Raw genomic sequence first — 72,089 nt, 5'->3', positions numbered from 1 at the left:
GGCCTGGTCTCAGACCGGGCCGCGGGGGCGTTGACCCCCGAAACCCTCTCCAGGTAAACCCCAGGTAAGTGGGTATGGGCACTACTGAACCCATGTGTTACCTCTCCACCTACACACCGCGCCTCTTCGCCCCACCCCCGTGGTGTGGGGGAGGCGGCACTGACTGGTCACTCCCTCGTTAACATTAATCCCACATTGTTTTTCCATAACATATGCCTCTAATTATTCCATGCATCGACACGTAATCATTTCTAAGTTAACTGGAAGCATGACACATGGTGCTGGAGGTGGATGTTTTTGTGAGAGCTTCTCGAGGTTTGTATATACGATAATCTTGTACTAGGTCAACAAGTAGTGTATTATATTATTGTACCCACGGAACGAGTGGTATTGATCAATAACAACACTGCACTAGCCAAGGAGTCGAACTCACTAGTTCCGTGGGTACAGTAATATAATATACTGCTTCTTGAGCTAGTACATAAACAGGGAGTACAATGAAATTAGCTCAGAGGTGTCCACACCACCGTATGTCCTTCACTGGAGTTTACCTGGAGAGGGTTTCGGGCGGCTCGGTCTGAGGCCAGGCCTCATAGTGGATCAGGGTCTGATCAACCAGGCTGTTACTGCTGGCCGCACGCAAGCTGACGTACGAACCACAGCCCAGTTGGTCAGCTACTGACTTAGGTGTCTGTCCAGTGCCTTCTTAAAGACAGCCAGGGGTCTATTGGTAATCCCCCTTATGTATGCTGGGAGGCAGTTCAACAGTCTTGGGCCCTTGGCACTTACTGTGTTGTCTCTCAATACACTCGTGGCGCCCCTGCTTTTCATCGGAGGAATGTTGCATCTCCTGCCGAGTCTTTTGCTTTCATAGGGAGTGATTTTCGTGTGCAAGTTTGGTACCAATTCCTCCAGGACCTTCCAAGTGTATATTATCATGTATCTCTCTCGCCTGCACTCCAGGGAATACAAATCAAGGACCTTCAACCGTTCCCAGTAATTGAGGTGTCTTATCATACTTATGTGTGCCGTGAAAGTTCTTTGTACACTCTCCAGGTCTGCAATGTCTCCAGCCTTGAAGGGGGCCGTCAATGTACAGTATTCCAGCCTAGAGACCACAAGTGATTTGAAGAGAATCGTCATGGGCTTGGCATCCCTAGTTTCCTAGTAACCAGTTACCAGTAACCAGTGTACCAGTAGATGACTCACTACCAACTGTCTGCGTGAATCACTGACTGATTATTCATATTGCTGCTGACCATAGCAGGATTTCAAACACCCCTCACCCGTAGGCACTTGAGAGTCAGTCGAAGATAGGGAGCAGAGAGAGGCAGATCGGCTGTTGGCACTTCCCATACTTCCCGTTATATATTATACATACTACCAGCCTACGTGAGTATTTTTACCCATCCACGTTATCGAAAACCCACTTGACAGTTCCTGTGATTCTTTTCTCCTATAAGATTCCTTCAGCTTAAGTTCGATATTTGCAATTTCATTGACTAGTGCCTCCCTTCGTATTTCAGATATATTGGCCCCACTCTGCAGCTCTGTGACTCTTCGCCTTCATCTGTATAAGGAGCGTCTCTCTCTTTCTAGTTTACATCTTCTCTTTCTTTTCCTTAATGGAATGTGTCTTGAGTAGATCTCAAGAACCACAGAATTAATTTTTTCAAGACAAATGTTCGGATCCATGTTGTTTAGGATATCTTCCCAGTTTGTTTCATTTAGGACATGGTTTACTCGATCCCATTGTATGTTTTTGTTATTGAAATTGAATTTCGAGAAGAGACCTTCATGACTGCTCACATTGTGATGGTCAGGAGCCCTGTGCATACATGTTTGTACCTCTGTTATGTTGTGACCTGAGTGTATTGTCTTTGATATGGTTATATTACGTATCAGATCGTCGTTGCTAGTGAAGATGAGGTCCAGCGTATTTTCTAGTCTTGTAGGCTCTACTATTTTTGCTGGTTTAAGGTGAATTTGGTGCAGAGATTTCATAGTTTGTGTGTGTGTAAATTTTCATCTGAGCTGCCTCCTGGGATGATCTCTGCTAAAACATTGTTTGCTATACTCCTTCATTTTAGGTGTCTCAAGTTGAAATCTCCTAGCAGTAAGATGTTTGGGTACAACATCTAGCTTACTGGAGGTGCGATTGTTAACGATTGTGTGGTCTAGTGATCTAAAGCGTCATGCGTTTTCCCTCGCCATGAGGTGGGCCAAAACAGCATGGGTTCAACTCACTAGCTAGAGCAGTGTTGTTATTGAACAATACCACTTGTTCCGTGGGTACAGTAATATAATATACTGCTTGTTGAGCTAGTACACACACAGGGAGTAGAATGAAATTAGTTCAGAGGCGTCCACACCACCGTATGTCTTTCGATGGCGGGAACAACATCTAGCTTGGCTGGATGCACCATTGTTAAGCTTAGATTGTGTGGTCTAGTGGTCTAAAGCATCATGCATTTTCTTTAATCATGAGGCGGGCCAAAACAGCATGGGTTTGACTCTTTGGCTAGTGCAGTGTTGTTATTGATATATATATATATATATATATATATATATATATATATATATATATATATATATATATATATATATATATATATATATATATATATATATATATATCAGGCATGCGTGAGCGTGTTTGATAGGAGTGAATGGAGACAAATGGTTTTTAATACTTGACGTGCTGTTGGAGTGTGAGCAAAGTAACATTTATGAAGGGATTCAGGGAAACCGGCAGGCCCGACTTGAGTCCTGGAGATGGGAAGTACAGTGCCTGCACTCTGAAGGAGGGGTGTTAATGTTGCAGTTTAAAAACTGTAGTGTAAAGCACCCTTCTGGCAAGACAGTGATGGAGTGAATGATGGTGAAAGTTTTTCTTTTTCGGGCCACCCTGCCTTGGTGGGAATCGGCCGGTGTGATAATAAAATAAAATATATATATATATATATATATATATATATATATATATATATATAAATGCTGCTCGTGAGGCTAGTACACCAAACAGGGATGAGAATGAAATTAGCGCCATTCTTTGTAGGGTTGGGTGGTCCTGTGCCATGTGGTTCTCGCTTACCATGAGGCAGGCCAGTACAACATGGGTTCGAATCCTTGGCGCAGTGTTGTTATATATATATATATATATATATATATATATATATATATATATATATATAAATATATATATATATATATATATATATATATATATATATATATATATATATATATATATATATATATATCTATATATATATATCAGAAGGAAGGCATTCCTAGAGTCCCTGTCAAATCTTGTCTACCATATAGCCCCTAGTAATATTATAATTAGCTATGCTTATTATATTCTTGTGCATACCAAAATGTGTCGTGAAATGCAAGTCACTCAAATCATATAATTTGTGTAGAAAAGACCAATATCCGTGTTTAACAGACACACTCGTAACTGTAAAGGTGAACCATCAAAATTAAAGGTCAGTGGCATGCCTATTGATTATGTGTCCTGTAACTATGTAGGTATTACTGCTTCTTGTACACTAAGTGCTGTGAATAAAATTAAGTAAGAACTGCTGTAGGGCATTATCCCAAGTATGGTGCAAATGTCACAATTGCAAAATTATGTACTTAGCATCATAAGATAGTTGATAGATTACAGTGCACCAATTTCAGTCCTACAACACTGTAGAACCATTGAAAGATTCGAACAAACACAAAATAAAGCCCTGAGAATTATTATAGGCTTCCCTATAATCACGAAGTCAAGGGCGGCTTCGGAATTTCTATACGGGCGGGGAGCTAGAGGTTGCTGTGTTGTTGGAAGGGGGCTGAGACTTTTTTTTTAAGCAGTGTTATTAATACTATTTTTATTTTAGAGCTTTCTGGGACTAAGGGGAATTTGGGGGGCTGAAGCCCCCAGATCCCCTCGGCTCCGCCCCTGCATTAAGTAGGTAACGTGGGTGTTAGTCGTCTGTTTCCTAATTACTTTCTCTAAATAGCCTGAGACCTGAATGTAGCATGCTTGTGTATGAAGCTAGGCACAGATATACATAAATTATTAAGAAAGGGATTACAGTTAAGCTTTTATAAATTCGCTCTCACATAGGCCTCCAGGAGCATGACAGAGTTGATAAATTAGCTAAACGATAATTAAATAAAGAGAATGTTGAGTATAATTTGTTATTTTCGGAAAGCATGTTCAGCTATCATAACTTTGGAGGTCCAGTTCCTGGACCCATTATGTACCTGGAGTTTACCTGGAGTTTACCTGGAGAGAGTTCCGGGGGTCAACGCCCCCGCGGCCCGGTCTGTGACCAGGCCTCCTGGTGGATCAGAGCCTGATCAACCAGGCTGTTGCTGCTGGCTGCACGCAAACCAACGTACGAGCCACAGCCCGGCTGATCAGGAACTGACTTTAGGTGCTTGTCCAGTGCCAGCTTGAAGACTGCCAGGGGTCTGTTGGTAATCCCCCTTATGTATGCTGGGAGGCAGTTGAACAGTCTCGGGCCCCTGACACTTATTGCATGGTCTCTTAACGTGCTAGTGACACCCCTGCTTTTCATTGGGGGGATGTTGCATCGTCTGCCAAGTCTTTTGCTTTCGTAGTGAGTGATTTTCGTGTGCAAGTTCGTTACTAGTCCCGCTAGGATTTTCCAGGTGTATATAATCCTATGTAATCCTTTGACTACCACCCACATGATGGGTATGGCGTGCATAATAAAGACATTAAACTAACAGAAAGAAACTAATAAACGAGCTTGAAGAAAGTAGAAAAGTAAAGATAGGATTTTTTTTTTAAATTTATTCCATACCGTATTGTATAGATTAATTATATGAAAATTTACATTTAGTTTTGTCTACCCAGATCCAGGTTTTGAGGTCCCACTACTTGAGCCTATTGTAACGAGGCTGCCGCCAATACAAAGAAGGGCTGAGAGTTGTGGCTGGGTTTCACTCCAGGTATGGTGCTAATGTTAAAATTGTGAAAATGATGTATCTTGATCATTGGTAGATTATGCTGCGCCACTACTTGCTCTTGTGTCTGACTGGAAGCTTGGAGGGCTGGAAAAACTGCAGAACGAAGCAGTTTTAGGATGCCCTCGTACTGCCAAAATTTTAAATATGCAAAAAGAACTTGATATTCCAAGCATCAGAGATCGTGTTACTGAAAGAAATATCCTAATTGGGGTTAATATGCTCAGGCAAGCCCATTCAAACCCCTGCACAGAAGCCCTCCAAACTTTCCTCAGCACTGGTGAACACTCCTCCAGATGGATCGATAACACTGGTACCGATCTAAATGGATTGTGAAAACGTGCAATTGCATTAAGTTTTATAACCTACATGAACTGTATCACTGTAGGCAACAAGAGCATTTCACCCCTCCATGGAAGATGTGTTCATTTAATATCACATACCTACAAGTCCCTCCCAAGAAGCTCATTGCTAGTAATCCCTTCCTTAAATCTCTTGTTAGAGCAACTGCTCAAGAAGAAATTTCTCACCTAGCTGGTAGTAACAAGTTATCACAAGTTATATACACTGATGGATCTAAACAGGAGTCTTCTGGCAGGGCTGCATCTGCTCTTGTTGCCACCTCCCTAGTTAAGAACGATAATAAATTTGTTGAGTTAGGCATAAGAATTAACAACTGGGCGTCTACACTGCAAACTGAATTGTTTGCAATCCTAATGGCGCTAAAGCTAACCTATGACACTGAGCTTGACTCTATCATCATTACTGATTCTATGTCATCACTGAAGGCTCTTGACTCATATAATGACTCCAACAACATGCTCATTGGGGAAGCCAGGTATAGATACTAAAAAATTAGGGACAAAGGAATTAATGTACAATTGCTATGGATCCCATCACACATTGGATTACTCCTTCATGATAAAGTTGATATGTTAGCCAAGAAGAGTATCGAGAAGGAGAATGTAGAATATAACTTTGGTATAACTGTGTCTAGCATTAGGAATAATATTAGGAGAGAAGTAAATAATGAAAATGATTGTTATAGGAATGCAGTTAGAAGCCTGAGTAGATCTATAACCCACTATGATAACATGAACGTAGATAAGTATGTTTATGGAGCAACTTGCAATGTGAACAGACTGACTGATGTTGTAGTGGCCAGGCTTAGGCTTGGTTACAAGTACTTCTGGCAGTTTGGGAGACACACAGATGATGATCAAACTAAATGTAAATTATGTGATCAGGCATATGGTCACTCTCTTGAACACTATGTGCTTAATTGTCCACTTATTGAGGAATACAGAGACAGACAGTATAATAACCTATGTGACATGTCAAGATATCTTATTAATGAAAATAAGATACCAGATATACTAAGCAAATTTCCTAAATTTGCTTGTAACAGATAAGTGAACTATAGATATGTAGATATAAATCCATATGTATTCCTGTTAACCCTTTGGGGCCTAGTACCTAGGCCTTTTGTGTATCCATATGCTCTCGCGCTACCGTCCACAGGATGGATATGGGGTGCACAATAAACTAGCCACTTTGGTGGCAAAATCTAAAAAATCTAATCTCGACCTCCGCATGAATCAGATACATGATCTATGTCAAGTAAGGCAACAGCGGCACTTCTCCGCTCCCTGGGATATTACCCCATTCCAAACTACCATTCCTCCATTTCCCCCAAACTACTTCTTAAATCACAACCGAAGCTTCGCCTTGAAGCCAAACATGATGCCTTAAGCTGTAGTGATACAGTCACACAGCACACTCTCTCACGAATTATTTACATTGATGGTTCTGTTCACCAATCCACTGGTGCAGCTGGTAGTGCTGCTGTTGTCGTACAGAGTGATGGCTCTCTTAAAGAAATTTGAGCACGCATCAATAATTGGGCATCTACCCTTCAGTTAGTTACCATTTTGTCCTAGGCACATGTCGATTAGACACTAGGCCTGTTGTATATGAGAACGTGTGTGTGTGTGTGTGTGTGTGTGTGTGTGTGTGTGTGTGTGTGTGTGTGTGTGTGTGTATGTGTGTGTACTCACCTATTTGTACTCACCTATTTGTGGTTGCAGGGGTCGAGTCTTAGCTCCTGGCCCCGCCTCTTCACCGGTTGCTACTGGGCCCTCTCTCTCCCCGCTCCATGAGCTTTATCAAACCTCGTCTTAAAACTGTGTATGGTTCCTGCCTCCACTACGTCATTTTCTAGGCTATTCCACTGCCTTACAACTCTATGACTGAAGAAATACTTCCTACTATCTCTCTGACTCATTTGTGTCTTCAACTTCCAATTGTGGCCTCTTGTTTCTGTGTCCCCTCCCTGGAACATCCTGTCTTTGTCCACCTTGTCTATTCCACGCAGTATTTTATATGTCGTTATCATGTCTCCTCTGACCCTCCTGTCCTCCAGTGTCGTCAGGCCGATTTCCCTTAATCTTTCTTCATAGGACATTCCCCTTAGCTCTGGAACTAACCTTGTCGCAAACCTTTGTACTTTCTCTAGTTTCTTGACGTGCTTTATCAAGTGCGGGTTCCAAACAGGTGCTGCATACTCCAGTATGGGCCTGACATACACGGTGTACAGTGTCTTGAATGATTCCTTACTAAGGTATCGGAATGCTGTTCTCAGGTTTACCAGGCGCCCATATGCTGCAGCAGTTATCTGATTGATGTGTGCTTCCGGAGACATGCTCGGTGTTATACTCACCCCAAGATCTTTCTCCTTGGGTGAGGTTTGCAGTCTTTGGCCACCTAGCCTATACTCTGTCTGTGGTCTTCTGTGCCCTTCCCCTATCTTCATGACTTTGCATTTGGCAGGATTAAATTCGAGAAGTCATTTGCTGGACCAGGTGTCCAGTCTGTCCAGGTCTCTTTGAAGTCCTGCCTGGTCCTCATCAGATTTAATTCTCCTCATTAACTTCACATCATCTGCAAACAGGGACACTTCTGAGTCTAACCCTTCCATCATGTCGTTCACATATACCAAAAATAGCACTGGTCCTAGGACCGACCCCTGTGGGACCCCGCTCGTCACAGGTGCCCACTGTGATACATCATTACGTACCATGACTCGTTGTTGCCTCCCTGTCAGGTATTCTCTAATCCATTGCAGTGCCCTTCCTGTTATACGCGCCTGATGCTCTAGCTTCTGCACTAATCTCTTGTGAGGAACTGTGTCAAAGGCCTTCTTGCAGTCCAAGAAGATGCAATCAACCCACCCCTCTCTCTCGTGTCTTACTTCTGTTATTTTATCATAAAACTCCAGAAGGTTTGTGACACAAGATTTGCCTTCCGTGAATTCGTGCTGGTTGGCATTTATACTCTTGTTCCGTTCCAGGTGCTCCACCACTCTCCTCCTGATAATCTCCATAATTTTGCATACTATACACGTCAATGACACAGGTCTATAGTTTAGTGCCTCTTTTCTGTCTCCTTTTTTAAAAATGGGAACTACATTTGCCGTCTTCCATACCTCAGGTAGTTGCCCAGTTTCCAGGGACGTGTTGAAGATTGTGGTAAGTGGCACGCACAACATATCTGCTCCCTCTCTAAGGACCCACGGGGAGATGTTGTCCGGTCCCATTGCCTTTGAGGTATCGATGTCCCTTAGCAGTTTCTTCACCTCCTCCTCATCTGTATGTATGTCGTCCAACACTTGTTGGTGTATTCCTTGCTGGTGTCCCCATCTGGTCTGTCCCCCCAGAGTCCTTCCTGTCTCTACTGTAAATACTTCCTTAAATCTTGTGTTGAGCTCCTCACATACCTCTTGATCGTTTCTTGTGAGTTCTCCACCTTCTTTCCTCAGCCTTATCACCTGGTCCTTGACTGTTGTCTTCCTCCTAATGTGGCTATACAGCAGTTTCAGGTCAGATTTGACTTTCGATGCTATGTCGTTTTCATACTGTCGCTGGGCCTCCCTCCTTATCTGTGCATACTCGTTTCTGGCTCTTCTACTAATCTCCTTGTATTCCTGGGTCCTATGCCTCCTGTACCTTTTCCATTCTCTGTTGCACTTAGCTTTTGCCTCCCTACACCTTCGGGTAAACCAAGGACTCGTTTTGGTCTTCCTATTATTTCTGTTTCCCTTGGGAACAAAACTTTCCTCTGCCTCCTTGCACTTTGTTGCCACATATTCCATCATCTCGTTTACTGATTTTCCTACCATTTCTCTGTCCCACTGAACCTCCTGCAGGAAGTTTCTCATACCTGTGTAGTCCCCCCTTTTATAGTTTGGCCTGTCCCCTTCAGTTCCTGTTACCTTCTCCACTTGTAACTCTACTATATAGTCAAAATTCAGAACCACGTGATCGCTAGCTCCAAGGGGCCTCTCGTAAGTGATGTCCTCAATGTCTGAACTGCTCAGGGTGAACACAAGATCCAGTCTTGCTGGCTCATCCTCCCCTCTCTCTCTGGTTGTGTCCCTGACATGTTGATGCATGAGGTTTTCAAGTACCACATCCATCATCTTGGCTCTCCATGTTTCGGGACCCCCATGTGGCTCCAGGTTTTCCCAGTCGATCTCCCTGTGGTTGAAATTGCCCATTACCAGTAACTTTGCTCTGCTCGAGTGAGCTCTTCTTGCCACCTCAGCCAGTGATTCCACCATCACCCTGTTGTTTTCTTCGTACTCCTCTCTTGGCCTCCTGCAGTTCTGTGGTGGGTTATACATCACTCCAATGACTACTTTATGTTCTCCAGACTGAATTGTACCTACAATGTAGTCTCTTTCTCCAATCATGTCCATGCCTTCCATTTCCTCAAATCCCCATCGGTGTTTTATGAGCAGTGCAACCCCTCCTCCCCCTCTACTCCTTCTATCTTTCCTCAGGATCTGATATCCTGTTGGGAAGATTGTGTCTGTTATTGTCTCAGTGAGTTTTGTTTCTGTGACTGCTATGAGGTCTGGGGATTTTTCACTGATTCTTTCGTTCCACTCCTCATGTTTATTCGTTATTCCATCCGCGTTTGTGTACCAAACCTTCAGTTTCTTTTCTATCATTGTGGTCATGCAAGAATATTGGGGTTGGGGGAGCGAGAGCCTTGGTGGGGGCCTATATGGGGCTGTGGTGTAGGTGGGGTTTGTGTTGATGGGGGTGGGGTCAGAATGCCCATAAGGGACAGCTGTTGGGGTGAGGTTTGTGATATGGGGGTTGGTGGGAGAGGGAACAGTGAGTGGGTTGTAGTATAGGTTGCTCAGTTGCGTTGGGAATGTCGCGGTTGGAGTCTTTTGGTGGGAGATTCTGTGGGGTGTGTTTGCCCTTCCTCCTGTGTCTGGGTCCTGCTCATTTTCGTCATTGCTTCTCGTTCCTCCTTGCGTCTCTGTACCCTCTCTTTCAGTGTAGTCCTTTCTTCTTGTGTTCTGTCGCGGTCGAGGTATACTCTCTGGTACCCCTCTTTGTCCCTCAGTCTTGCTTTCTCTTGCAGAATCCTGGTTCGAACTGATTCTTCCTTGAAAGTTACTCTGACAGGCCATATCCTTCCACTCGCAAACCACCCAATTCTCTGAAAATTTGTCACCTGGGTCATATCGCCCTCCCCTATTGTTTTCATGATGCCTTCAATCATTTTTTTCTCCTCCTGTTTTATTTCTTCAAAGTTGTCCCCCTTGGCTTCTTGGAGCCCGTACACAAAAACTGACCTCGCCCTTTCCTCCTCCCACTGAGTCTCCATCTGCTTCCTCTGAGGCATTTTATTTCCTTCAATTGACATGTTCTTGCCTTCAGTCCCTGTCATATCTGAAACTTCTATTCTCAGTGAACTGTCTTTCCTGACCAGCTGTCCCTTGCTACTGCAGTTGGCTGTTAGAATCTCTGCATATAGCACACCTTCATTGTCTTCGGACCTGTCGTTTGATCTTAGTGTGCTCGTCGTCTTTTCCCTGGCCCCACGTGGGTCTGATAGGGCCTTCGTGTACGGCATGTCTCCGTTGTTGCTTACCGTCCCCTTGTCTGCGTCTGACTTTGAATTTCCTGATGTCACATCTGAATTGTCATTTGTCTCTCTAATCTGTTTCAGGCTTTGCAGTTTCTCTTCTAAGCACTGTATCCTAGCTTCTGCTGCTAAGACCTGTACTTCCCACTTCTCTGCACTCTTCAGCTATCCGCTCCTCCATTTTCTTACCAAGCTCTACTATCTTCCTTCCCCACTCTTCCTCCCTTTTTTGGAGCTCTAACTCCCAGTCTTTTCTCCCTGGTTCGTCTACCAGATCTCTGGTTTTCCGTCCTCTAAGGCCACCTATTTATTTTATTTTTTTTTTTTTTTTTTTTTACCACAGAAGGCTAGAGGAGGGAGAGGGTGCGAGGGGGAGAGAGAAAGGGTAGAAAGAGGGAGAGAGAGGAGAGAGAAAGGGTAGAAAGAGGGAGAGAGAGGAGAGAGTATGGGGGTGAGGGATAAGACCAAGGGGAAGAGAGAAAAATGTGAGGGGGGAGAGAAAGGGTAGAGCGAGGGAGAAAGAGAGGGAGAGGGAGAGGGAGAGAGAGAGAGAGGGAGAAAGGAGGGCGAGGGAAAAGGCTATGAGAGAGAGAAATGGAGAGATGGAGAGAGAAGCCTATAGAGAGAGAGGAGGGTGAGAGATAGGGTTATGGGAGTGAGGGAGAGAGAGGGAGAGAGAGAGGGAGAGAGAGAGGGAGAGAGAGAGGGAGAGAGAGAGGGAGAGAGAGAGGGAGAGAGAGAGGGAGAGAGAGAGAGAGAGAGAGAGAGAGAGAGAGAGAGAGAGAGAGAGAGAGTAGGGGACGGGGAGGGAAAAAGGCTGAGAGAGACACGCGAGGGAAGGAAAAGATAGGAGGGAGGAGGGAGTGAAGGCAACAGCGGGGAGGGGAAAGGTCTGTGGGGGAGGGAAAGGTGTGTGGGGGGGGCGGGGACGCGGTCAAAGTCCAAGGATCAGCTGTGTGTACTCACCTAGTTGTGGTTTCAGGGGTCGAGACTCAGCTCCTGGCCCCGAGTGTATGTGTGTGCGCGCGCGTGTGTGTGTGAGCACGTCAGTTGTTTATGTCCCAGACATACAATTCACCTCTGTGTATCCGTAATACTAATACGATACCATTAACACTGAGAGTAATTCTAATAATTATAATACTAGTGTGTGTTAACAAGTCATTCTTTCACCCAGTTATGTACTACCTTTTACTACATGTGTACCCAATACTTGCTTCTCAGATTGTACTGTCTTTGTGTCCTAAAACATTATCTCTCGAAACTGTTGTCAGGGTTGTAGTCCCATTAGCCACGACTTAATCCTCCTGCCTATTCCTTGCTCCTACAAATTTTATCTTCCTACTACTGCTAGGTGTTGTGTGTATGATAATCTCTCTGGAGCAGGGTTTAGATAGCGAGCTACCAGTGATCGTAGGGCCGGCTCTACTACTCAAAACTTCCCGCCAACCACAAACAGGTGATTTGTACGTTACTCCTCAGAGGGGACGTCCATCCAGATGACTGATGTACGATGCTCGCTGTACGATGCTCGCTGTACAATGACTCGTGCACCTCGCCCTTCCGCCTCTGACTTCTTCAACTATTCTTTTCTCATTGCCCTTTTGAGTCCTCATTTACCACACTTATCACTTGTATACTTCTACTTTTATAATTTACACTTCACTTTAGGTAAGTACACTTCTTATTTGTGATGACACCCAACCTGTTATGGCAGCGCTGCTCCCTCAGGCCTACTGCTGCCACCACCTCTGCTTATATATATTTATGTATATATATATATATATATATATATATATATATATATATATATATATATATATATATATATATATATATCCCCTTTCTGGCTAGCTTGTTCACTCTGTGTGCTACATCACAGTTTGTCGTTAGCCACCCTCTCTTAATTCTATTTGATCTTTTCTCTTTAGTCACTCGCTTTGTACTTTGTATATGTGTAACAATGTGGCAACAGGTGCCAACTAGGCCTCAACGAACTGGCACTTTGAAATTTTGTTGTATAATTTCAGGCTTTCTCTCGCCTTTACTTTATTTATTTTTGCTAATACTTTGGTTATCACTTGTAGGGTTGTTCACTGACGTTGTCACAAACACTGGTTGCTTCTAGCTGCTAAAACACGCCCTAAAAGCACTAAGATTCTCGGAGCCTGGCGCTTGTGACCCACTACACTACGTGTGTGTGTGTGTGTGTGTGTGTGTGTGTGTGTGTGTGTGTGTGTGTGTACTCACCTAGTTGTACTCACCTAGTTGAGGTTGCAGGGGTCGAGTCCAAGCTCCTGGCCCCGCCTCTTCACTGGTCGCTACTAGGTCACTCTCCCTGAACCATGAGCTTTATCGTACCTCTGCTTAAAGCTATGTATGGATCCTGCCTCCACTACATCGCTTCCCAAACTATTCCACTTCCTGACTACTCTGTGGCTGAAGAAATACTTCCTAACATCCCTTTGATTCATCTGTGTCTTCAGCTTCCAACTGTGTCCCCGTGTTGCTGTGTCCAGTCTCTGGAACATCCTGTCTTTGTCCACCTTGTCAATTCCTCTCAGTATTTTGTAAGTCGTTATCATGTCCCCCCTATCTCTCCTGTCCTCCAGTGTCGTCAGGTTGATTTCCCTTAACCTCTCCTCATAGGACATACCTCTTAACCCTGGGACTAGTCTTGTTGCAAACCTTTGCACTTTCTCTAGTTTCTTTACATGCTTGGCTAGGTGTGGGTTCCAAACTGGTGCCGCATACTCTAATATGGGCCTAACGTACACGGTGTACAGGGTCCTGAACGACTCCTTATTAAGATGTCGGAATGCTGTTCTGAGGTTTGCCAGGCGCCCATATGCTGCGGCAGTTATTTGGTTGATGTGCGCTTCAGGAGATGTGCCTGGTGTTATACTCACCCCAAAATCTTTTTCCTTGAGTGATGTTTGTAGTCTCTGGCCCCTTAGACTGTACTCCGTCTGCGGTCTTCTTTGCCCTTCCCCAATCCTCATAACTTTGCACTTGGTGGGATTGAACTCCAGGAGCCAGTTGCTGGACCAGGTCTGCAGCCTGTCCAGATCCCTTTGTAGTTCTGCCTGGTCTTCGATCGAATGAACTCTTCTCATCAACTTCACGTCATCTACAAACAGGGACACCTCGGAGTTTATTCCTTCCGTCATGTCGTTCACAAATACCAGAAACAGCACTGGTCCTAGGACTGACCCCTGTGGGACCCCGCTGGTCACAGGTGCCCACTCTGACACCTCGCCACGTACCATTACTCGCTGCTGTCTTCCTGACAAGTATTCTCTGATCCATTGCAGTGCCTTCCCTGTTATCCCTGCTTGGTCCTCCAGTTTTTGCACTAATCTCTTGTGTGGTACTGTGTCAAAAGCCTTCTTGCAGTCCAAGAAAATGCAATCCACCCACCCCTCTCTCTCTTGTCTTACTGCTGTCACCATGTTGTAGAACTCCAGTAGGTTTGTGACACAGGATTTCCCATCCCTGAAACCATGTTGGCTGCTGTTGATGAGATAATTCTTTTCTAGGTGTTCCACCACTCTTCTCCTGTTAATCTTCTCCATGACTTTGCATACTATACATGTCAATGACACTGGTCTGTAGTTTAGTGCTTCATGTCTGTCTCCTTTTTTAAAGATTGGGACTACATTTGCTGTCTTCCATGCCTCAGGCAATCTCCCTGTTTCTATAGATGTATTGAATATTGTTGTTAGGGGTACACGTAGTGCCTTGCTTCCTCTCTCAGGACCCATGGGGAGATGTTATCTGGCCCCATTGCCTTTGAGGTATCTAGCTCACTCAGAAGCCTCTTCACTTCTTCCTCGGTTGTGTGCACTGTGTCCAGCACTTGGTGGTGTGCCCCACCTCTCCGTCTTTCTGGAGCCCCTTCTGTCTCCTCTGTGAACACTTCTTTGAATCTCTTCTTGAGTTCCTCACATACTTCACGGTCATTTCTTGTTGTCTTTCCTCCTTCCTTCCTTAGCCTGATTACCTAGTCCTTGACTGTTGTTTTCCTCCTGATGTGGCTGTATAACAGCTTCGGGTCAGATTTGGCTTTTGCTGCTATGTCGTTTTCATATTGTCGTTGGGCCTCCCTTCTTATCTGTTCATATTCATTTCTGGCTCTACGACTGCTCTCCTTATTCTCCTAGGTCCTTTGCCTTCTATATTTCTTCCATTCCCAGCACACTTGGTTTTTGCCCCCCTGCACCTTTGGGGGAACCATGGGCTCATCCTGGCTTTCTCATTATTCCTGTTACCCTTGGGTACAAACCTCTCCTCAGTCTCCTTGCACATGGTTGTTACATATTCCATCATCTCATTAACTTGCTTGAAGTAGGAACGGACTGGATGTAGCACCAAATAATACGCTCCTAAAGTGAAAGGTTTTCAGAGGGCTAAGTGGGTCAATATGATTCTCAGGCCATAAGAAGCAGGTACAATCCCGGTCAGCCTCTTGTAAACCAACTCTTAGGAAAGCTTTACTTATGTCAGCCGTAAAGGCATAATGCTTCACTCTGAAATTTAATAAGATATCTCCTAATTTTTCCGTCAATGACGGACCTGTCATCAAACAGTCATTTAAACTAGGTACATTTTTGTTACTCCTGGCACTACAATTAAACACAATCCTCAAAGGAGTTGTCTTAGAATCCTTCTTCACTCCGTGATGTGGCAAATAGTGACCATAAATTTTGGTTTGCTCAGGAGGTACCTCTTCTATAAATTTATTAATTAATTGTTCAGCAATTATATCATTATAGGCAGTTAACAATTCTGGTGTCTTACTCAGTTCACGGAGCTGAGCCTTTAACTGTCCATATGCCATTCTGTAATTAGTGGGCAATTCTGGATGGTTCAGTCTCCACGGAAGTCGCACCCAGTATTGTCCAGATTCAAATTTTACATCTCTCAGGTATTGCTCCTGAGTAAAAGAATCGTCTGGACTTTCTTCATTTACATTTATTCCAATGCTGTCTAATTCCCACAATTTATACACTGGCTCAACACCATCCTCTATGGAAGAATTATATTGGGGAACGATTTCATGAGTAAGACACACAGTTATGGTATTTGTAGTTTCCTCTAGTCATGAATTATTATTACGAGGAATCCTACCATACATTACATGGCCTCTTGCAGTCTTCAAAAGGGTGACACCACAGTTCTTTACCATACCCTTTACAAAGGAGGCATAATAGTCACTACCTATCAAAATATTTATTGGGCCTACAGAATCATCACTTACACCTGAAGGTGCTAAATTTACATTATGTGAGAGTCTTTCTGTAGCTTTACTAAGCCCTACCGTAGATATTTTCTCTGGAAGTCTATCTACAATTATTGCATTAACACGTTTTTTCTCATTGCCCAACCTGACAGTTACATAAACAGTGTCATACAATTGAGACCTTTCATCCGAGAGAAAACCAGATAATTTTAAAGTTGTGGGATCTCCCATCTGTACTTTCATACCATCAAGACATTTACGTTTAATGAAAGTATGCTGGGATCCCTGGTCTAATAATGCAGTTACATTTTTTGATTTATGCCTTTCATCATCAATTTTTACCTGTAACACAGGTAAGGCTACTTCAGCAAAACCATCATTATTAACATTAGCAGCTATTTTTACATTAGCTACTGTTGTGTCAGGATTGTCAACATTATCATTATTATCAACATTATCATATAGACCTTTACACATGACTATATGGTGTCTTCCTTTGTGACATTGATAACAGTTGCTTAATTTGGCATGACAATCCTTTACATTGTGATTACCTAAACACCTGATACATCTGTCAAGTTCTTCCAATCTTTCCTTTATCATTCCATGAATTGTATGCATTGCAATTCTTAGAAAAATGAGCACCCTTGCAGAAAAGACAATCTCTCTCTTCTTTGACTGGTTTCTTATTAACTGGGCTACCCTTAGGAGGGTACTTATTCTTCTTACCTTGTGGTGAATCATTATTTCTGATTCTTGCTACTTGATATGCACCTATGCAACTCTTTTTAGGAAATGAATTTTGATTATTAACATTGGGATAATTTTTCCCTTTGTGAAACTTGACAGATACCTCAGAGTTATTATGTGTTGCATCTTTAAAATGAGTTAGTTGGCTGGTCTGTAACTGCACAATTAATTCTTGTAGACCTAGTCTTATTTCCTCCAGACCAAAATAACCTTTGTGATACTTATTCGAGATCCATTGAAATGTTTTACAGCTTAATTTATTCTGTACAATGGCACTCAATAACCAGTCTGATTCCTTCAGATTATATTTATTACTTAAAGTTTTGAGAGTGCTCTCCAGTTTAACTCTAAACTGTTGTAAACCTTTGTAAGTGTGATCTGGAGATTTTAAATTAACAATGATATTCACTAGATCCAACCTACTTTGTTCTATATTACCATAAGTGACCTTCAACAAGTCAACTGCTTCCTTGTAAGAGTCATCTACATTGGGAAAGGCTTGTATGAGTATGTGAGCATCTCCTCTTACCTGTCCTTTGAAGTAAAATAATTTAGTTACACAGGCTAGGTCACTCCTGTCATGATCAGCTGCTTTAAAAATTGACCAAAACTCCTCCCAATTTTCTCCAGGATTAAACACAGGTAAACATAATTCTGGGAGTTTTGGCAAAGACATTATTTGTTGGAGCAGACTGATTAACTGCCTGGTTTACACATTTTAATTTATTCAAGGTCTGACTTTTACAAGAAAGAATCTTTTCCTCTAATTCATCATACTGATCTACTTCAGTCTCATCTACACAGTTTACTAAGAAATCTCCTTCATATTTGTTGTAATATAATTTGCATGAATCATATCTATTACCTAAAGCATCTAAATACAATATTAAATCATCAGTATTCACAGTTTCTTGATTCATTAATTCCAAACATTTATTATATGCCTTGGTTACATTAACTTTTCTAGCCTGTAGTGATGCTTTCTTTACTCTATATTCCATATGTTTGTCTACTATATTAATTTCCTCATTTTCAGCCATGATGCAATGTATTAAATTCAACTTTATTAATAACACTGATATCAACTTACAACACTGATACAACTTGCCTTTGAATAAATCCTAGCTACTTGAGCTTAGCAATTACATGTAAGAAAATAACATAAACTTCAAATGTACAATAATACAAACAAACCTTTAGCCAGACTTGGCTTATCAAAATTAATATTATACAAATTAATAAATCCTTGCCAGAATTTGGTATAACAAACTTAATATTATACACATTAATATATCAATTACACATACACTGATATAAATCTTGGCCAGAATTGTCTTATCAAATTAATATTATACAAATTAATATAAACTTAGCCAGACTTGACTTATCAAAATTAATATTGTAATAATTATAATCCACTACACATTAAGTAAATTTGTGAATTTAACATCCACCTCCTTCTGTCATTTCACATATAATTATTAAGTAATTAACTAATTAATGACTTCACTAATTACCTCCAGTTCAAGAAGGACCAACGGACTGGTCCAACGGAAAGCCTTCCATCTCAAATTTAGTATTGTGTTGAAAAAATATGACATGATGAGAGTGATCTGCATTAACCAAATCGATATCATTATGATACGTAACAGTAAACTGAATCTCAGATTGAATTAGTTATGTTATCAGATACATTTAGACAAGTAGGATGATGCTTAACAGACTGTACTACAGAATCAGACATCAACACCTCCATGAAAGGTAAAAGTGTACTGGCACACACCTCTACTAGCTTGATCTAAAAATGTCCCGTTATACTACATGAATTCGATACTGCTACTGTCAAATAGAGTACTGCTTCATATGTCTTTAGGTACACCGCAAGTTGCTCTGATTAATGATGCCTATTAATTATAAGCTATGAAAATGATACAACACATAAGAAGATGAATCACCAGGAATCGACTGCCTCATAATATCTTCCTCTAAAACTAAGTAACAAGCAAACGACAAATCTATGTAAATCATTAGCTGTTAAAACTTACAGACTTGGTGTAGATGTATAGCTTAAAAGCTAAAGCAAATTAATTGTGGAAAATTACATTTATCTGAATGTATCATCATGTACGTAACAGTAAATGAACAGATAATTATTATTTATCAGTTAGACAAGTAGGAATTTGGGACACCTAGGTCGCATAAAATGTCCCCCTTCGATACCTACCACTGTCATATCCACAAGTTGCTCTGGACCTATTAATTATAAATAAAAGATACATCACCAGGAATGCTGGTAAATATGTAAATTTGTGGACTGTATATTAAAAGTAAAAAATGGATTATATATACACACAATTTACATAACAGAAAGAAAATATATCTTAATATACTCACCAATTTGACTGGAGATTAATGTGTCATGTACAGGACCCCCCCCTTTTGCCTACATTTATGAAAAATTTACTGGCCAGAATTTAAACATAAATTAGACAGCTTATCTGAGGTTCCTGGAGTTGTCCTGCCCTGTCGCCTGATAATCAAGTTATGCAGGAATGCACATCCAACAATTTTGCCTCCTATTTGAGAGGTGTCAGCCCAATTTTAACCTCTAGAGCACGAAAATTCCTTCCCATTACAACTAACCAGTATTATAATGGTACTTAGTGGAGTGGAGTGACTTTCATTAGTTTCTTTTTTCTTGAAATACCAGACGTATACTGTGAATTTCATATAACCTGTAGTTACCAGCGGTCGCAATATACACAACGAGAAGCAATTATTACTACAGAAAAAGCGTCCTTCCTCCAAAATTTCCACCGGTCAACTATAGTGATAATATAGCAATTATTGTGGTGGAGACGGAAAAAAAAATAGAAAAGCTAGATACAGCGATTGATAAACAAGGGTTGAGGTCGACCGTTCATCATTGTAGGAGTTGCCAGCAGTCATCGGTTTCTTCAACACGCAAGTTATACTTCTGTATCAATCAAATCACATATTACTCGGGTAGATAATTTCCAGTAGATCCTTCATGTGTTAGCTCAAATCACCGACCAGTATGTTTTAAATAAGTGACCCACTGATCAGATCAGATCGATTGGTCCGAACCCTTGACTGGTCCGAACCCTTGACTGGTCCGAACCCTTGACTGGTCCGAACCCTTGACTGGTTTCAAACGGTTTCGTTGGACAATAAAGCAGACTGTAAATGGATGGGGTTGTAGGCGCCCTTATAAACACAAACATTAAATATAAATCAGGAACGTGCACAGTAAGCTGTCCAATATACAAAAACAGTAGAAACAGAAATACAAATAGCTAGAGCTTCATTTAAGGAGGTTATTAATAGAATATTCAAGAGGTTGCTAGTAGAATTGCAGTAAATCAACCATTCAAATCATTATGAAGCTGTGTGTAGTCTGTGGTCAGTCAAACAAACGGGCTTCCACATGGGTAAATTGTCATTTTTGTGGAAATTGGTGTCACGCCCCTTGTGCAGATATCCAAGCATACATAAATGGGATTACCAACAGACCCCTGGCAGTCTTCAAGCTAGCACTGGACAAGCACCTAAAGTCGGTTCCTGATCAGCCGGGCTGTGGCTCGTACGTTGGTTTGCGTGCAGCCAGCAGTAACAGCCTGGTTGATCAGGCTCTGATCCACCAGGAGGCCTGGTCACAGACCGGGCCGCGGGGGCGTTGACCCCCAGAACTCTCTCCAGGTAAACTCCAGGTAACTCCAGGCCTATAGTTGCTGACATCAGACCTACTATTTTTCTTGAAGATAGGAGTAACTCTGGCCTCCTTGAACCCCTCTGGTATGGTATTAGTGGTGATTGATAGATTTTGTGGAAAATACTGTATATATTTTCCAGAAATACAGTAGTTATATGTAAATAGATGTCCATACTGTATTTATTAAAAATCTGTCATAAAAAATGGGAAGCTGCGCCTGCGCAGGACAGTCGCCATTGTTATTTTGAATTGGATACAACATTACCTGGAGTTTACCTGGAGAGAGTTCCGGGGGTCAACGCCCCCGCGGCCCGATCTGTGACCAGGCCTCCTGGTGGATCAGAGCCTGATCAACCAGGCTGTTGCTGCTGGCTGCACGCAAACCAACGTACGAGCCACAACCCGCCTGATCAGGAACTGACTTTAGGTGCTTGTCCAGTGCCAGCTTGAAGACTGCCAGGGGTCTGTTGGTAATCCCCCTTATGTGTGCTGGGAGGCAGTTGAACAGTCTCGGGCCCCTGACACTTATTGTATGGTCTCTTAACGTGCTAGTGACACCCCTGCTTTTCATTGGGGGGATGGTGCATCGTCTGCCAAGTCTTTTGCTTTCGTAGTGAGTGATTTTCGTGTGCAAGTTCGGTACTAGTCCCTCTAGGATTTTCTAGGTGTATATAATCATGTATCTCTCCCTCCTGCGTTCCAGGGAATACAGGTTTAGGAACCTCAAGCACTCCCAGTAATTGAGGTGTTTTATCTCCTTTATGCGCGCCGTGAAAGTTCTCTGTACATTTTCTAGGTCGGCAATTTCACCTGCCTTGAAAGGTGCTGTTAGTGTGCAGCAATATTCCAGCCTAGATAGAACAAGAGACCTGAAGAGTGTCATCATGGGCTTGGCATCCCTAGTTTTGAAGGTTCTCATTATCCATCCTGTCATTTTTCTAGCAGATGCGATTGATACAATGTTATGGTCCTTGAAGGTGAGATCCTCCGACATGATCACTCCCAGGTCTTTGACGTTGGTGTTTCGCTCTATTTTGTGGCCAGAATTTGTTTTGTACTCTGATGACGATTTAATTTCCTCGTGTTTGCCATATCTGAGTAATTGAAATTTCTCATCGTTAAACTTCATATTGTTTTCTGCAGCCCACTGAAAGATTTGGTTGATGTCCGCCTGGAGCCTTGCAGTGTCTGCAATGGAAGACACTGTCATGCAGATTCGGGTGTCATCTGCAAAGGAAGACACGGTGCTGTCGCTGACATCCTTGTCTATGTCAGATATGAGGATGAGGAACAAGATGGGAGCAAGTACTGTGCCTTGTGGAACAGAGCTTTTCACCGTAGCTGCCTCGGTGACTACTACTCTCTGTGTTCTGTTAGTGAGGAAATTATAGATCCATCGACCGACTTTTCCCGTTATTCCTTTAGCAGGCATTTTGTGCGCTATTATGCCATGGTCACACTTGTCGAAGGCTTTTACAAAGTCTGTATATATTACATCTGCATTCTTTTTGTCTTCTAGTGCATCTAGGACCTTGTCGTAGTGATCCAATAGTTGAGAGAGACAGGAGCGACCTGTTCTAAACCCATGTTGCCCTGGGTTGTGTAATTGATGGGTTTCTAGATGGGTGGCGATCTTGCTTCTTAGGACCCTTTCAAAGATTTTTATGATATGGAATGTTAGTGCTATCGGTCTGTAGTTCTTTGCTGTTGCTTTACTGCCCCCTTTGTGGAGTGGGGCTATGTCTGTTGTTTTTAGTAACTGTGGGACGACCCCCGTGTCCATGCTCCCTCTCCATAGGATGGTAAAAGCTCGTGATAGGGGCTTCTTGCAGTTCTTGATGAACACGGAGTTCCATGAGTCTGGCCCTGGGGCAGAGTGCATGAGCATGTCATTTATCGCCTGTTCGAAGTCATTTGGCGTCAGGATAACATCAGATAGGCTTGTGTTAACCAAATTCTGTGGCTCTCTCATAAAAAAATCATTTTGATCTTCGACTCTCAGTCTGGTTAGCGGCTTGCTAAAAACTGAGTCATATTGGGACTGGAGTAGATTACTCATTTCCTTGCTGTCATCTGTGTAGGACCCATCTTGTTTAAGTATGGGCCCAATACTGTAGACTGTGTACGAATGGTATATAATACCGACAAGATGAGAGTAAGACACATGTGCAACATCTGGGTATCTTTATTGTAGACGTTTCGCCATCCAGTGGCTTTATCAATACAAATTCCAGGACATAACTTGAAGACAGTAGAACTATGTACAGAAGATGAGGTAATCAGTCCCTCAACCTAGGAGTAGGTGCAAACAGCACCATAGTCGTGGATTTTGTATTGATAAAGCCACTGGATGGCGAAACGTCTACAATAAAGATACCCAGATGTTGCACATGTGTCTTACTGTAGACTGGTTTAAGTCCTACCTTAGCCCAATTCTGTAGACTGGTTTAAGTCCTACCTTAGCAACAGGAGACAAATGGTCAAAATCAACAAAACGGAATCAGAACCCCTGCCGATAGCATGTGGAATTCCCCAAGGTAGTATTGTGGGTCCCTTATTATTCTTATGTTATGTCAATGACATGCCTATCAGTGTCAAGTGCAAACTCTTACTGTATGCAGATGACAGTGTCAGGTAAAGACCCACAAGATATAGCTAATATTTTAACACTGGAACTGGAGTCCTGCAGCAAATGGTTAGTAGACAACAAACAATCATTACACCTCGGGAAAACTGAAGCCATTCTCTTTGGCACGAAACATAAACTGAGAAGGGTAAATAATTTTAATGTCCACTGTAATGGGGAGCCCATCACTTTGGTTTCATCAGTAAAATATCTGGGAATCCCCTTTGGCCCATGCATGTCAGGAGAATTGATAGGGAACAGTGTAGTAAAGAAAGCGAATGCCAGACTGAAGTTCCTGTATAGACAAGCACAGTGTCTACCTACTGAGGCTCGCAGGACCCTATGTCTAGCCTTTATACAATGCCATGTGGATTACTCTTGCTCTTCATGGTACTCTGCCTTGACAAAAAAACTGAAAGATAGACTGCAAATCACCCAGAACAAAATCGTAAGATTCATCCTGGGGCTGGGACCAAGAGAACATGTAGGCCAGGATGAATTACAGCAGTTGGTTATGCTGAATGTTGAAGAGAGTAAAACAACTGATGCTAAATCATGTTTATAAAATTGCTCACAAACAATGTCCAGAATATCTTACTGTCAATTTTGTCAAGGTTGGGAACCAAAGCGATCATAGTACTAGGGGGAGAGAGCACAACTTTGTAGTATCCACAGTCATTGGCCAGGCTTCAAACACCTTTTATTGTACAGCAATAAAGGAATGGAACAGACTGCCCGCACATGTCAAAGCCAGTCATAGCATGAACCAGTTCAAGAAGAGTGCCAAAAGGTGTCTGATGAATGTAGCTACAGAAAGGGAGGGGAATGATTTTCTATTTTTTAGCTAACATACGTGTAAATTTTACCTTATTCCTAGTAATGACCCTCGTATTGTAGATAGTCTTAATGACCCTCGTGTAGTAGATAGTCTTTTTAGTATAATAACAAGATGTTATCTTAATTATAGAATAATAAGAAAATATTATAACCTTTAGGACCCCAATGGAAATAAGTCACTCTGTCTGACTTTTTTTGGGTTATCCTAGGTTCTCTACACATATGCTGCTATGTATGACAATTCTGTGTAATTGTATTTGTGTATACCTGAATAAACTTACTTACTAGTGTTCAAGACAGTGACCATATGCCTGATCACATAATTTACATTTAGTTTGATCATCATCTGTGTGTCTCCCAAACTGCCAGAAGTACTTGTAACCAAGCCTAAGCCTGGCCACTACAACATCAGTCAGTCTGTTCACATTGCAAGTTGCTCCATAAACATACTTATCTATGTTCATGTTATCATAGTGGGTTATAGATCTACTCAGGCTTCTAACTGCATTCCTATAACAATCATTTTCATCATTTACTTCTCTCCTGATATTATTCCTAATGCTGGACACAGATATACCAAAGTTATATTCTACATTCCATCACCAGGTATGACAACAGTCCCTAGTTTGGAACAATGTGAAATTGAAGCAACAGAATGAAGACATATTGTTAAGGTGAGGCGGAGAAAATCTTGATGACAGAAGAGTCGGGGACCACTAGAGGCAGTGCAGCAAACCTGCTGGAAAAAATTTCGGAATAAAGAAAAGACACATGTGTCTTATGAACTTGCTAGCGTACTCGGTGCTGGTGGAAACATTAGGACGTGTTTCCTTTAAGACACTTGATGTCCATGTTCACCTATCAGTGAAATAGATATCTGGGTGTTAGTCGACTGTGTGGGTCGCATCCTGGGGACAAAATTTACCTAATTTGCCTGAAATGCTCTGTATAACAAGGGACTTTTTATATAGTAGTATGCCACTGATGTCAGCTAGACCTGTATACCTTGTAGATGTACTTGTAGAAGTAAAAATTATTATTATAAGTAGAGTGTGGACCCCAATGGAAATAAGTCACTCTCTGACTTTTTTGGGTTATCCTAGGTTCTCTACACATATGCTGCTATGTATGATAATTCTATGTAACTGTATTTGTGTATACCTGAATAAACTTACTTACTTACTCGCCTGGGATTGGTGACAAATTATCCCCGTTCTCTCTAGGACGCTTGTATCAGAGAACATGGAAATGACAGAGAATCTAGGTGGGGAAAATATAAAATACAAAATGATTAATAATTCCTTTCTAGTGATGTAACAATGCTCATTGGAGCCAGACAGACCCAATGTGACCTCTATAAAACTATTTTTTTTTTGCGCTACTCGCGAGTGTAAGTGTAAATTATGCTTGTTATGCTCTACATAACAAGCGGCTTTCTGTATAGTAGTATGTCATTGATGTCAGCTAGGACTGTATACCTTGTACATGTACTCATAAAAATAAAGATATTATTATTATTGTTATTATTATTACTACTTTCCTCCCAGATTCAAGCAATATGTGTTTCCCAGACTCCGGGAGGCAGGGCTCTATAAAGCGTCAGTTTTGGTGGCCCTGAATAACCCCAACGACAACAACAAGAACAACAATATCAATTGAAAATGGTTAGTCTTTACCATATTTATATCTGTATAAAAAATTTACGTTAAAACATAAATTTTATAATTTGTTGTTAAAATAAACGCAGAGTAGCAATAGTTGTTGGAAGATTGTCTGTGTTGTACTCTGGGGTCCCTGACACTGGTGAGGGGCTCTTGATCCAGGGAACTAGACCTAACTTCTTCGGATTATAATGATAATAATAATAATAATATATTTACTACAAGTACATGTACAAGGTACACAGACCATAGTTGACATCAGTGACATACTACTATATAGAAAGCCGCTTGTTATGCTGAGCATTTCCCACAAATTAAGTCAGTTTTGTCCCAGGATGCGACCCACACCAGTCCACTAACACCCAGGTACCTATTTTATACTGATGGGTGAACAGGGACAGGGACAGCAGGGTCTTATAGAAACACGTCCCTAATGTTTTTCAGCCGTACCGGAGGAGATTCGAACCTCGGACCTCATTGTGTGAGCTGAGTGCGCTGTATGACCCCCATGAATGCAGTGATAATAATGTACCATATATATGCATCCTCAATTAACCATAACTGGACTAATATAACATCCTTTCTCACATAAGCGATAATCACAGACAACACTACTGATCATCACTATCCCACCTCCTTCATAACACTACTGATCATCACTATCCCACCTCCTTCATAACACTACTGATCATCACTCTCCCACCTCCTTCATAACACTACTGATCATCACTATCCCACCTCCTTCATAACACTACTGATCATCACTCTCCCACCTCCTTCATAACACTACTGATCATCACTATCCCACCTCCTTCATAACACTACTGATCATCACTCTCCCACCTCCTTCATAACACTACTGATCATCACTCTCCCATCTCCTTCATAACACTACTGATCATCACTCTCCCATCTCCTTCATAACACTACTGATCATCACTCTCCCACCTCCTTCATAATACTACTGATCATCACTCTCCCACCTCCTTCATAACACTACTGATCATCACTCTCCCATCTCCTTCATAACACTACTGATCATCACTCTCCCACCTCCTTCATAACACTACTGATCATCACTCTCCCACCTCCTTCATAATACTACTGATCATCACTCTCCCACCTCCTTCATAACACTACTGATCATCACTCTCCCACCTCCTTCATAACACTACTGATCATCACTCTCCCACCTCCTTCATAACACTACTGATCATCACTCTCCCACCTCCTTCATAATACTACTGATCATCACTCTCCCACCTCCTTCATAATACTACTGATCATCACTCTCCCACCTCCTTCATAACACTACTGATCATCACTCTCCCACCTCCTTCATAACACTACTGATCATCACTCTCCCACCTCCTTCATAATACTACTGATCATCACTCTCCCACCTTCCTTATAACACTACCAATCATCACTATCCCACCTTCCTCATAACACTACTGATCATCACTATCCCACCTCCTTCATAACACTACTGATCATCACTCTCTCACCTTCCTTATAACACTACCAATCATCACTATCCCACCTCCTTCATAACACTACTGATCATCACTCTCCCACCTCCTTCATAACACTACTGATCATCACTCTCCCACCTCCTTCATAACACTACTGATCATCACTCTCCCACCTCCTTCATAACACTACTGATCATCACTATCCCACCTCCTTCATAACACTACTGATCATCACTCTCCCACCTCCTTCATAACACTACTGATCATCACTATCCCACCTCCTTCATAACACTACCAATCATCACTATCCCACCTCCTTCATAACACTACTGATCATCACTCTCCCACCTCCTTCATAACACTACTGATCATCACTCTCCCACCTCCTTCATAACACTACTGATCATCACTCTCCCGCCTTCCTTATTACACTACCAATCATCACTATCCCACCTTCCTCATAACACTACTGATCATTACTATCCCACCTCCTTCATAACACTACTGATCATTACTATCCCACCTCCTTCATAACAATACTGATCATCACTCTCCCACCTTCCTTATAACACTACCAATCATCACTATCCCACCTTCCTCATAATACTACTGATCATTACTATCCCACCTTCCTCATAACACTACTGATCATTACTATCCCACCTTCCTCATAATACTAGTGATCATTACTATCCCACCTTCTTTATAATACTACTGATCTTTACTATCCCACTTTCCTCATAATACTACTGATCATCACTATCCCACCTTCCTCATAATACTACTGATCATCACTATTCCACTTTCCTCATAACCAACACTGGTAAATTTCCACTGGACGCTAGTAAGCTCTCATTTCATCTCCATGATACACATCAGTAAATAACTTTATTACAGCAGTATGACATTGGCTCAGAGAGTTTACTGATGCTCAGGAAACTGACAAATGGTTTATGTTTTTCTACAAGATATACAAAGCATTTACAATAGACTTAAAAGTAAACAGATAACAGCAAAGAAACTAAATAGCCCATGGCTAACAAATAGCATCCTTAGATTGATAAAACATATAACTATGAAAAACAGTGCAGATTAGGTTTAATAAATAAGAGAGTAGACTAACAACTATACACCACTAATTACCGGTCTAATAAGGATGTCTAAACAACTGTATTATGTTAGCAGCTTTAATTAAATTAAAGGCAAAATGAAAAAAGACCTGTAAAACTAAAAAATCCTGGGTTCTCAAAAACTTACACAAACCAAAGATATTGTCTTAAATAAACCCAATGAATCTTGCATCCATCCTTCTGCAGAAGCTAATTTCTTTTATTAATACATCGGCCATTTTCCACCAAGGCAGGGGACCTGAAAAAGAAGAAACACTTTCATCATCATTCACTCCATCACTGTCATGCCAGTGGTGTGCCTACACCACTGGCTGATATGATGCAGAGTGCAGGCACATTTGTCTCCACTCAGTCCTATTTAACACATTCACGCACACTTGCTGGAAGTCCAAGCTCCTCGCACACAAAACCTCCTTTACCCCCTCCCTTCAACCTTTCCAAGGACGACCCCTACCCCTCCTTCCTTCCATTACAAATTTATATGCCTTCCAAGTCATTCTATTTTGTTCCATTCTCTGTAAATGTCTAAACCACCTGAACAGCCCTTCCTCTGCCCTCTGGATAATACTTTTAGAAACCCTTCACCTCATCCTAATCCTCAAGTCATGGGTTATTTGCATTATATTCACACCTAACATTGCCCTCAGACACATCTCCACTGCCTCCAGCCTTCTTGTTGCAACATTCACCACCCATGCTATACACCCATATAGCATTGGTACCACTGTACTCTCATACATTCCTCTCTTTGCTTCCATGGATAACGTTCTTTGTCTCCACAGACTCTTCAGTGCACCACTCACCTTTTTCCTGTCATCAATTCTGTGATTCATCTTGTCTTTCATAGACTTATCTGCTGACAGCTCCACTCCCAAATATCTGAATACATTCGCTTCCTCCATACTCTCTCCCTCCAATGTGATATCCAAGCTTTCATTACCTAAATTTTTTGCTGTCCTCATCACCTTGCTCTTTCCTACATTCACTTCTAATTTCCTTCTTTTACATACCTTCTCTTACATACACTAGGACAATAAGAGACAACACAATAAGTGTCATGGGCCCAAGACTGTTCAGCTGCCTCTCTGCATACATGAGGGGGATTACCAGTAGACCCCAGGCTGTCTTCAAGCAGGCACTGGACAGGCACCTGAAGTCAGTACCTGACCAGCCGGGCTGTGGTTTGTATGTTGGACTGCGTACGGCTAGCAGTAACAGCCTGGTTGATCAGGTCCTGGGCCACCATGAGGCCTGGTCACAGACCGGGCCACGGGGGTGTTGACCCCCGGAACTCCCTCGAGGTATACTGCAGGTGTACCCTTCCAAACTCGTTCACCAACCTCTGCAACTTCTGTTCAGAATCTCCCAAAAGCAGTGTCATGAGCAAAAGGCAACTGTGACAACTCTCATTTTGTGTTAGATCCTTCATCTTTTAATCCCACACCCAAGCATTCACTTCTCTTACAACCCCATCTGTAAATATACTGAACAACCATGGTGACATCACACATCCTTGTCTAAGGCCTACTTTTACTGGGAAACAATCTCCCTGTCTCCTACATGCTCTAGCCTGAGCCTCACTATCCTTGTGAAAACACTTCACTCCTTTCAGTAACCTACCTCCTATTCCGTACATTTGCAACATCTGCCACGTTGCCCCACTATCTACCCTATCTTACGCCTTTTTCAAATCCACGAATACAGCCTCTCCTCACTTAGCGACGGAGTTCCGTTCCTAATAGTACCGTGTCGATGAGCGATTTCGTCACTAAATGAGGAGCATGCTATAATGGTACGTAGTGGGTTTGTGTTGACCATCTTTGATATTGCTTTGGTGTAACCCTTGCACCACTTATGGCATTTTTGGTATGTTTTGAATGTTTATACAATAATGTACTGTATATTGTAATACACAGAATAGAGGAAATCAGCTCTAATATGCGTACATTATTTAGGTATGCATACTGGTCAGAGAGCCCGTCGTAAGTCCGAGTTGTTGGTAAATGAGTACGTCACTAAGTGAAGAGAGGCTGTACAACTAAAAACCTCTTTTCCCTTATATAAATACTGTTCACCTATATGTTTCACTGTAAACACTTGGTCTACACACTCCTCTACTCTTCCTAAAGCCTCCTTGTTCATCTGTGATCCTGCTCTATGTCTTACTCTTAATTCTTTCAATAATAACTACCATACACTTTACCAGGTATACTTAACAGGCTTATTTGCCTATAATTTTTGCACTCTCTTTTCTTCCCTTTGCCTTTATACAAAGGGACTATGCATGCCTTCTGTGTGCCAATATCAAACGTGAATTGTTATCTAAAATCACTGCAAAACTAATTCATTAGCAAGTTTATTTTTTCCTAGCCTTTTGATACAGTTAACAACATAAATGACTTTTTCTCAACCATAGGATCAAATCTTGCCAGTAAAATCTGAGGTACCAATGTCCGAGAAAGTGATTACTTAGATGGGAATTTCCCAGCCTCTTCCTATCTTGCACCAATCAAGCCCAAAGAAGTTACCACGATTATTAAGTCGATTAAAAATAAATCAGGAAATCTGGCTCAAGTCCCGCCATTATTGTACAGACAAGCAGCTCACGTTCTTTCACCCACTATTCCATTACTCTTTAACAAATCACTAGAAACCAGCACTTTCCCGACACTACTCAAGATGGCAAGGGTTACACCAATACACAAAGGTGGTGACCCTACAGATGTAAACAACTACAGGCCAATACTAAACTTACTGTTGCTATCAAAAATCTTAGAGAAACTCGTGCGCAAAAGATTATTCTCCTTTATAACAGTGCAAAGCATCCTCAACCCCTGCTAGTTTGGCTTCAGGAAAAGCAAAAGCACAAACACAATTGTAAAAATGCTAGACCTGCTTTACACAGCACTTGAAAAAATGAATATCCATTAGGACTTAATCTACCTAAGGAAAGCTTTTGATACAGTAGACCACAACATCCTACTCCACAAACTTGATCATTATGGTATAAGAGGCCACACACTTACATATTTCAAATCCTACTGTATTAAAAGACATCAAATCATCTCTATTAAGGACACAACCTCATCAATAAGACCACTGGATACTTGAGTACCACAAGGAAGTGTCCTTGGTCTCCTGCTCTTCCTCTTATACATCAATGATCTTCCTAATGTATCAAAACACCTTAAACCTATTCTCTTTGCTGACAACACGACTTATGTCATCTCCCATCCTAATCTTGCTTCACTCAACACTATTGTTAATGAAGAGCTAGTAAAAATATCAATATGGATGACAGCCAATAAACTAACACTTAATATTGACAAAACCTTGTACAGTGGACCCTTTGTTATTGGCCATTCCAGATATTGGCCAATTCGGATTTCAGCCACTTTTTTGGCTGAAATTCTATCCTGGATTTCGGCCGTCAACTCAGAAATCAGCCGTATTGGACACGTCCATCCTGCCACTCCGCCGTGTTCGTGATTCAGTTTGGCTGTGTCTCTCCGTGCATTCATCCGAACATTTCGTTATAATCCATTGTTTTTTCTGGGTGTTTATTGAGTACAACTGTGAAATAAGCCACCATGGGCACAAAGAAAGTTCCTAGTAAAATTCCTTTGGTAAAGAAAGTGAGAAACACGATGGAATTAAAGAAAGAAATTGTAGCAAAGTTCAAGAGTGGTGTACCTGTGCTCCAGCTTGCCAAGATGTATGGGAAATCCAAATCAACAATCACTTTCATCCTGGCAAAGAAAGTAGAAATCAAGGAAGCTAATGTTGCAAAAGGGGTAAATATGCTAATGAAACAAAGGTCACCAGTAATCGAAGATGTGGAGAGGTTATTGTTGGTGTGGATCAACGATAAACAATTAACGGGAGATAGTATTGTGGAGATAGTGTTTTGTATCACACTGAAAATCCCAGAGTGTTCAAGAAAAACAATGTTGTCAAGAGTAAATTGTGTGTGTTGTACAAAGCTAATAATAAGGCATGGTCACAAGGCAAATTTTCATTGACTGGGTCCATGAAGTGTTTGGCCCAAGTGTGAAAAAATACCTTCAGGAAAATAAATTGCCACTCAAGTGCCTCCTGGTACTGGACAATTCTCCTGCTCATCCTCTAGACTTGGAAGACCATTTGTTTAGGGACTTCAGTTTTATAACAGTGAAGTTCTTGCCTCCTAACACTACTCCTCTCATCCAGCCCATAGACCAGCAGGTCATTTCTAACTTCAAAAACCTCTACATGAAAGCAGTGTTCCAAAGGTGCTTTGAAGTGACCTCAAACACTGACATGACCCTAAGAGAGTTCTGGAGGAATCACTTTAATATCCTCCATTGCATAAACCTTATAGGTAAGGCTTGGGAGGGAGTAACTTCCAGTACTTTGAACTCTGCTTGGAGAAAATTGTGGACAGAATGTTTCCAAGAGAAGGATTTTGAAGGATTTGAGTCTGACCCTGATGACCCTATGCCTGTTATGGAATCTATTGTGTTTTTGGGGAAGTCCATGGGGTTGGCTGTAAGTGGTGAGGAGTTGGAAGAGTTGGTGGAGGACCACAGGGAAGAGCTAACCACTGAAGAGCTGCAAGACCTTTATTTGCAACAGCAACAGACCATAGCTGATGAAATTGCTTTAGAGGAGGAGGAGGAGGAGGAAGAAGAGAGAGGTGAGAATGTGCCTTCTTCAGTGATTGAGGACATGTGTGCAAAGTGGAGTGAGTTGCAAAGTTTTGTAGAGAAATATCACCCTGACCAAGCTCAAACAAGCCATATCTGCAACATGTTCAGTGACAAAACCTTGTCCCTAGCTATTTTGAGAGCTGCTGGGAAGGTGGAGGATTCAATGGATTTGTTAAAAAGTGTTGCAGTAATTGCTGACAGTACTTGTGAAGCTTTTTATTGAAGACTCTTGTTGGCGTATGGAAAATGGCAAGGAGTGGAGAGGAAGGAGAGTTTATTGTTTGGAGACAGGACAAAATACTTAAACATGATGCTAATATCAACTCAAAGGCTTATTTATCTATCACACTTCATCTAATAAGACATAATAAACAATATTAATAACATAGAAACATAATATATACTCTAGAATGAATAAAATATGTCATTACTTATGTGACTAGTGGTGGTGGTGTTGGGTTTATCAGGACCCCTGACAGCATAAGCCGTATAGTGGTGGTGGTGGTGGCGGCAGTACATGTACTACAAGTACATCTACCACTGTACATGTACTTGTAGTAAATAAAGATATTATTATTATTATTATTATTATTATTATTATTATTATTATTATTATTATTATTAATGCAGCAAGTTCTTTCTAACATAGATCACACAACAGTTAGTTGACCATAAGTTATATGTTGCATATCCAGGCAACTTTGGGGGAGGTACTCCAGCTCATAGTCTATATTCCTACAGATGATATCAATATTTTTGGTTGTACTAATAACTGACTTCCTGATGGAAGCAGTGTTTGATGAAATTTTTTTGTAATCTATCTACTCATAAGATGGTAAGGTTATTATGCTCAGGCAACAGTGTGCAAACACTTCAGAATGGTTATGAAAACACTTAAGAATGGTTAATTTTTTTACAATATTGTTATGGCTTGAATGGAGTATTTTGCAGTCTACTGCAGTGTGGCCATAGTGCTGGCATTTGTAACACCTATGCTGAGGGGGCTGATACACTTCAGTAAGTACGAAATGTAGGCCTGGCACCCAGATCTTCTGAGGGAGAGGCACTGGACCCACCCATCTGGCAACAGTCTGGGACCTTTAAATCTTTTAGGTCTAGTGGCATGTTCACTTTGAGTTAAATAGGATGAGTCCATGTAGAGAGGGTATCCAAAGATTATGATGCTGACCCATTTTTTAATGTCCTGAGTTTTTGGTGGAGGGTGCTGTATTAGATGGTGTTGAGTTATGAACAGTATGGTACAAAGGGTTGAGGAGGAATTGTTGAGACACTTTGGGTATTTAGAAAGGATGGAGCAAAGTAAGATGACCAAGAAAGTGTATAAATCAGGGCTGAAGGAAAGCTTGGTAGTCTTCCCAGAAAGGGTTGAAGGGAGGGTGTGACGGAGATTTTACATGGTAGAACATTCAGCATCGAGCAGTCATGCATTAGCTTATTACATTGGGGTGGAGACAAGCAGTTTTAAGGATTTGATGTGCTGTTGGAGTGTGAACAATATTTATGAAGGGATTCAGGAAAACCAGTTGGCCAGACTTGAGTCCCGGAAATGAAGTATACCTGGAGATACCCAGTCTGTGAAGTAGGGGTGAAAATATTAAAGTTCAGAGGATTATTTGAATTGTGATGTTTCCATTTTTGATTCACCTTATCTTGGGGGAAATGGCTGTTATAGTTAAAAAATTTATGAAATCTTGTAATTTTAGTGTAACTTTTAATCTACAGTAATTCACAACTACTGGTTTGTACTTTTTCTAAGATACAGTACTGTATATATTATAAGTCTTGCCAATTACTGTTTAATTTATTATACTGAAATTTTATGACTTCAGTAACTGCATGCTTTCTCTTGATTACATGCTCTCTTCATTTAACATTTTTAGTATATTTTTAAATGTTTATATAGTAATGTACTGTATATTGTAATAAACAGTATAGAGGAAACCAGCTCTAATATACATTATTTAGGTATGAATACTGGTCAGAGAGCCTGTCGTAAGTCTGAGTCATCGGTAAACGAGTACTGCGCTAAGTGAGGAGAGGCTGTATATTACATTATTTTTATGATTATTCAACTCAAATCATGTATATATATAAAATGTTATCAGATACCTAATATGCAAAATTCTTTATATTTCAGAATTACGCCACAACTGAATGAGCATCATTTATAACTTTGCCATAAGGACAATGGTGTTTGTAATTTGCTTATAGATATCCATAAGCTCAAAACAAATATAATCATGAATGTTAATCTATATTGGGAACATAATGTAAAGTGTGAATTTTGTGAAGCAGCATTTGACAATCAAGATACACTGAAACAACATCTGAGGCTTCATTCCCGACGAAAACCATATAAATGTGATGATTGTGGAGCAAAATTTTCATACAATAGTACACTTGAGTGGCACAAAAGGAGTCACACTGGGGAGATGCCATTTAAGTGTGATGAATGTGGTGCTCAGTTTCTACAAAACAGCATGTTAGTCTGGCATATGAGGAAACACAGAATGGGAGAGAGTTCACAGAATTCTGCACTTGTTGTGAATATGACAAATATTTACCATCAACAGGGTGTCCATAACTTTCCCAATATATTAAATTTACCAAACTTGGTGAATGCAGTAAGCACTGTGCCCACTAACATTGTGGCCACATGCTCCACAGGACCCACAACTAGCATTGCACCACCATCAAATCATCATATGGTTAATTCTGTTTCTTCCTATCCTATTGCTGCTACAGGCTCTTCTCAGCCTTCATTGTTAACAGATTTGTCAGGTAAAAGAAAACCTGTAGAAGATGCAACTTACAGATGTGATATATGTGGTACTATGTTAATGCACAGTTCTGATTTAAAAGCTCATATGGATACCAAACACAACATGGGTGAAAATAATCCTTTTTACCTTCTTGCTAGGCAACAACAAGCAAATGGTGAGCTTGCACCAAGAAAAAAAATCATATTAGAAAAACCTTTTAAATGTGATCTTTGTGGTGCTGGTTTCAACACTGAAGGTCATCTGAAAAGTCATCGGCAAAAGCATACTATAGAGCGGCCATATAAATGTGAAAAATGCGGTCTAACATTTTCTGATCGAGCTATTTTAGAGTCACATGAACGGAGACATCAAGCAGAAAGACCATACAAATGTGATCGCTGTGGAGCAGCTTTTTTCAGAGAGACTCACTTGCAAAGACATACCAAAAGGCACACAGGAGAGCTTGTGTAGTAGATATAGTTTGTGAGTGTACATAATTATTATTGTTCATTAAAAATAATAATTATTCCAAAACTGTAAAATTAATATATTAGTTCATGTCATATATAATGTTCTATTTTTCCAGTGCTTCTATTTTATAGGTGCTTTTCAGCTCCTGAAAGTTTTTGTATTCTTTAGCATATTATCTCATTAACTAAACTGACTACAGTCAGTCAGACAGTAAAACAGAGAGAGAATGAGTGAGTTAAGTGACATTTATAATTCACGGTTGCAATCCTGAAAACTGTGCTATCCATGATTTTAACAACCCATGGACTGAAGAACATATGGGAAAAACAGGGTTGTATTCCTCAGACCTCATTGAGAGCCATAAGAAAATTTTTTAATGTCTTAACCCTTTGACTGTTGCAACCCCAAATCCTGAAGTGTCTCCTGGTGTTGCAAAATATTTGAAAAAATAAAAAATCTAATGAAATGAAAGAGAATCTTTTCCCAATGATAATGACACCAAAAGTACGAAATTTGATGGAAAACTTATGGAATTACGCTCTCGCGAAATTAGCGACCTTGGCGACACTTACGCATGCGATTTTGCCCACTTTGAGCCCTATTTTCGGCCAATTCCATTGTTCCAGTCAACTAAACTCATAGTTAGTTCTTTAGAACTCCATTTGTTCTACCGATTGAGTACAAGAAACCACCCATTTACTGATTTCAACTTCCCAATAAAGTGGTCAGAAATTGGTAATTGGCCAATTTCATGCAAATTAAAAAAATATGTCAATTTCAAAATAGGGTCCAGAATGAACAATGCAGACATTCCTGGCACTAAAATAACACTTTCTCTGTTCATCAGTCACGTCTCCAGGCCCCTGTTATAATACTCTTGCTTTCAATTTTGAATTTTTATTCACACAAAAAATAGAAGATTTACTGTTATGCAGACTACTATAATATTGTAATAATTGTATAAATAATGTCAACCCATTCGTGACTGCGTATTAGAATGGCTAGTAGGACATTTATTGGACAACGACATCATTTGTTTACTCTTGAACTTGGCAAAAATCAAACATTTCTGCTACTTTGAGCTCCATTTCAAGATCCTTTTCATAGTAAAACTAATAAAAATCACTTCTATTTCTATAATATGTTTTCCATTCTATGAAATGAGTCCTAGAAAACAAGAATACAACCATAAACACTACAAAAATACACCTCAAAGTCGGCGTTTTAATCCAAAAACACGGTCGGAGTTTTTTTTTCTCATTATGCACTGCGTGCTGCAGGATTTTTTTTATACTGTGTACACTGACCACACAGACCCATTCTCTCATATGTGGGCCTACCAGTTTTTCCTGCTTGATTTGAAGCTGCTAGAATTTTTGAGTATGTATATGTCAAACACATTGGCTCGTAAGATGTATATATACGACTGAAACAGTCAGAGGGTTAAAATAATAGTGTTTCTTGCATATCATTGTCACTGATGATGCTGTGAAATACCTGAACTATAGTGAGGTTCAGACAATTAAAAGAAAGAGTATATTTATAAAACATGGTTACATTAATACTGTACATTATTTGTTACTTACCTTCAAGTTGAGCTTGGGCTGTTTAACATTTTGAAGTGAGTGGGAAGACTGGCTGTAACTGTACTTGGCCAATGCTGAAAGTTAGGGATCTTGTGATGTTGAAGACTAGGAATTGTGATGTTGAAGATTAGGACTCATGTGATGCTGAAGATTAGGGCTCTTGTGATGTTGAAGGTCGGGGAATCTTGTGATGATGCAGCTTTATCAGTTGATTGTTACAGTGAAGTCCTCAGGTACTCAGTCATACTGCTGGTTTGTTTTACCCTGAAGTTCTTTATACAGCAGATGATAAGGCCCAGGCACATGCTCCAGAGCATGCTTTAAGATGAGTCATGGTCCTTTTCAGTAAAGGTTGCGGCTTTACCATTAGTGTGCAGTGACTGATTTATCTCTTAAATTTAAATTATTTATTTGAGCTACAATTACAGTAGTTGTACATTCAAAATGATTTAATTTTGAGTTTGATCTTATTATAATACATATATAGCTTGACTCACGAAATTATGACACGATTGCAAACAAACCATACCACGGGCGAGGATACAATACATGTATAAGGTTCAGAAGAAAGTCACTAATTATGTAATTATTGGGCAAACTAATTATAAGGCTTGCATACTGTTTGTATTTTAGACCTAGAACAAAATTTAAATCAGTAGAGCTTGGGTAATTTATTACAGTCAAGTACAATGAGACTGGTTGTAAATGAAGCATTGGTTGATTACAAATAAATTACATTGAAATTACATTGGTTCAATAACCAGCATATTATGGAGTGGTTGAATTGGGGTGTTGAAATCAAAGCATGAAAATATACAGTCAATGGATTTAAAATTTATGTGAGATTTAATAGATGCTTTTTAACAATATTAGTAGTGTGGAATGTTATGTATTTTTCTTAAATTACTATTCCTTGCTTAAATTTTATCCAATAAATACTATCTGTTCATGTTGCAACCCCATTTTTTAAATACTTATAATTACTATTACTTGCTAAAAATTTTTTTTAATACCATATTTACTATCAGTCCATTCTACTTTTGTACATTTTTTACAGATTATTAATTACCATTACTTGTTAAAAACTTGTTTTAATACCACATTTATTATCAGTCCATTCTACTTCTTACAATTAATCACTATATTCTCTTAGTGTAGTTCTTTGCTTTTAAATACTCTATATTGCCTTTATAAGCTCTAATATTACTACCAGTGCAATACTGAATATTAACCCGTAAATGGTCCAAACGTATATATACGTTCTCTCCCGTAGTGCCCCAAACTTTTTGAGAAAAAAAAATTGTTGTTTTTTAATAGAAAAAAAAAGCATATGGTACCCAGGCATCCCCAATTATTTTAATATGGCGCACAGTGAGTGCGCACACCCATTTTCTCATGTCTAGGTGACTTAGGCTTATTGTGGCAATGTTGAATGTATGACAAATAAAACGTATATATACGTTTGGGGCACTAGCGGTAAAAACGTATATATACGTTTGGACCGTTTACGGGTTAACAGTTGTTCATAAAAATTTATAACTTGTAATAGAAATTATTTCTTTTTAAATATTTTTTAACTAATGTTACTTGCTTAAATTTTGTTCAACACCATATTTACTATCAGAGCATTTTACTTTTTACAGTTGTTCACTACATTCTCTCTTTTTATTTCTATTGTTTTATTTTTAATTTATCATTACTTGCTTACTATTATAAACTATTATTATAGAACTGATAACCAGTGCAATATTATATTGTCAAACTTGTGCCATAATAAGAGTTAGCATAATCCCTGTATTTTATAATTACTTATTTTAATCTATTATTATAAATATTATTTTTGTTTTCTCTTATTTTTCTTTTATAACTACCATTACCTGCATGTTATTATTACTTCCAGTACTAAGCAATTTTATTGTGTTCAGTAAACTTCTATTCTTAATCTACAACTTTTGTCAAACTCTAAAATAATAACAGTTCAATATAAAATCATCAAATCTGTACCATATTAAGAGCAAACTGTATCCCTGTATTTTTTAAAAAACTACTTGTAACAATCCATTAGTTAGTAATATAAATTAGTTTAGTATCATAATTAAGTTTAACATAATACTTTATTCAAAAGTCTAGTTGTAGAGTCACTTTCAACCTTATGATTACAAGCATTGATCCTGATATCAACCTTTTATTAAATGACTTACACGAATCGAACAGCAACTGTAATTATTTTACAGCAGACCAAGCAAAGACATTACTCAGAGCCAACAATAACATAACTATCTTTAATTACAATGTCATATCTTTGAGCAAACATTACGATGACCTCACAGCATTACTCCATTCCCTGCATACCAGTATGCCAATCATCACACTCACAGAAACCTGGCTAAAGCCTGGTACTACAGATGTCTATGCCATTCCTGGTTACATAGCCATACACAACTGTAGGACAGAACAGCAAGGGGGTGGAACAGCTATATGCTACTCAGATCAACTTGAATGTATCAATAATTCTTGCACAAGGGATGAACATGGAGAATATATAGCTAAATTTAAATCAAAAGACCTGCAAAAACCCTTCACAGTGATAAACATCTACAGAGTACCACAGTCAAACATTAACCATTTTAGGGAAAAATTAGGAAACATGATAACTGATGCACATATGAACAAAGACCACCTGCTGCTCACAGCAGATTTCAACATAAATCTACTACATGACCAGGACCCACAAGTAACTGAATTCACAAACACTATGAGCGACTGCTTGTTGCTGCCAACAGTAACAAAACCTTCAAGAATCTCCGAGACTAGTATCTCCTTATTAGACCACATCTGGACTAACACTATATCCCCTGTAAAATCAGGCATAATCACAGACCACTACCCTACCTTTCTCATAACCAACCTAGGTAAATTGCCCCAAGACACTGCTAAAGTTACCTTCAGACTACATAACGAGACAACTGTTAATAACTTTATAACAGCTATGAATAATGTCAACTGGTATAATGAGCTTGAAACATATACAGATACGAATGAATGTATTAATAATTTTCTAAAAAAGATCCACTACCTCTATAACAAGCATTGCCCTAAAAAAACTAAACAGATCACAGCTAAGAGACTGAACAGTCCCTGGCTAACACCCAGCATCCTTAAATCCATTAACACAAAGCACCTATATGAAAAACAGTACACAATAGGTCAAATAACTAGTGATAATTTTTAAATGTTACTCATCAGTCCTTACCAGCCTGATAAGAATGTCAAAAAAATTGTATTATGAAAACAGATTACATAACATAAAAGGGAAGTACAATGCCTGCACTTTAAAGGAGGGGTTTGGGATATTGGCAGTTTGGAGGGATATGTTGTGTATCTTTATATGTGTATGCTTCTAGACTGTTGTATTCTGAGCACCTCTGCAAAAACAGTGATAATGTGCGAGTGTGGTGAAAGTGTTGAATGATGATGAAAGTATTTTCTTTTTGGGGATTTTCTTTCTTTTTTGGGTCACCCTGCCTCGGTGGGAGACGGCCGACTTGTTAAAAAAAAAAAAAAAAAAAAAAAAGGCGATATGAAAAAGACCTGGAAAATCCTATCTGAAATTCTAGGAACTAAAAAGATAACCAAAAACAAAACAATCAAATTAACAAAATCAGACGAATTCTTACTCTTGCCAATTGAAACAGCAAACAGACTTGATGTTTTCTTCTCCACCATAGGAAAGAATCTAGTGAGCAAAATCCCAATGTCAAACACCCATCCATCAGACTACCTCACGGGCACCTACCCGAATACACTATTCCTAGCCCCAACCAACCCAACAGAAGTCTCGCTCATCATCAACACCGTTAAAAACAAGGCAGGAGACATAAATAACTTACCATTTTTTATGTACAAAAAAGCTTCACACACATACTGTCACCAATAATTGCAAGACTCTTTAACAAATCCATTGAATCCTCCACCTTCCCAGCAATTCTCAAAATAGTGAGGGGTCACCCTGATCCACAAAGGAGGTGATCAAGAGGACTTGAATAACTATAGACCAATTTCTAACATACCTCTGACTTCTAAAATCTTTGAAAAATTAATTCATAGACAGATCTATTCCTACCTTGTCTCACACAACATACAGTGGATCATCGGCCAACGATATTAATCCATTCCAGAGAGCTTGTCCTTAGCCAAATTTATCATTAGCTGATTTAATTTTCCCCATAAGAAGTAATGGAAATCCAATTAATCCATTCGAGACACCCAAAAGTATGATTTTTTTTTTTTACATGAAATATACATTTTCCTACACAGAAAACAATGGTACATGCACAGTAAATACTACATGAAAAATAAATGGCACTTACCTTTATTGAAGATGTAGTGATGAGTGATGAGTTGGGAGGGGGTTAGATGATGGTGGTGTATTATTGTTTGGAAGGGGAATCCTCTTCCATAAGGACTTTAGGTACTGAGTCCTTTTCCGGGGTTACTTCCCTTTTCTTAATGCCACTGGGAACAACTTGACAGTCACTGGACCTCTGTTGCACCAAAAATCTGTCCATAGAGCTCTGTACCTGGCATTCCTTTAAGATTTTCTTAAAATGGGCCACAACATTGTCATTGTAAAAGTCACCAGCATGGCTTGCAACTTCCTCCATTTCTCTCTCCCCTCCTCTAAAGCAATTTCCTCAGTTGTGGTCTCTTGCTATTGCAGATGCTCTTGCAGCTCAACAGTGGTTAGTTCTTCATCGTCGTCCTCCACCAACTCTTCCACATCCTCCCCACTAACCTCCAACCCCATAGACTCTCCCAATGACACAATAGATTCCACAACTGGCATAGGCTCCTGAGGGTTAACCCCAAATCCTTCAAAATCCCTCTCTTGTACACACTGTGGCTACAATTTCCTCCAAGCAGAGTTCAAGGTCCTGTTAGTCACTCCCTCCCAAACCTTACCTATAAGGTTTATGCAATTGAGGATACTAAAGTGATCTTTCCAAAACTCTCTTAGGGTCAATTCAGTGTCTGAGGTTGCTTCAAAGCACTTTTGAAACACTGCTTTGATGTACAGTTTTTTGAAATTGAAAATGACCTGCTGGTCCATGGGCTGGAGGAGGAGTGGTATTAGGAGGCAAGAACTTGACTTTGCTAAAACTCAAGTCCCCCGAAATTTGCTCTGCCAAGTCTGAAGGATGACCAGGAGCATTGTCTAATACCAGGAGGCACTTAAGCTCCAATTTATTTTCCAGGAGGTAATTTTTCAGTGGGGCCAAACACATGGTAAAATCAGTCATAGAAAAAGTCCCTAGTGACCCATGCCTTACTGTTTGCCCTCGACATCACACACAAATTAGCCTTGACGACATTGTTTTTCCTGAACACTCTGGGAGTTTCAGAGTGATACACGAGTAGAAGCTTCACTCTGCAATCACCACTAGCATTACCACACAACATTAAGGTTAGCCTGCTTTTTCCTCCTGTGTAATGTAGGTACCGTTTGGCATTTTCTTTCAAAACAGGCCTGTTTTGTCACAATTTAACACTTGTTGGGGTTTTAATTTTTCAGTATCTATTTACTCCTTGAATTCCTGCACATATTTTTCAGCCACTTTTTGGTCACAACTGGCAGCCTCACCATGCCTTATCACACTGTGTATGCCACTACAATTCTTAAATCTCTCAAACCAACCTTTACTGGCCTTAAATTCACTAACATCACCATTAGTTGTAGGCATTTTTTTAATTAAATCGTCATGCAACTGCCTTGCCTTTTCACATATTATTGACTGAGAAACATTATCTGATAATTGTTTTTCGTTTATCCACACCAACAACAGTCTCTCCACATCTCTGAGTACGTATTTGCGATCTCTGTTTTGAAAACATATTTGCACCTTTCACAACAACAGCTTCCTTGATTGCCTTTCTGTTGGCCAAGATAGTAGCGATGGTTGATTGGGGTTTGTTATACAACCTGGCCAGCTCGGAGGCACACACTCCACTTTCATACTTTGTGATTATCTCTTTCTTCAATTCCATAGTAATTCTTACCTTTTTTACCACAGGGTGGCTTATTTAGCAGTTACAAGCACTAAAAACACTGGAATAATACAAAGTGTATCGCAGGTACATGTGGAACTGATTGCAGTGGCTTGTAAACAATGGCACACTAGCTGAAGGCAGGGCAGCTGAAGCGCACTCAGGCTGGATGGACAGGCGGACGCGTTCGTGACGAATGTTGTTACCCGAGTTTTTCATTGTTGGTCGAGCCAATATTTTTATGCAGAAACGCCATTAGCAGATTTTATCGTTAGATGATGCCATCATTGGTCGAGGGTCCACTGTACTAAACCCCTGTCAGTTTGGATTCAGGAATAATAAAAGCACAAATGATGCTATTATATACATGCTAGAACTAATATACACTGCTCTCGAGAAGAAAGAAGTTCTGCTGGGAATCTTCGTTGATTTACGTAAAGCTTGTGATACCGTCGACCATGATTTGCTGCACATGAAATTAGCACACTGTGGTATAAGAGGGCACTTCCTCAATTACCTAAAGTCATACTTTAGTAGCAGAAGCCAATACGTGTACACAAATGGAACAAGCTCTTCCGCTCAACCAATCAGTTGGTGTTCCACAAGTGTCCTTGGCCCACTCTTTCTCATTTACATCAATGACCTACCAAATGCATCACAACTACTCAAGCCCATATTATTTGCAGATGACACTACATACATCTTCTCTCACCCAAGCCCAGTCGAATTGCAGAAAATATCTACCTGGATGATGACTAATAAGCTTACCCTCAATACCGATAAAACCTATTTCATTCAGTTTGGAAACAGAGCTGCAGATGTTCCACTTAACATAATGCTAAATGGATTATCCATCACAAGACTCTCAGAATGAAAATTCCTAGGAATCCACCCTGACAGTAGCCTCAAATTCCAGACACACATACAACAAATTTCCAAGAAAATCTCTAAGACAGTAGATATACCATCAAAGATACAGTACATGCTCTGTAATCAGCTCTCCTTGCACTGTATTATTCACTCGTCTACCTTTATCTCGCATATGTGATTTGTGTCTGGGGATCATCAACATTAAATCACCTAAGGCCACTAATAACCCAGCAAAAGGCTGCAGTCAGAATGATGATAAATTCCCACTCCTGACAGCATGCTCCACCAATATTCAAAAGTCTAAAACTGTTCACCATAAAGAACATCCATACTTACTCATGTGCCTCCTATATACATAGAGTCACACAACCATAACACAAGACACAGATCTCTTTTTGATGTATCCCGTGTCCATATCACACTGTTAAAACTCTATGCACATAAAGGGCCCCAAAATTTGAAATTCATTACCAGTAAATACTAAAGTAACCCAGTCTGAGCAACAATTCAAGACTCTTCTCAAAAATCACTTACTCGCCCTGAACTAAATGCTCAATATTTAACTTTACCAAAAAAAATCTCCCAATTATCTAAATCCTAAAACTTCAAAACTTTATGCCTAAAGTTCATACATTGATTAAATCTACCTTGTAGTATAAATACCTACCCAAAACATTACTGCCTTACACCCAGTTGTAGCATTCTCATAATGTAAACTACTTTCAACAACTCACAATGCTATATTCCCATAATATAGTTTCAATATTTACTATTGAAACTATTGTAATTTGAGTAAAGTTACTGTGTATGTACTATAAATAAACAAGATGTACAACTTAAACAAACTGTGTTCAACTTCTTTAGTATTAAGTAGTCTGTAAATCATTAAATTAAGTCTGCCCATAATGCCTAGGCATGATAGTGGCTCTCTTTGCACTGCAACTCATTTTTGTAATTTCATAATCTCAATGTAATCTTGCAAGGAAATAAAAATTGATTGATTGATTGATTAAAGAGATACTTGTTTTTTGTATTGTGTGATGTGTTATGTTGCAGCTCTGCAGATAGAATTTAAGCTCTGGGATAATGTTTGTATTTATTGTCCTAAAGACAGTGTAGTTAGCATCACTCCTTCAGGTTCAGGTTCTTTATCCTGCAGCATTTCATCTGCATTTGGTTCCTTATCATCATCTTGCAAGAGTTCACTGATATCATCTGGTTGCATATCTTCAAATCACACACCTAGCAGTCTCCTTGCCAGATCAACAGTTTCCTAAACCTGACTTAACATGGAGTTAAAACCAGCAAAATCATTCACCATACTAGGCCATATTTTTCTGCAACCAGCATTTATTGTTGATCTTAGTACACATGATCAAGTACTTTTGCCACGTTGGGGAGTGCATCTACAATGTTAAATTTGTGCCAAAACTTTGGCAATCCACTGTTTATATTGTCAGCTCCTGCCACTTGTTTATGCACTTCACTGTGTGTGTAGTGGCACTTAAGTGTTTTGATAAATCAGTGATTGTATCAAAGATGTCATATTTGGTGGTAAAAATGCCATTTTGACACCTGGCTCCACATCCTCTAGGAGTTGAGGATGACTATGACAATTATCGAGGAAGAGGACCCTGAATGCAATACTTTTCAGGGACAGGTACTCCCTCACTACAGAAATAGTGATGCTTGAACCACTCGGGGAAGGAGGCCTCAGTCACCTACTACATGGCATTGAAGTTCAAAACAAGCAATGTGCTTGTGTCTTTACTCATTAAAGCATGGAGATTCTTGGAGTGATAAACAGGCAACAGCTTACATTTAAAGTTGACTGATGCATTTCTGCAAAGAAGCCAGCAGAAACAGTCTTTTTGCAGTCTAAATCCAGGAGCAGTTTTCTCTTGTTTGCTGATGTTTGTTGCATCATTCAAACCAGAACAAACCTGTCTCATCAGTATTAAACATCTGTTAAGGTTTGTAACCACCCTCAGAGATAATGTTAGCCAACTCGACTGGAAACTATTCTGCGGCAGCACGGTCAGCAGAAGCACTCTTCTCACTAAACTATATTACGCAGATTACTGTGGATTCTAAATCTGTTAAACTGTCCGGAACTGAATGTGCAATCATTTTTGGGCTGGCCTTCCTCATACGCTGTTTCATAGTATCATAATGCTTTTTTTTTCCTATTAACAGACCATAGGTTAAACACCTTTCTTTTCTGTTTTATTTAACTGTATTGACCTGTTCCTCATTCTTTTCATATTCATATTCATATAGTTTATTTGGACATGATACATAGTTGTACAAGGAATTATAGTAGTTGGGTGTACATGCCAAAAGCCTCTTGTATGCGAGCATTATGGGCAGGCTTACATTGTGTAACATCGAGAATTACTCATTGCAGAAGCCCTTATCTTTGCCTCATTGTTTCAGATATACCAAATAGTTGATTCTCTACCACCAAACATTTGTGCCATCTCCATGACACATGCACCACCCTTAATCATCTCAGTTTCCTCTATTTTTTCATAATAAGCATAGTTTCACAGGGATGTTTACCCTGAGCCTGGGTGTGTTGCCCTGAATCTGGGTGTGTTGCTCTGAGTCTGGGTGTGTTAGTATGAGCCAGGGTGTGTTGGTGTTAGCCTGGGTGTGTTCCCATGGGCTTGGGTGTGTTGTCCTGAGTCTGGGTGTGTTGCCCTGAATCTGGGTGTGTTGCCCTGAGTCTGGGTGTGTTGCTCTGAGTCTGGGTGTGTTAGTATGAGCCAGGGTGTGTTGGTGTTAGCCTGGGTGTGTTCCCATGGGCTTGGGTGTGTTGTCCTGAGTCTGGGTGTGTTGCCCTGAATCTGGGTGTGTTGCCCTGAGTCTGGGTGTGTTGCTCTGAGTCTGGGTGTGTTAGTATGAGCCAGGGTGTGTTGGTGTTAGCCTGGGTGTGTTCCCATGGGCTTGGGTGTGTTGTCCTGAGTCTGGGTGTGTTGCCCTGAGTCTGGGTGTGTTGCCCTGAATCTGGGTGTGTTGCCCTGAGTCTGGGTGTGTTGCTCTGAGTCTGGGTGTGTTAGTATGAGCCAGGGTGTGTTGGTGTTAGCCTGGGTGTGTTCCCATGGGCTTGGGTGTGTTGCCCTGAGTCTGGGTGTGTTGCCCTGAATCTGGGTGTGTTGCCCTGAGTCTGGGTGTGTTGCTCTGAGTCTGGGTGTGTTAGTATGAGCCAGGGTGTGTTGGTGTTAGCCTGGGTGTGTTCCCATGGGCTTGGGTGTGTTGTCCTGAGTCTGGGTGTGTTGCCCTGAATCTGGGTGTGTTGCCCTGAGCCTGGGTGTGTTCCCATGGGCTTGGGTGTGTTGCCCTGAGTCTGGGTGTGTTGCCCTGAATCTGGGTGTGTTGCCCTGAGTCTGGGTGTGTTGCTCTGAGTCTGGGTGTGTTAGTATGAGCCAGGGTGTGTTGGTGTTAGCCTGGGTGTGTTCCCATGGGCTTGGGTGTGTTGTCCTGAGTCTGGGTGTGTTGCCCTGAATCTGGGTGTGTTGCCCTGAGTCTGGGTGTGTTAGTATGAGCCAGGGTGTTGGTGTGAGCCTGGGTGTGTTCCCATGGGCTTGGGTGTGTTGCCCTGAGTCTGGGTGTGTTGCCATGAACCTTGGTGTGTTTTTGGGGATTCTGGCAATTTTCCAAAGTTTCAAATTAATTACTCATTACATATAAGGTAAGGACAAAAATATTTTTAAGTAAGTAATGTGTGTACAGGTCTCCCTCAACATTCGTGTTTTCAACTTTAGTGGGCTTCACACATTCACGAATTCTCAGCCGCCAAATTCCCGGCTGCCAAATCATATTTAAGTTTCCCGCCACCCGCATGTCCCTACTACCCTCCCTCCGACCCCCACAACTGGCAGCCAGCCCGCCCGCCACTATTAGTGTGGTGAGTGCTTTGTTTGTTCATTATTTGCTATTAAACTACAGTGTATAAATAACGTCAACCCTTTCATGACTGCATATTGGAATGGTCATTTGGACAGGTATTGGACGGTGACATTACAGTATTTGTTTATTCTAGAACACGGCAAAGAATCGAACATTTCTGCTACTGCTAATAATAATAATAATAATAATAATAATAATAATAATAATAATACAATAGAATTGAAGAAGGAAATTGTACAAAAATATGAGCCTGAGGCATGGAAGACAGCAAATGTAGTCCCAATCTTTAAAAAAGGAGACAGACATGAAGCATTAAACTACAGACCAGTGTCACTGACATGTATAGTATGCAAAATCATGGAGAAGATTATCAGGAGAAGAGTGGTGGAACACCTAGAAAGGAACGATCTCATCAACAGCAGCCAACATGGTTTCAGGGACGGGAAATCCTGTGACACAAACCTACTGGAGTTCTATGACATGGTGACAGCAGTAAGACAAGAGAAAGAGGGGTGGGTGGATTGCATTTTCTTGGACTGCAAGAAGGCGTTTGACACAGTTCCACACAAGAGATTGGTGCAAAAACTGGAGGACCAAGCAGGGATAACAGGGAAGGCACTACAATGGATCAGGGAATACTTGTCAGGAAGACAGCAGCGAGTCATGGTACGTGGCGAGGTGTCAGAGTGGGCACCTGTGACCAGCAGGGTCCCACAGGGGTCAGTCCTAGGACCAGTGCTGTTTCTGGTATTTGTGAACGACATGACGGAAGGAATAGACTCCGAGGTGTCCCTGTTTGCAGATGACGTGAAGTTGATGAGAAGAATTCACTCGATCGAAGACCAGGCAGAACTACAAAGGGATCTGGACAGGCTGCAGACCTGGTCCAGCAATTGGCTCCTGGAGTTCAGTCCCACCAAGTGCAAAGTCATGAAGATTGGGGAAGGGCAAAGAAGACCGCAGACGGAGTACAGTCTAGGGGGCCAGAGACTACAAACCTCACTCAAGGAAAAAGATCTTGGGGTGAGTATAACACCAGGCGCATCTCCTGAAGCGCACATCAACCAAATAACTGCTGCAGCATATGGGCGCCTAGCAAACCTCTGAACAGCATTCTGACATCTTAATAAGGAATCATTCAGGACCCTGTACACAGTGTACGTTAGGCCCATATTGGAGTATGCAGCACCAGTTCGGAACCCACACCTAGCCAAGCACGTAAAGAAACTAGAGAAAGTGCAAAGGTTTGCAACAAGACTAGTCCCAGAGCTAAGAGGTATGTCCTACGAGGAGACCTGGAGTTTACCTGGAGAGAGTTTCGGGGGTCAACGCCCCCGCAGCCCGGTCTGTGACCAGGCCTCCTGGTGGATCAGCCCATGATCAACCAGGCTGTTGCTGCTGGCTGCACGCAAACCAACGTACGAGCCACAGCCCGGCTGATCAGGAACTGACTTTAGGTGCTTGTCCAGTGCCAGCTTGAAGACTGCCAGGGGTCTGTTGGTAATCCCCCTTATGTGTCCTGGGAGGCAGTTGAACAATCTCGGGCCCCTGACACTTATTGTATGGTCTCTTAACGTGCTAGTGACACCCCTGCTTTTCATTGGGGGGATGGTGCATCATCTGCCAAGTCTTTTGCTTTCGTAGTGAGTGATTTTCGTGTGCAAGTTCGGTACTAGTCCCTCTAGGATTTTCCATGTGTATATAATCATGTATCTCTCCCTCCTGCGTTCCAGGGAATACAGGTTTAGAAACCTCAAGCGCTCCCAGTAATTGAGGTGTTTTATCTCCGTTATGCGCGCCGTGAAAGTTCTCTGTACATTTTCTAGGTCAGCAATTTCACCTGCCTTGAAAGGTGCTGTTAGAGTGCAGCAATATTCCAGCCTAGATAGAACAAGTGACCTGAAGAGTGTCATCATGGGCTTGGCCTCCCTAGTTTTGAAGGTTCTCATTATCCATCCTGTCATTTTTCTAGCAGATGCGATTGATACAATGTTATGGTCCTTGAAGGTGAGATCCTCCGACATAATCACTCCCAGGTCTTTGACGTTGGTGTTTCGCTCTATTTTGTGGCCAGAATTTGTTTTGTACTCTGATGAAGATTTAATTTCCTCATGTTTACCATATCTGAGTAATTGAAATTTCTCATCGTTGAACTTCATATTGTTTTCCGCAGCCCACTGAAAGATTTGGTTGATGTCCGCCTGGAGCCTTGCAGTGTCTGCAATGTAAGACACTGTCATGCAGATTCGGGTGTCATCTGCAAAGGAAGACACGGTGCTGTGGCTGACATCCTTGTCTATGTCGGATATGAGGATGAGGAACAAGATGGGAGCTAGTACTGTGCCTTGTGGAACAGAGCTTTTCACCGTAGCTGCCTCGGACTTTACTCTGTTGACGACTACTCTCTGTGTTCTGTTAGTGAGGAAATTATAGATCCATCGACCGACTTTTCCTGTTATTCCTTTAGCACGCATTTTGTGCGCTATTACGCCATGGTCACACTTGTCGAAGGCTTTTGCAAAGTCTGTATATATTACATCTGCATTCTTTTTGTCTTCTAGTGCATTTAGGACCTTGTCGTAGTGATCCAATAGTTGAGACAGACAGGAGCGACCTGTTCTAAACCCATGTTGCCCTGGGTTGTGTAACTGATGGGTTTCTAGATGGGTGGTGATCTTGCTTCTTAGGACCCTTTCAAAGATTTTTATGATATGGGATGTTAGTGCTATTGGTCTGTAGTTCTTTGCTATTGCTTTACTGCCCCCTTTGTGGAGTGGGGCTATGTCTGTTGTTTTTAGTAACTGAGGGACAACCCCCGTGTCCATGCTCCCTCTCCATAGGATGGAAAAGGCTCATGATAGGGGCTTCTTGCAGTTCTTGATGAACACAGAGTTCCATGAGTCTGGCCCTGGGGCAGAGTGCATGGGCATGTCATTTATCGCCTGTTCGAAGTCATTTGGCGTCAGGATAACATCGGATAGGCTTGTGTTAATCAAATTTTGTGGCTCATAAAAAATTCATTTTGATCTTCGACTCTCAGTCTGGTTAGCGGCTTGCTAAAAACTGAGTCATATTGGGCCTTGAGTAGCTCACTCATTTCCTTGCTGTCATCTGTGTAGGACCCATCTTGTTTAAGTAGGGGCCCAATACTGGACGTTGTTCTCGATTTTGATTTGGCATAGGAGAAGAAATACTTTGGGTTTCTTTCGATTTCATTTATGGCTTTTAGTTCTTCCCGCGATTCCGGACTCCTAAAGGATTCTTTTAGCTTAAGTTCGATGCTTGCTATTTCTCTGACCAGTGTCTCCCTACGCATTTCAGATATATTGACCTCTTTTAGCCGCTCTGTTATTCTTTTCCGTCGCCTGTAAAGGGAGCGCCTGTCTCTTTCAATTTTACATCTACTCCTCCTTTTTCTTAGAGGAATAAGCCTTGTGCATACATCGAGTGCCACCGAGTTAATCTGTTCTAGGCATAAGTTGGGGTCTGTGTTGCTTAGTGTATCTTCCCAGCTTATATCAGTTAGGACTTGGTTTACTTGGTCCCACTTTGTTTTTGTTATTGAAGTTGAATTTGGTGAATGCTCCCTCGTGACTAGTCTCATTTTGTCGGTCTGGGGCTCCACGCATACATGTCTGAACCTCAATTATGTTGTGATCTGAGTATATTGTTTTTGATATGGTGACATTTCTTATCAGATCATCATTGTTAGTGAAGATGAGGTCTAGTGTATTCTCCAGTCTAGTAGGCTCTATTATTTGCTGGTTTAAATTGAATTTTGTGCAGAGATTTAAAAGCTCATGCGAGTGTGAGTTTTCATCAGAGCTGCCTCCTGGTGTTATTACTGCAACAATATTATTTGCTATATTCCTCCATTTTAGGTGCCTTAAGTTGAAATCCCCCAGGAGCAAGATGTTGGGTGCAGGAGCTGGAAGATTTTCCAGACAGTGGTCAATTTTTAACAGCTGTTCCTGGAATTGCTGGGATGTTGCACCCGGAGGCTTGTAGACTACCACAATGACTAGGTTTTGGTTCTCGACCTTTACTGCTAAAACTTCCACTACATCATTTGAGGCATTAAGCAGTTCTGTGCAAACAAGTGACTCTGCAATGTACAGGCCAACCCCCCCCTTTTGCCTGTTCACTCTGTCACATCTGTATAGGTTGTAACCTGGGATCCATATTTCATTGTCCAAGTGATCCTTTATGTGGGTCTCAGTGAAAGCTGCGAACATTGCCTTTGCCTCTGCAAGCAGTCCACGGATGAAAGGTATTTTGTTGTTTGTTGCTGGCTTTAGACCCTGTATATTTGCAAAGAAGAATGTTATCGGACTGGTGGTATTGTTGGTACTGGGCGGGGATTTTTTTTCCGGCATTAGTATCTGTATCTGTTGGTTTGGAGTGGAGGCCATCGACTGTGGTTCCACTCCAGGAATGACTGGATTTGGTGTACGATTTCTGCCATTTCCTGCCAGTTTTTTTTCCTTCCTGGCACTAGAAAACCTCTCCCTCTTGAGTGGCTGTGGCTACCCAGGTTTTCCCATGGCCTGGATGTTTTGTATCTTTTTGTCCCCTTTAGATGGTATGCCTGGCAATTTAAGTTATAGCACAGTCTTTCCTGTACTGAAGAGGTACACATTTCAGGGTGAAAAAGCTTACAGGAAGGGAGTTTGCATTTTCCTGTTGTCATATGGGCATGGCATTTTCTAGGGTGGTCATAGTTGCATGTCCCATCTGTTTTTCCAGATTTCCCATGCCAGCAGATACCAAGTGCATAGTATGTGCACAGGCTTGGTTTCCGCTTGCCTTGGGTTTCTGTGACTGTATTCCCTGTTGGTGGTTAAGGGAAATCAACCTGACGACACTGGAGGACAGGAGAGATAGGGGGACATGATAACGACATACAAAATACTAAGAGGAATTGACAAGGTGGACAAAGACAGGATGTTCCAGAGATTGGACACAGTAACAAGGGGACACAGTTGGAAGCTGAAGACACAGATGAATCACAGGGATGTTATTAAGTATTTCTTCAGCGACAGAGTAGTCAGTAAGTGGAATAGTTTGGGAAGTGATGTAGTGGAGGCAGGATCCATACATAGCTTTAAGCAGAGGTATGATAAAGCTCACGGCTCAGGGAGAGTGACCTAGTAGAGATCAGTGAAGAGGCAGGGCCAGGAGCTCGGACTCGACCCCCGCAGCCTCAACTAGGTGAGTACAACTAGGTGAGTACACACACACACACACACACTGCAAGTATGTGCCGGTAAGTCCCAGGAGGTTGGGGGTCAGGTCACAAGAAGTTGTTGGCAGCCAAGGACCACTGAGACTTACATTACAACGCACAAGCCACCTACCTTTCAGTACATAATAAACCCACACATAATTCCACACAAAATTCCACACAAAATTATATACACACACACACACACACACACACAGGAGGTGAAGAAACTGCTAAGGGACATCGATACCTCAAAGGCAATGGGACCGGACAACATCTCCCCGTGGGTCCTTAGAGAGGGAGCAGATATGTTGTGTGTGCCACTTACCACAATCTTCAACACATCCCTGGAAACTGGGCAACTACCTGAGGTATGGAAGACGGCAAATGTAGTTCCCATTTTTAAAAAAGGAGACAGAAAAGAGGCACTAAACTATAGACCTGTGTCATTGACGTGTATAGTATGCAAAATTATGGAGAAGATTATCAGGAGGAGAGTGGTGGAGCACCTGGAACGGAACAGGAGTATAAATGCCAACCAGCACAGATTCACGGAAGGCAAATCCTGTGTCACAAACCTGGAGTTTTATGATAAAATAACAGAAGTAAGACAAGAGAGAGAGGGGTGGGTTGATTGCATCTTCTTGGACTGCAAGAAGGCCTTTGACACAGTTCCTCACAAGAGATTAGTGCAGAAGCTAGAGCATCAGGCGCATATAACAGGAAGGGCACTGCAATGGATCAGAGAATACCTGACAGGGAGACAACAACGAGTCATGGTACGTAATGATGTATCAGAGTGGGCACCTGTGACGAGCGGGGTCCCACAGGGGTCAGTCCTAGAACCAGTGCTATTTTTGGTATATGTGAACGACATGATGGAAGGGTTAGACTCAGAAGTGTCCCTGTTTGCAGATGATGTGAAGTTAATGAGGAGAATTAAATCTGATGAGGACCAGGCAGGACTTCAAAGAGACCTGGACAGACTGGACACCTGGTCCAGCAAATGGCTTCTCGAATTTAATCAGGCCAAATGCAAAGTCATGAAGATAGGGGAAGGGCACAGAAGACCACAGACAGAGTATAGGCTAGGTGGCCAAAGACTGCAAACCTCACTCAAGGAGAAAGATCTTGGGGTGAGTATAACACCGAGCATGTCTCCGGAAGCACACATCAATCAGATAACTGCTGCAGCATATGGGCGCCTGGCAAACCTGAGAACAGCATTCCGATACCTTAGTAAGGAATCATTCAAGACACTGTACACCGTGTATGTCAGGCCCATACTGGAGTATGCAGCACCTGTTTGGAACCCGCACTTGATAAAGCACGTCAAGAAACTAGAGAAAGTACAAAGGTTTGCGACAAGGTTAGTTCCAGAGCTAAGGGGAATGTCCTATGAAGAAAGATTAAGGGAAATCGGCCTGACGACACTGGAGGACAGGAGGGTCAGGGGAGACATGATAACGACATATAAAATACTGCATGGAATAGACAAGGTGGACAAAGACAGGATGTTCCAGGGAGGGGACACAAAAACAAGAGGCCACAATTGGAAGTTGAAGACACAAATGAGTCAGAGAGATAGTAGGAAGTATTTCTTCAGTCATAGAGTTCTAAGGCAGTGGAATAGCCTAGAAAATGACGTAGTGGAGGCAGGAACCATACACAGTTTTAAGACGAGGTTTGATAAAGCTCATGGAGCGGGGAGAGAGAGGGCCTAGTAGCAACCGGTGAAGAGGCGGGGCCAGGAGCTAGGACTCGACCCCTGCAACCACAAATAGGTGAGTACAAATAGGTGAGTACACACACACACACACACACACATCCAGACTCACACATACACTCCCCCCCTCACCACCGACATCTCACTACTTCCCCTGATCCCTCCCCTCCCTCGATCACCCTCCCCTCCCCCGTTCACCCTAAACCCTCCCCACCCCTCCCCACTCCTCTCCCACATAGCCACAGTTCCTCCACTACTTCCCCCTCCACACTCTGACATACACACTACTAACCTAACATACAGAACTACATAGGTTTCCCACTCTGAGGCAATCAGGATAAAACAAAAATGGGTTGCCAGAGAGCAACAAGAAAAACCAAGGGACAGGAGGAGGAAACTGCAAAGGAAGATTGGGCAGCAAAGCTCATAAAAAGGGATCATGAATGGGAAAAGAAACTAGAAGAACTTAGCATGAGAATGGAAGAGAGGATAGATATGGAAATCAGGAAGTGGGAGGTACATGTCAAAGCAGCAGAAGCTAGGATAAAGAGTTTAGAAGAGGAATTGAAAAATCTGAAACAGCCTAAAGAACTAAAGAACATTTTGGGATTGACAACAGAGACTGCTACCTCAGCCACAAATAAGGGGACTGTAGGGAAAGAAGGGGCACAACTGCATGGAGAAGCTCTATCAGAGGAGACTGTAGCAAATGAAAGAGCTAAGCTTTATGTGTAGGCCCTAACAGACAACAACAGAGCCCAAGGAAAGCCGAGAAGGGAAAATGACAGGCCACTGAGCCCAAGTACATTAGCCAGTGAAACTGATGAAAGGAAAGCTGCAGTGGAGGAAACCAAATTAAATGAGGGGATACACAGGGATATGCAGTGGGAGAATGAAAGGGTGAGGTCAGTCTTTGTGTATGGGCTCCAGGAAGTTGAAGGGGAAACATATGAAGCAAGAAAACAAGGGGAAAAAAAGCAATTGAAAGCATCATGAAAGCAATAGGAGAAGACGACATGACCCAGCTGGAAAATTTTCGGAGAATAGGGGGGTTTGTAAAAAAAAGAACCCGGCCAGTGAGAGTGACGTTCAAGGCAGAAGCGACTCGGACCAGGATACTGCAGGAGAAAGCACGATTAAGGGACATGCCGGCATACAGGAAGGTGTATCTCGACCGCGACAGAACACAAGAAGAAAGGCAGAAACTGAGAGAGATGGTACAAAGGCGAAAGGAGGAAAGAGAGGGGATGGAGAAGACAGGAGATCCCAGACCCAGGAAGAAGATCAAATACAGCCTCCCTCACAACTTCCTATAGAAGCCTCCCAACCAGGTCAACCCCAGTGCAACCAAACACTCTAAATCAAAACACCCATGCCATATCCAATGCCCCCACCCACTACATTACAAACTCCACCCCCACAGCAACAACCCATAGTTCCTTACCAGGTCTCCCACTTCCCCAACCCCAATATACCTCCCAGACCACAGTCTTAGAAAAGAAGTTGAAGGTGTGGTATACAAATGCAGATGGAATAACAAACAAGTATGAGGAGTGGCACGAAAGAATCAAAGAGACATCCCCAGACATAATAGCACTCACAGAAACAAAACTCACCAGAATAATAACAGATTCAATCTTTCCATCCGGATATCAAATCCTCAGGAAAGACAGAGGGAGGAGAGGGGGAGGAGGAGTTGCAATGCTCATTAAAAACCAGTGGGGTTTTGAGAAAATCGAAGAAATGGATGGCACGGGCGAAAGGGACTACTTAGTAGGAACAGTCCAGTCTGAGGGACACAAGGTGACAATTGCAGTAATGTACAACCCACCACAGAACTGCAGGAGGCCAAGAGAAGAATACAATGAGAGCAACAGAACAATGATCGACACACTAGCCGAGGTGGCCAGGAGAGCACACATGGGGGGAACAAAGTTACTAGTTATGGGTGATTTCAATCACAAGGAGATTGACTGGGAAAACCTGGAGCCCCATGGGGGTCCCGAAACATGGAGAGCCAAGATGATGGATGTGGTACTGGAAAACCTCATGCATCAACATGTTAGAGACACTACCAGAGAGAGAGGAGAGGATGAACCAGCAAGGCTGGACCTTGTATTCACCATGAGTAGTTCGGACATCGAGGGTATCATGTATGAAAGGCCCCTGGGAACTAGTGATCATGTGGTTCTGTGCTTCGACTGGAAAAAACAGATGGGACATGCAACTATGACCACCCTAGAAAATGTCATGCCCATATGACAACAGGAAAATGCAAACTCCCTTCCTGTAAGCTTTTTCACCCTGAAATGTGTACCTCTTCAGTACAGGAAAGACTGTGCTATAACTTAAATTGCCAGGCATACCATCTAAAGGGGACAAAAAGATACAAAACATCCAGGCCATGGGAAAACCTGGGTAGCCACAGCCACTCAAGAGGGAGAGGTTTTTTAGTGCCAGGAAGGAAAAAAAACTGGCAGGAAATGGCAGAAATCGTACACCAAATCCAGTCATTCCTGGAGTGGAACCACAGTCGATGGCCTCCACTCCAAACCAACAGATACAGATACTAATGCCGGAAAAAAAATCCCCCCCCAGTACCAACAATACCACCAGTCCGATAACATTCTTCTTTGCAAATATACAGGGTCTAAAGCCAGCAACAAACAACAAAATACCTTTCATCCGTGGACTGCTTGCAGAGGCAAAGGCAATGTTTGCGGCTTTCACTGAGACCCACATAAAGGATCACTTGGACAACGAAATATGGATCCCAGGTTACAACCTATACAGATGTGACAGAGTGAACAGGCAAAAGGGGGGGGGTTGGCCTGTACATTGCAGAGTCACTTGTTTGCACAGAACTGCTTAATGCCTCAAATGATGTAGTGGAAGTTTTAGCAGTAAAGGTCGAGAACCAAAACCTAGTCATTGTGGTAGTCTACAAGCCTCCGGATGCAACATCCCAGCAATTCCAGGAACAGCTGTTAAAAATTGACCACTGTCTGGAAAATCTTCCAGCTCCTGCACCCAACATCTTGCTCCTGGGGGATTTCAACTTAAGGCACCTAAAATGGAGGAATATAGCAAATAATATTGTTGCAGTAATAACACCAGGAGGCAGCTCTGATGAAAACTCACACTCACACGAGCTTTTAAATCTCTGCACAAAATTCAATTTAAACCAGCAAATAATAGAGCCTACTAGACTGGAGAATACACTAGACCTCATCTTCACTAACAATGATGATCTGATAAGAAATGTCACCATATCAAAAACAATATACTCAGATCACAACATAATTGAGGTTCAGACTTGTATGCGTGGAGCCCCAGACCGACAAAATGAGACTAGTCACGAGGGAGCATTCACCAAATTCAACTTCAATAACAAAAACATAAAGTGGGACCAAGTAAACCAAGTCCTAACCGATATAAGCTGGGAAGTTATACTAAGCAACACAGACCCAAACTTATGCCTAGAACAGATTAACTCGGTGGCACTCGATGTATGCACAAGGCTTATTCCTCTAAGAAAAAGGAGGAGTAGATGTAAAATAGAAAGAGACAGGCGCTCCCTTTACAGGCGACGGAAAAGAATAACAGAGCGGCTAAAAGAGGTCAATATATCTGAAATGCGTAGGGAGACACTGGTCAGAGAAATAGCAAGCATCGAACTTAAGCTAAAAGAATCCTTTAGGAGTCAGGAATCGCGCGAAGAACTAAAAGCCATAAATGAAATCGAAAGAAACCCAAAGTATTTCTTCTCCTATGCCAAATCAAAATCGAGAACAACGTCCAGTATTGGGCCCCTACTTAAACAAGATGGGTCCTACACAGATGAGAACAAGGAAATGAGTGAGCTACTCAAGTCCCAATATGACTCAGTTTTTAGCAAGCCGCTAACCAGACTGAGAGTCGAAGATCAAAATGAATTTTTTATGAGAGAGCCACAAAATTTGATTAACACAAGCCTATCCGATGTTATCCTGACGCCAAATGACTTCGAACAGGCGATAAATGACATGCCCATGCACTCTGCCCCAGGGCCAGACTCATGGAACTCTGTGTTCATCAAGAACTGCAAGAAGCCCCTATCACGAGCCTTTTCCATCCTATGGAGAGGGAGCATGGACACGGGGGTCGTCCCTCAGTTACTAAAAACAACAGACATAGCCCCACTCCACAAAGGGGGCAGTAAAGCAACAGCAAAGAACTACAGACCAATAGCACTAACATCCCATATCATAAAAATCTTTGAAAGGGTCCTAAGAAGCAAGATCACCACCCATCTAGAAACCCATCAGTTACACAACCCAGGGCAACATGGGTTTAGAACAGGTCGCTCCTGTCTGTCTCAACTACTGGATCACTACGACAAGGTCCTAAATGCACTAGAAGACAAAAAGAATGCAGATGTAATATATACAGACTTTGCAAAAGCCTTCGACAAGTGTGACCATGGCGTAATAGCGCACAAAATGCGTGCTAAAGGAATAACAGGAAAAGTCGGTCGATGGATCTATAATTTCCTCACTAACAGAACACAGAGAGTAGTCGTCAACAGAGGAAAGTCCGAGGCAGCTACGGTGAAAAGCTCTGTTCCACAAGGCACAGTACTAGCTCCCATCTTGTTCCTCATCCTCATATCCGACATAGACAAGGATGTCAGCCACAGCACCGTGTCTTCCTTTGCAGATGACACCCGAATCTGCATGACAGTGTCTTCCATTGCAGACACTGCAAGGCTCCAGGCGGACATCAACCAAATCTTTCAGTGGGCTGCAGAAAACAATATGAAGTTCAACGATGAGAAATTTCAATTACTCAGATATGGTAAACATGAGGAAATTAAATCTTCATCAGAGTACAAAACAAATTCTGGCCACAAAATAGAGCGAAACACCAACGTCAAAGACCTGGGAGTGATTATGTCGGAGGATCTCACCTTCAAGGACCATAACATTGTATCAATTGCATCTGCTAGAAAAATGACAGGATGGATAATGAGAACCTTCAAAACTAGGGAGGCCAAGCCCATGATGACACTCTTCAGGTCACTTGTTCTATCTAGGCTGGAATATTGCTGCACTCTAACAGCACCTTTCAAGGCAGGTGAAATTGCCGACCTAGAAAATGTACAGAGAACTTTCACGGCGCGCATAACGGAGATAAAACACCTCAATTACTGGGAGCACTTGAGGTTTCTAAACCTGTATTCCCTGGAACGCAGGAGGGAGAGATACATGATTATATACACCTGGAAAATCCTAGAGGGACTAGTACCGAACTTGCACACGAAAATCACTCACTACGAAAGCAAAAGACTTGGCAGACGATGCACCATCCCCCCAATGAAAAGCAGGGGTGTCACTAGCACGTTAAGAGACCATACAATAAGTGTCAGGGGCCCGAGACTGTTCAACTGCCTCCCAGCACACATAAGGGGGATTACCAACAGACCCCTGGCAGTCTTCAAGCTGGCACTGGACAAGCACCTAAAGTCAGTTCCTGATCAGCCGGGCTGTGGCTCGTACGTTGGTTTGCGTGCAGCCAGCAGCAACAGCCTGGTTGATCATGGGCTGATCCACCAGGAGGCCTGGTCACAGACCGGGCCGCGGGGGCGTTGACCCCCGTAACTCTCTCCAGGTAAACTCCAGGTAAACATAGTTGAGCTCCAAGTGGAGAGAGTAGCAAGAATAGGCTGGGAAAAACCAAACTACAAAAGGGGGAACTACTCAGGCATGAGGAACTTCCTTCAAGACATTCAGTGGGAGAGGGAACTGACAGGAAAACCAGTACAAGAAATGATGGACTATGTAGCAACAAAATGCAAGGAGGCAGAGGAGAGGTTTGTTCCCAAGGGAAACAGAAATAATGGGAAGAACAGAATGAGTCCTTGGTTCACCCAAAGGTGTAGGGAGGCAAAAACTAGGTGTACTAGAGAATGGAAAAGGTACAGAAGACAGAGAACTCAGGAAAATAAAGAAATCAGCCGAAGAGCCAGAAACGAATATGCACAGATAAGAAGGGAGGCTCAGAGACAATATGAAAATGACATAGCATCAAAAGCAAAGACTGACCCGAAGCTGTTGTACAGCCACATCAGGAGGAAAACAACAGTCAAGGACCAGGTAATCAGACTGAGGAAGGGTGATGGGGAATTCACAAGAAATGACCGAGAGGTTTGTCAGGAGCTCAACACAAGATTTAAAGAGGTATTTACAATTGGAAACCAGTAGGACTCCAAGAAATCAGAACTGGGGGGCACACCAGCAAGTGCTGGATGAGGTACATATAACCAAGGAGGAGGTGAAGAAGCTGCTATGCGAACTTGACACCTCAAAGGCGGTGGGACCAGACAACATCTCTCCATGGGTCCTTAAAGAGGGAGCAGAGATATTGTGTGAGCCATTAACAAAGATCTTCAACACATCATTTGAAACTGGGCAACTCCCTGAGGTATGGAAAATGGCAAATGTAGTCCCAATTTTTAAAAAGGGAGACAGACATGAGGCACTAAACTACAGACCTGTATCACTAACGTGTATAGTATGCAAGGTCATGGAGAAGATCATCAGGAGGAGAGTGGTGGGGCACCTGGAAAGAAACAAGTGTATAATTGACAACCAGCACGGTTTCAGGGAAGGAAAATCCTGTGTCACAAACCTACTAGAGTTTTATGACAAGGTGACAGAAGTAAGACAAGAGAGAGAGAGGGGTGGATCGACTGCATATTTTTGGACTGCAAGAAGGCCTTCGACACAGTTCCTCACAAGAGGTTACTGCAAAAGCTAGAGGATCAGGCACACATAACAGGAAAGGCACTGCAATGGATCAGAGAATATCTGACAGGGAGGCAACAACGAGTCATGGTACGAGACGAGGTGTCAGAGTGGGCGCCTGTGACAAGCGGGGTTCCACAGGGTTCAGTCCTAGGACCTGTTCTGTTCTTGGTATATGTGAAGGACATAACGGAAGGGATAGACTCAGAAGTGTAATCTACACCTGTCACCTCAAATGGAGTGACATGACAAACTCTTTCAGAGGGATATGGAGGTGGACTTGGATAATGACATACTCGCATATCATAGTGACGACAAGTAATACAGTCCTTTATTTGCTTTTTCACACTTTGTCGACCTTGAGGTATCCAGTAGGATTGTCGTATATGACAAAGTGTGTCAGCTACCCCACCATGTAACACGTTACTGTGGGCGTTTTGAACAATCAGTTTTGTTAGCCAATGATTCCTGGGGATCAATATTGGATGTATGGCTTCTTTAGATAGTGAAGAATTATGAATTCTTCCTCGACATCTTATAATCTTTTCTGAGTCGAGATAAAGTCCTAAAGAATTAATCATGACAGGTTTCTTTGGGGATTTATCTTGTGTTTCTAGAAATTTATATTCTGTAGAGAAAACATCTTTCTGTATTAGTTTCATCCAGTATTTAATGGGTTCAAGACATTCATAATCAGGTTTTATTCCTTTAATGAATTTAAAGAGAAGAGCTGTAACTCTTAAGAGTTTACCCAAAGATGAGTATTTAGATCCATCAATGACTATTTCTGTTGCGTCTGCAGTATTTACACAACTTATTTTTGCTGTGTTCAAGCAGACTGTTTCTTCTGGCATAATGTGAGCTTTTTGCTGAGGCCAGTTATTTTCATTAGAGAGCCAGTTCGGTCCCTGGAGCCATAATTTATTATCCACAAATTTCTTGAGTGGGACACCACGTGACAACATGTCAGCTGGATTCTCTAGGGTAGAGACGTGAAGAAAGAGATAATCTCTCTGCATCTCTTTTATTTCTGCTACTCTGTTCTGTACATAGACCAACTTACTCTTATTATTTCTTAACCATTGGAGAACTGCCTCATTATCACTCCAGATCATGGTTTTTTCAATAGTGAGATGATCAGGTACTTTGTTGAGATAGGCAGCTAATTTTGTACCTACATAGAGTGCTGTCAGTTCCAATTGTGGTACTGTTCTGACCTTCAAGGGTGCTACCCTGGCCTTTGAAGTAATTAGTGTACTTCCTTCAGCATTACTTATGTAAGCTACAGCGCCATTACCTCTGGTTGACTCATCACAGAACACATGTAATGTGCACTTGTTTCCCTCTTGACCTATTTGTCTGGGAAATTTAATTTGATGAAGTTGTTTAAACTCCTTGGATATTTCATCCCATGCTTGACTCATTTCTAGAGGCAAGTTCTCATCCCATCCTATTTTGAGCTTCTATGCATCTTGCATAAGCATTTTACCCTTTATGGTAATTGGTAAGACGAGTCCTAGAGGATCAAAACATTGTGATACCTCTGACAGTAAACTACGCTTAGTGAGTGTACTGCATGGTTTATTGTTTATCCCTTTGAGACTCAAAGTATCTTCCTGTGTGTTCCAATTAAGTCCCAGCATATTGTTGCAATCAGGAATTTCAGTTTCAGCGTAATCTTCTTTGATAAGTTCCCTTAATTGCTTTGAATTTGTATTCCACATCCTTAGAGGCATATTTGCTTCTTTCATCTCCTTGTTAGCTTCTCTGTATAAGGATTTCAAATCCTCCTCTTTATTCACTGTACCTTGAAGATTGTCCACATAGAAACTTTTCTTTAAGATTTCTTTGAAGGGACTTTCAGATTTCTTCAAATGTGTATTCAGAGTAGCTTCTAGTAAGAATGGAGAGGATGTTGCACCAAATAATACTGATTTGAAACGATAAGTTTTCACAGGACTTTGAGGATCATGTGGATTTTCAGGCCACAAGAATCGAGTGTAATCTCTATCTATTTCTTGGAGTCCTACTCTTAAGAAAGCTTTGGAAATATCAGCCGTGTAGGCATATGGGTTTGTGCGAAATTTCATAAGCACGTCTCCAAGCTTCTCAGTTAGTGAGGGTCCGGTCATCAGACAGTCATTAAGACTTGCTACATCTTGATTTGCACGCGCGCTGCAATTATATACAACACGTAGTGGAGTGGTTTCAGAATCTTTTCTGACTCCATGGGGCGGGAGATAATGAACTTCTGTCTTCAACTTGTCTTCGACTATTTCCTCAATGAATTTATTGTCCAACTGTTCTTGTATGATATTATCATAGACAGTCAGTAGCTCTGGATTCTTCCTGAGCTCATGTATTTGTGCTTTCATCTGTCCGAAAGCCATGCGATAATTGCTAGGCAGATGTGGTGGATTTAATTTCCATGGTAACCTAACCCAATACTGTCCATCTTCATATTTGACAGTGTCCAAATATTGGTTATAAGTCTGAGACTCTTGTGGGCTTGGTTTATTTACATCAATACCTATCGCATCTAAATCCCACAACTTATCAACTGGTTCATTCATTTCTTCCAGTAATGATAATTTTTGCTGTGGTACATGATCAGTGGTTATTCTCGTAACTAGTACATTTTCCACTGAATCAATATCAGCTTCTTTCCCACTTTGAGAGGGAATGGGACCACATATCATGTGGCCTCCTGCTGTTTTCAGCAAGTGAACATCATGTTTACTTACTATATTTTGCACAAAACAGTGATAATAATCACTTCCAATGATTAAATCAATTGGACTAAGAGTGTCCGTCTGTATGTCAGGACAGGCTAACTTGACCTTAGCTGCTTTCAGTGCTGCAACTGTTTCTTTTAATCCCTGGATCTGCACAGACAAATAATCTACTACCACAGCTTCTACTGTCCTTTTCCTGTTTCCTAGACCAACAGTGATTCTGGCTAGGTCATATGTCTGTTTACCAGAATTGTGGAAAAAACCAGCTATATCTAACTGTATTTTGGCATAGGGTTGTTTATTCAGTTTCTGCAACACTGTTCTTCTTATGAAGGACCTTTGTGAGCCTTGATCAAATAGTGTTAGCACATTGGTTTTGTGTAATTTATTAGATAACTCAACTCGAGCTATCGGGAGAGCAGTTGCTTTAAACTTATCTCTCACATTTAATGCTGTTGCTTGTTGACTTCCTGATTCTGTGGAAGTCTGCTGCTGTTCAGCAAAAGTATTTGGGCATAATGCAGTATGATGCATACCCTTGCATTTAAAACACTTCTTCAGTGAGCATTTACCTCCCTTGTGTTCACCTAAACACTTGATGCACCTTTTCAGCTGATGAACACGTTGTTTACGTGCCTCCATTGATGTGTATTGAATACAATACTGTGCCCAATGTGTTCCATCACAAAGTACACATTTTGGAATACGTTTATGTATGACAGCCTGTTTACTGTCCGTTGTATTCACAGCTTGATAAATGCCTATATGGGATTTCCCATTATGTGGTTTATTGGGAGTAGGTATACTCTTCTTATACTGAATTGAAGGTTTGTTATCCACGGGATTTGTGGATTTTTCATCTTGTCTCGTTGCTTGCATGCATGAAACTATTGTTTGTAAACCATTGCTAATTTCCTCACAAATGAAATAGCGTTTATTGAACATAATATTTAATCGTTCAATAGTTTGTGGTGACAACTTATCTTGTACAATACCACTGATAAACCAATCACATTGCCTTAGGTCATATTTAGCACCTAGAGATCTGAGACTATTGTCTAATGTGATTCTAAATGCCTGTAAGTCTGAAAAACAATGTTTGGGTGGCTTCAAGCTTGATATTAAGACTGTATGTCTAACTCTAGCCTTGTCATCATCAAAGTAATTGTCTGCTAAGACACGTAAGGCTATTTGATAATTACCTTTAACCACCGGAAATGACTTAATCAGTTCATAGGGTTCTCCCTTCACAAGACATTTAAGATAATTGAACTTAGCAATCTCATCTATGTCAGCTCGTGAATTTACTATGGATTGAAAACAACTAATGAATTCTTCATAATTATGACCTTGGAAAATAGGTAATGACAATGTAGGTAAGCTTGGTAATGGGACACTTGTTGTTGTTACAGGTGTAACAGGTGTTTGACCACTAGTTACAGTAGGTCTCTGTGACAGAGTTTTGCGGCAGATAGCTTGTACTCCTGTCCACCTTAATTGTTGATCACTAAAAGTATCCAAAACATTTTTAATTTCATCCTCAGACGGATCTGATTCAAGAAATTTATTTTCATAATGTGTAAAGTCTGAATTAATTATTTCCAGACGTTGTGTAAATAATTCGAATTTGACCTCAAGATCATCAAAATCTATGTTTGTATCTTGAGCTAATCCTATACAGATTGAAATTAGATTTCCTAATTGTGTAATCTTAGTCTGTAAAGACTGAAACTGAGTTTTCAAACAAGCCATTTTAATGGTATATTGAAAATTCTAGCACCACACTTAGAGTGTTTAAAAAACATTGTACTGCTATAAACGGCTGAGTTTTTGTTGTGCTTAAGTCAGCAATAATCAGTCAGACACTACTGACCTACTAAGCTTAACCTCAGGGTCAATGACCATGAAGGGTACACAGTACATGTGGCTGGTGTTTATGGCTTGAGTTTGCTGAGTCAGCCTGACCACGATGATTAATTGTAAATAACGATGTTATACACCTCATTCACTCTACAGTCTACACTATAAATGTCATTGTATAACTGCAAATCACACGTGAATATTACTTACACATATATAAATGTCACTGTTAATATATATTTGAAAGCTTACACTTTATATATAAGTTCCTTTAATATAACAGGTAGATCTATAAGAAACAAACTTTAACACAATCTTGTCTCTTAATTTCTGTCTATAAACATTATAAACACTATGTGTATATATGCTCAGACAAACTGAACATCACTTGGGTTGTTGTTGTCTTGGTCAGCAATTTTCGAGATTGGAGCAGTGGATGGAGGGTGTGGGTGAGTCACCCAGCTCCCATTTTCTTTGGGTGAATGCTGGGTGAGTGCCGGTTTTCTTTTGGCTGCCCATTCTCTGTGATTGAGTCTGGAGGGACTCATTTATACTGATTTATATTGTAAAACACTAGTTTTACAGCTTTTTTCGAAGGACCTTGGCTCATAGGTTATTTGTACACTGTAGTACAACGTATTTTTACCACAGTGTGGTCTTTATCCGGTTTGAAGGACCAAATATGTTGAGTAATGGCTTTACCAGCTAAGATATTTATAAATATAAATATAGTGAACACTTAGCTGATAAAAGACAGCAAATCGTCTACACAGCCGCCCCTGCAGACGAGGTCTAGAAGTTGTCGAAAACCATAATTTATAATTTGGCTTACTAGATGATCAGCCTGTAACTGATTTCATCAACAATATGAACAACACACTTCTCATACCAACAATAACTAAACCAACCAGGCTCACTGAGACAAGTGCAACCATAATAGACCACATATGGACCAATGTACTAGCCCCCCTTAAATCAGGGATAATCACAGATAGCACTACAGACCACTACCCTACCTTCCTCCTGACAAACATTAGTAAACCACCACTTGAATACAACAAAGTCTCATTTAGACTCCATGATGAGGCCTCAGTAAGGAAGTTCACAGCTGACCTAGAGACTGTTGATTGGCCTACAGAATTCTCCAAGGCCAATGGTATTGATGACTGGACAGACATCTTTCTTAACAAATTACTTAGACTATACAACAAACATTGTCCTATAAAAACAAAACAGATCACAAATAAACGGCTTGGTTGCCCATGGCTAACCAGCACCATTCTGAAATCCATTGACAAGAAACACCAATATGAAAAGCAATATAGACAGGGCTTAGTACACAAAGATACTCTTAAACACTATTCATCAGCTCTCACCAAAGTAATAAAAAAAGCCAAACAACTATACTACTCCAGTAGATTCACAGACACTAGAGGAGATATAAAAAAGACCTGGAAAACACTCTCTCAGATTCTAGGGACCCACAAACTGAGAAAAACCAAGAATATTGTCCTAACTAAACCTAATGAAACACCACTACATCCCACTGACACAGCTAACAAGATAAACGACTTCTTCTCAAACATAGGATCTAATCTCGCCAGTAAAATCCCACGTACCAATGCCCATGCCGGGGACTACCTAGATGGAAATTTCCCTAATTCCTTCTATCTTGCACCAACTGAGCCCACGGAAGTCATTGAGATCATAAAGTCACTTAAAAATAACTCGGGGAATCTGTCTCATGTCCCACCATTACTGTACAAGCGAGCGGCCCATGTCCTTTCGCATGCTATTTCATTACTTTTTAACATGTCAATAGAGACTAGCACCTTCCCGAAACTACTCAAGATGGCAAGGGTTACACCAATACATAAAGGTGGTGACCCTACAGACTTAAACAACTATAGGCCAATATCTAACTTACCATTGCTATCCAAAATCTTTGAGAAACTCGTGCACAGGAGACTATATTCATTTATAACAACACAAAACATACTCAACCCCTGCCAATTTGGATTCAGGAAAAATAAAAGCACTAATGATGCAATCATAAAAATGCTAGATCTGCTTTACACAGCATTGGAAAATAAGGAATATCCATTAGGAATTTTTATTGACCTAAGAAAAGCTTTTGACACAGTAAACCACGAAATCCTACTCCACAAACTTGACCACTACGGTATAAGAGGCCATGCGCTTGCTTATTTCAAATCTTACATTACTAATAGGTATCAGTACGTCACCATTAAAGACACAGCATCAGCAACATGGCCACTTGATACTGGAGTTCCGCAGGGAAGTGTCCTTGGTCCCCTGCTCTTCCTCATATACATCAATGACCTTCCAAACGTATCCCAACACCTGAAACCCATTCTCTTTGCTGATGACAGGACTTATGTCATCTCTCACCCTAATCTTGCTACCCTCAACACCATTGTGAATGAGGAGCTGATTAAAATATCGACTTGGATGACAGCCAATAAACTTACGCTTAACACTGACGAAACTTACTATATTATGTTTGGTAGCAGAGCAGGAGATGCACAAATTAACATTAAGATTGACAACACTCTAATTACCAGAAATAATGGGGGAAAATTCCTAGGCTTATACCTTGACAACAACCTGAATTTCAGCACCCATATCCAGCATATAGCCAAAAAAGTATCCAAAACGGTTGGGATCCTCTCCAAGATACGATACTACGTGCCGCAAAATGCCCTTCTCACACTATACCACTCACTTATTTATCCATACCTCACCTATGCTATTTGTGCTTGGGGATCAACTGCAGCAACACACCTAAAGCCAATAATAACCCAACAAAAAGCTGCAGTAAGAATAATCACTAAATCCCATCCCTGGCAGCACACCCCCCCCACTCTTCAAAGATCTAAACTTACTCCCAGTTCAGTTCATCCACACTTACTACTGTGCAATCTATATCTACAGGGCCTTAAACTCTAATATCAACCTTGACCTAAAACGCTTTCTTGATAGTTGTGACAGAACCCACAGGCATAACACCAGAAACAAACATCTCTACGACGTTCCCCGTGTCCGACTAAACCTTTACAAAAATTCAATGTATGTCAAAGGCCCTAAAATCTGGAATACCCTACCTGAGAACTCTAGAACTGCAGACACATTCATCACCTTCAAAACTACCATTAGAAAACATCTTATCTCCCTGATACACCCCGTCAACTAACTACACGAATACCACCTGGTGGTTCACACTTACACTCGCTCACTCATTTGACCATAAACAGAAATATTAATCTCAGTCTTAAAATAATGAATCCTGTTATACTCCAATACTGAAACTATATACTGTGCCAAAACAAAAGCATTCACATTGCTAAACTCACAAACTAGTATTTAGTCACTTAGCCATAATACCAACTTACCTCATAATTTGTAATATTTTACAATTAAGAATAAAACTAAGTATGCCCGAAATGCCTAGCCATGCTAAGCGTTCTAGTGGTACACTCTGTAATCACAATTTTACTACATGTAAACCAAACAATAACCAAATTTCTGTAAACTCAGCATTGTAATCCTTATAGAGAATAAACTTTGAATTTGAATTTGAATTTGAATTTGAATAAATTACCCCTAGGGGGTGTTATGTCAGCATATTTCATTCACTGATGGCTGACAAACTTACTTGTGTGGACTCAAAAGTCCGCCCCTTACTGCCGACTATAGGCTGATTACAAACTCCTTGCGACTCAAGAACTGCGCAGTCCCCCGTACCACAAGAAATTCGTAACATACCTTGCTCTTGTAACGTGAGCTATGGTGTTCTTCACACCTTCGACAGATATCGGTGACTTGATAGAAGCTGAAGTGTCCTTGGATGTCCACGTCTTCCATAGTCTAGGAAAACGCACACTGGTACACTATGTTCCACAAGATTTGTCTTTATTGTTCACAATCTTATCACAAGAGAAGCTGATCACACTTCTCTTAATTGTTTATTGTGTTTTATGAGACACTTTGTTCACACTAACGCACAGATCAGTGTTCTTTGCTGGTTATCCTGGCGTCAGTGTCACTCTCAGTAGAGTCAAAAGTAATCTGAAGACGCCACAGCGCCCTATGCCGTCACTCCCCTAGCACAAAGAAAATGCTGACCTAGTACTTTTGCTTCCTTGCCACTTCCTTGATGAAGCAAAGCAAAATGTTTGTTTCTTGCTGTCTTAAGCATAGACAACAATGTCCACTATCTTTACTATGGTAATAAAGAGGGAGCAGGATTTTCCTTAATTGTCCTGCTAAAGTAAGAGATGTACTGTCTCTTATTAAAATACACTTTGCAACACTGGACTGCAAGGAGCATTGGTCACTTGACCACGTCAGATACTCGTACGGCATCTGTGATCAATTACTCACTGTAGCAGTAAACAAGACGCTTGCCCCTTCTGAGAGGGCTGGGCCCCTCAGGGCTGAAAGGGGCTCAAGGGGCTGAAGGGGGCTGATACCCCCCTCCTGGAGAAAATTTCTCCACATCCTGCATGACAGAATGATGATAGATGGACTCACTGGTGTCAATCTCCCTGAGCCTTAAGTCCATAAAATTCAGTTGAAGCTTTTTTCGTATTATTGTTCTCAAACTACTACCTGACAAGCCAAGACTGTAATCTACTCCCTCTTTGAAAGCATACAGCTTAGCCAATTTATCAGTTCTATCATGCATCTGAAGACCAATGTGAGATGGAATCCACAGCATGTGCACTCTGACTCCACTGTCCACAATCCTACCATACCTGTGTCTGGCTTCTGACACAAGCATGCCACAATTTATGCTTAATGAGTTGAGAGCATTTATGGATGACAGAGAATCAGTTACAATTAAACTGTCAATCTTTGATACATAGATGCATTTCAGTGCAAGGAGTACGGCAAACAGTTCTGTCTGAAGGGTAGAGGCCCAATTATTGATGCGTGCTCCAATTTCTTTAAGAGAGCCATCACTCTGTACGACAACAGCAGCACTACCAGCTGCA

General features: G+C 41.3%; 1 protein-coding gene across 1 annotated transcript; it reads left to right on the top strand.

The window, feature by feature from the left end:
- The first annotated feature begins 25,694 nt into the window (after positions 1–25,694).
- LOC128692429 (zinc finger protein 93-like) lies at positions 25,695–41,501 on the top strand. Its single transcript, XM_070080747.1, has 2 exons — positions 25,695–25,784; positions 35,233–41,501. The coding sequence occupies exon 2, from the start codon at positions 35,336–35,338 to the stop codon at positions 36,326–36,328; it is 993 nt and encodes a 330-aa protein (XP_069936848.1). The 5' UTR covers positions 25,695–25,784; positions 35,233–35,335; the 3' UTR covers positions 36,329–41,501.
- The last annotated feature ends 30,588 nt before the right edge of the window (positions 41,502–72,089 follow it).

The sequence above is a fragment of the Cherax quadricarinatus genome, chromosome 6 (assembly GCF_038502225.1).
Source record: "Cherax quadricarinatus isolate ZL_2023a chromosome 6, ASM3850222v1, whole genome shotgun sequence".
Taxonomy (NCBI): Eukaryota; Metazoa; Arthropoda; class Malacostraca; order Decapoda; family Parastacidae; genus Cherax; species Cherax quadricarinatus.
Note: the sequence above shows the minus strand (reverse complement) of the source record. Positions and strands in the feature narration are given on the sequence as shown.

Coding starts and splice junctions, on each gene's coding strand:
- LOC128692429 (XM_070080747.1), top strand. CDS start 35,336: ATGAATGTTAATCTATATTGGGAACATAATGTAAAGTGTGAATTTTGT.